This window comes from Leucopleurus acutus, assembly GCF_964270905.1.
Source record: "Leucopleurus acutus genome assembly, chromosome: X".
NCBI lineage: Eukaryota > Metazoa > Chordata > Mammalia > Artiodactyla > Delphinidae > Leucopleurus > Leucopleurus acutus.
Genome location: NC_139148.1, coordinates 18,164,672 through 18,236,760, shown reverse-complemented (window position 1 = coordinate 18,236,760; position 72,089 = coordinate 18,164,672). Strand labels below are relative to the sequence as shown.

General features: G+C 43.2%; 2 pseudogenes across 2 annotated transcripts; one reads left to right on the top strand and one right to left on the bottom strand.

Annotated features, from left to right (window-relative positions):
• Positions 1-38,918: 38,918 nt before the first annotated feature.
• LOC309977823 (sharpin-like) lies at positions 38,919-40,035 on the top strand (annotated as a pseudogene). Its single transcript has one exon. The product of its transcript is annotated as a sharpin-like (transcript).
• A 10,856-nt stretch (positions 40,036-50,891) lies between these two features.
• On the bottom strand, positions 50,892-51,270 carry LOC309978166 (small ribosomal subunit protein uS3-like; annotated as a pseudogene). The gene has a single exon. The product of its transcript is annotated as a small ribosomal subunit protein uS3-like (transcript).
• Positions 51,271-72,089: the final 20,819 nt, after the last annotated feature.

Genomic DNA, 72,089 nt, shown 5'->3' with positions numbered 1-72,089 from the left:
GAGACAGGGCCCAAAAATCTGTTTTTAACAAGCTTCCCAGGTGACACAGATGTTCAGGCAGGTTTCCAACCTGCTGAGATAAAGGTTACAGGTGGTGCTATTAAAATCCCTCAAAGACCCTCAAACAGCACCAAAGCTTCATTGACCTTCTCTGGAGACGCTGACTTAATGCTCCATCTCATCAACTCCCACGTGACTCTTCAGCCTTCTTGTGATTTATTTGGAAGCCAAGTTTTACCCTGAGGAGCAGACGTGATTCCACGTCATCCCCCACCTATATTTTCCAAGTGACTCTCATGGTATGTTTTCTCTCTCCTTTTTCATTTTATTCTGCAGGCAGGATATATGTATCTTGCACTGAAATAAAAGGCTTTTTCCTATTTAAGTCCCTATATCATCAGTAGCCACTGACGTTTTAGAGTGAAGATTAGTACAAGAAAGTTTTGTAAATGAAATGCTGACGAGCTGCTCTGAAGCTTCTTTTCAATTTTTTTTTTTTTCAAAGAGGTTATGGTCTGAAGCAGGCTTTGAAGTAAATGAACCCATTAATCAGGCACTAAAACGCTGCTACAGCAGTTTAAAACTATATCAATGAAAGTGTATTCTGGAAACCTTTTGCCAAAACTGTCCAGCTTGATTGATTGTTTTGTATATACATATATCTTTTGTTCCCCTAGTGCTGCTGTGTTCCTGACTACAGGCAATATTTATAGGGCACAAGAGGGGAAAATAACACAACCACAGATACCCAGTCAATGTGAATGGTCATATGGTAAACTAAGCATTCTACAATAAAAGGAGATGCATTTAGGCTGCACACACCTCAACCACAATAACAAAGCAAGTCAATATTGTCTTTGGCCACCACTTTAGGTTCTCCTATTACCCCATCAATCTTTTCCTGGCCAGTGGTTCAGAACTACCCCTCCCAACGAAGGCAATCTCCTGAGCTCAACATCCTCACCTTCTAGAAGCTTTCTCCAGCGTCAGCACGGTAGCACTGTCTATTCTGACAACCTGTTCTATTTTCTTCATAACAGTTATCATCTTTTGTTTATCATTGCTCTCCTCCACTAGAATGGAAAATTCGAGAGCAGGACCCTGTCTGTCCTGTCCTCACAGGATAACCAGAGCCAAGGTCAGCACATCATAGGCACTCGAGAAATATTTGTGGAGCTTAACAGAAGGAGCCCAATGCACTGAAAATCAATTGGCCAAATATCTGCTCTCCAAAAGTCCAAACACAACTTGATCTGCTACTTGAAAACTGGATGGAAAAAAAAAGTCCTAAAAATGCTAGAAGAGGGTTGAAAGAGAAAATGGCACACCAGAGGATCCAAGGAATTCGATAGAAACTGAGAAAAAACGTCCCACTTGAACTTCTGAAATGCTGTATAATGAAAGGTACTTTTCTGATTATTAACTATATTTGTAAAAATATCAAACCACTGTATCAGTCTTAGTTTGCAACAAATTGACTATTCTTTAAAATGCTGCTACAAAGACAAAATGAGAACTAGTCAAGTAAAAAAAACTCACAGAAATCTCCCAAAGCTGTTAGGACCATCCATTCAGTATTAAATGCAGTGAGCTTTATAAAGATTTAATACAGGGACATAAGTTTTAGGTAAGTGGATGAATTTAGTAGGTTAGGCTAATTGGTCACTTGAAAAACACTGTTATTTAACGTATCAGTTATTCAGCCTATAGATTTTAGCTATTTAGCTAGAATCTTATTTTGGACCTAGAACTTTACCATTCCCACCTTACGGTGGATGAACCTGAGGTCCACTAGCTTGCCCACGGATACCTCGGCAGTAGGCGGGAAAGCTGGCCTTCAGCTTGGAGTCTTTCAAAATCTGGAGTCTGAGCCTTCAACACCCAGTGGTACTGCCTACCCAGAAGACCCTCTGCAGTCTAGGATTTAGTATCGAAGGTTTCGACACTTCTAGAATGCTTCTGCAGGACCGAGATAATACGTAGTGACATAATTTGTAGAAGGCAGGAATTTGAAATCAAGGCTGCTTACTAAGCAAGTACCGGTAGGCTGCGGAGGTATGTGAATGCTTATGGAGCTGTTATCTTCTGCTCAAGATGGCTCAAGCAGTCACTCTCATGAGGAGTCCGAATTTTCCTAGGAAAAGTGCCTGCTATAGATGAGAGGTATTTACAAACCTGTGATGTGTGAAAATCTTACCAGGTTATGTCCAGCATCTAGTGAAAGTCAACTTCAAGGTCCTTGCAGATAGAAAGAGAATATACCGTACAACGGCAGCCTTGGGTAACCATGAATTTTCTGCACTGGCCTCTTTATTTTTCTGAGCAATACGGTAAGCAGGGCCATTGGCTAAGATAAAGAGCTGGTGAGGACCGTGCCGCTGCAGGAGGTGAACCTGAGACAGTCAAAAGATTATTCCTCCACATTTGTCACAAACTAGACATGTCTTTGCACCAAACTTTTTAAACATTCAGCTATCTCCCGGGATTCTTAATCCTCACATAGGTTATTTTTGTTTGTTTTCTTGCTCTCTCAAAAAGATAGGAATTCAGTTTTCTCTTCATAGATTTAAACTAAAGCCCAAAAGTTTTAAATGATTTTCTCAGCGTCACTGAGCGCATCACTGGTGGAGTATGGATGTGAAACAGTCTTAATTTTCCCAGGCCAGAGTTCTCTATGTTATCAATGGTTTTCAAGCATTTTTAAACAATGGAACCATTTTTCCTCTGAACGAAATCTTATGTAACCTCAATATATGTAACTGATAAAGGCTGCATTAGTATAAGATTATTTATGGGTATTTTGTGCCACATTTACTTATAACCTCAATCAAAGACAAAAATGAGATTTTTGAAAATTCTGAAACTGGGGATTATGGATGCCAACAAATCGGTCTCGGCATCCAATTTTTCTTTATCTTATTACACGGTATAGTACTGACAAAATCCTGACTCAGAAAAATAATTGCAAGTGGTTAACAGTTTTTAATAACTTCCCCTGCAACCTCAGACCGCTCTTGAATCAAACTTTGCCCTCAAACCAAACTCTTGAAAAGGCCTTGGAAAACTATGCCTGGAACATAGTTCGGAAACCTCTGCAATTAAACTCTGTTCCTTTTCCATCTTTGACACATCCCTGCCAATTACTTTATTCAGTTCAATACCAGAAGTCATCAACAGACTAAATGTTGACTGAGGACGATTTAAAAAAAAAGGAGCCTGTTGGAAGATGGAAAAAAGAAAGGGGAAAGCAAAACGAAGAGTGCAGTTTTCACTCTAGCGCAATTCATTGAAAACTGGTTCGGCAAATGAGCAGTTTGCCAAATGACTGATTAATCAAATGTATTGATTTATACAAAATGTGTTTCTTATGACTATATATAGTTCAGGGCATTTTGTAGTGAATGTGATGCTTTTAATAGCCTTTTGAAGGCTTCTGCTAAATTTCAGTGGAATGGTTTTCATTTTGCTTTCAGAGCAGCGTTCTAAGGAAAGTACAGTTGACTTCGCTCCATCACCCAGTAACTCTCAAGAGCACGGAGGGAGACCTCCAGCCTGCAAAAAGCACTCCTGGGCCACCCACCGCAGGGAGGGGGTTACTAATGGGCAGAGAATGAAGAGACTAAGGGGCAGATGGAGAAAAGAGGGGCAGAGAACCGGAAGAGCATGAGGCCTACGTGGCAGAGCGAGGGAAGAGCTAACGTGAGAGGCGGGGAGAACTCAAGAGTGAGGGCTGGGATGGGCAGAAGCCAAAGGCCGCAGAGTGCAGCCAAGTTCTGGCTCTTGAGAGCCCTCCTTGCTAGTTCCTCGAGTGGGTGTAAACTTGGTAAGAAATCAGGTTTTGGAAATGGGTAAAATTGCTGACTATAAGACATGCATTCCTAAAACACTTGGAGGAAAATTAGGGTATTATCAAATCCTCCTCCCCACCCAAATATATATAAATACACACAGAAAGCATACACCCCAGAAGTGCGGAGGTTAGGCCTGGAATGAGAAAGCAACTTTCCCACAAGTCCAACTAGAGGCAAACCTTGGATTAAAACCAGACCTGATCCTTAGACTAATGCCTTTCTTATTGCTTTTTACGGTGAATATGCCTGTCTAAACATTTGCCTTCAGTGCCTCTTAGAGATTTCTCCCCCAAATAATACCAAAGTAAAACAAAATTACATTATCCAAGCGAAGTGTCCTTTTTAAATGACTAAATAAATGGGCTAGAGCTTAAATCAGTCCAAAAGATATAACCCTCCTAAAAATGAAGTCCTTCTTAAACCTAAATTTAGTCATCAGGTTTTTAGACACTTCTGTTTAAACATGCCTAATTTTTAGAGGTTTAGAGGTGGTTATGCTTTTTCCCATTCTTTGAAGACTTCCTGCAAATGAGACATGCAGCCATTTTATAAAAATGATAAATTGGCCTGTTACAAGTAGCCCAGGATCCTATTCCTCATGTCTCTTTCTCCTCTCACACTGTATCACTTCCTGGAAGTATTAATAGTTGCATTTCATTTTCCTGTATAAATATTTAAGGACTGTAATTCTGCCCAGTTGACGCTGGCAGTGCCTATGCACGGTGATGTTTCATTATCTGCTCCTCGTATCAACATAATCTTGTCAAACTTTGTTTCCAATAAATAGGGCAGGCTGTATTTGGAATATTTTAATAACGGAGCCCAGTCATATCACTTTCAATCATGGCCTGCTTACAAATCCCCAGCCAAGAGGTGAAGTTACATGGAACAATAACCCGTGAGCAGCGTGCCAATATATTTTCATTAGTCAATGACACCCAGCTGCAGAGAGAAATTAGGCTGTGTCCTTTAAAACCCATCGTTCCCTTGTGGCAGGACCACAGCCGGCCAGATTGGCTCCACCAAACCTTCCTGCCATTGTTCAGTGAATGCTCCAGCTGGGTTGTGTTCATCATAAACCTTAAGTCTGCAATTTTTCAATTCCATATTAGGCTCGGATTCAAAGCCTATTGTTCTGACATTACTGGTGGGGCAGACAAGGAGAATGTCATTGAGTAGCCATTGTTTCAAGCACTTCTTCTCACCCTATCATCCTGGGTCGTTTGGAAAAATAATTTCTGTATGGGAACTTTGGAAACAATGATTGCTCTGGCATTACTTTGCACTTTTCCCCTAGTCTTCTAATTCTTTAACAATACTCAGAGAAAGAAGTCGTTTTTCAGACTTTCCAGATTCAAGTAGCCCAAATGGGGTCACTGGAAAGGAAACACTTCAAATGGAAGCACCTTTTTTTTTTTTTTTTTTTTTTGGCTGCATGGCAGGTGGGATTTTAGTTCCCCAACCAGGGGTCGAACCTGGGTCCCCAGCACTGGAAGCTCAGTCCTAACCACTGGACCCCCAGGGAATTCCCGGAAGCATCTTCTTAAGTTATGTTTTCATCTTTGCTTTACCACCAGGTTGTTTTTGCACTTTCATCGATCGTCTTAAAAGCTAAGATACTGAAACCACATTTTTCCATAATAGGCAGCTTGTCATTTAGATCAGTAAAACACAACAATCCCACCTCTCCCTTCCTTTATTCAGCTCACCACTCCATTTAGGCCTCTTCCCACCCTCATTCCACCCTGCATACTTGCCTAAGCGAGGGAGACAGCAATGGCTGAGTGACCCATGCTGGAAGCATCTAATGAATGCCACCAGGTGTGATGGAAACCCCAGACAGATGGGCATCTTCTGAGGAGGGAGGCTGTTCTTACACATGGTTTTTAGTGACTCCACAGAGACTGAACAGCAGCCACAAATAACTCCCCAGACCTTCTGAGGATTTCTCTAGGCTGATGATGTCAGTCCTTGCAGCTGGGTTCACAGCTTCTACGGCAGTGTTTCTCAACCCTGGATGCGAATTAGAACATCTGATTTTTAAAAAAATACTAACGCTTGGGCCTCTCCTCCAGAGATTCTGATCTAATTGCTCTGGGGTGAAACTTGGATGGAGGTATTTTTTTTTCAATGCTCCCCAGATGACTCTAATGGGTAGCCAGGGTGGAGCGACACCGCTCAGAGGCATTTGTGTGAACACCATCACTAAACACAGCAAAGTCCTGCTCCCTTAATCTGCCTGTCTAGTTTTAGGCAATACTTTGACCAAGTGTACCTGACTACCGAAGTCTCAGCAAAAAGAAATGAGAAACTGAGCTGCACACCCGTAAAGGGTTCACATCACACTGAAGTTTCACCACTGCCATGTTTTCCAGCTTGGGTCATCCCAGGTCAATCAAACTCAAATAGCTACAAGGACTGGGAAAATCATGTGGGAAGCGTTCGGGGTAGGAAGAACAGCCCAGAATGGTGAGGGGTCATGAACTAGAACGCGAACTGCCACTCTAACGGGGCAGATGCTGCTCAGATCCAGCTGAGGGCCGCCCTGTAAGAATGCCAGCCCAAAGTGGCCAAATAACTTGAGTTTGTTTGTTTTTTAAGAGAGACTAGAAATGTAAATTTTCACATGAGATCTTGCAATTTGAGAAAACTGGCGCACGTTAAAGAATATTTTGGGGGGATACACCTCCTAGAGAAAGGGAAATAAAAACAAAAATAAACAAATGGGACCTCATGAAACTTCAAAGCTTTTGCACAGCAAAGGAAACCATAAACAAGACAAAATGACAACCCTCAGAATGGGAGAAAATATTTGCAAATGAAGCAACTGACAAAGGATTAATCTCCAAAATTTACAGGCAGCTCATGCAGCTCAATATCAAAAAAACAAACAACCCAATCCAAAAATGGACAGAAGACCTAAATAGACATTTCTCCAAGAAGACATACAGATTGCCAACAAACACATGAAAGGATGCTCAACATCATTAATCACTAGAGAAATGCAAATCAAAACTACAATGAGATATCATCTCACACCTGTCAGAATGGCCATCATCAAAAAGTCTACAAACAATAAATGCTGGACAGGGTGTGGAGAAAAGGGAACCCTCTTGCACTGTTGGTGGGAATGTAAATTGATACAGCCACTATGGAGAAGAGTATGGAGGTTCCTTAAAAAACTAAAAATAGAACTCCCATACGACCCAGCAATCCCACTACTGGGCATATACCCTGATAAAACCATAATTCAAAAAGAGTCATGTACCACAATGTTCATTGCATCTCTATTTACAATAGCCAGGACATGGAAGCAACCTAAGTGTCCATCAACAGATGAATGGATAAAGAAGATGTGGCACATATATACAACGGAATATTACTCAGCCATAAAAAGAAACGAAATTGAGTTATTTCTAGTGAGGTGGATGGACCTAGAGTCTGTCATACAGAGTGAAGTAAGTCAGAAAGAGAAAAACACATACCGTATGCTAACACATATATATGGAATCTACCAAAAAAATGGTTCTGAAGAACTTAGGGGCAGGAGAGGAATAAAGATGCTGATGTAGAGAATGGACTTGAGGACACGGGGAGGGGGAAGGGTAAGCTGGGACGAAGTGAGAGACTGGCATGGACATATATACACTACCAAACGTAAAAGAGATAGCTAGTGGGAAGCAGCCGCATAGCACAGGGAGATCAGCTCGGTGCTTTGTGACGACCTAGAGGGGTGGGATAGGGAGGGTGGGAGGGAGGGAGACACAAGAGGGAGGAGATACGGGGATATATGTATACGTATAGCTCATTCACTTCGTTATACAGCAGAAACTAACACACCATTATAAAGCAATTATACTCCAATAAAGATGTTTAAAAATATATTTTTGGTGGGATAAACAAAGCATGTCAACACTGGCTTCAGGTCCTGGCCAGTGAGTAGCTACCTTACAACTTCCTAAGACAAAATACAAATATATGAACGGAACCGTCATATTCTAACTACTACATCACTAATAGAAGCATCAACTGTGAAAGCTAAAAGAAAACTAAAAGAAATCATTCAATCTAGTTGTTTTAAAATAATGAAAATAGGGAGAAAAAGTAAAGAAACTTAAGCCTTCAGAGGTTACATGAACTAGTTCATGATGCCGCAATAGATGCCAGGATTCCAAACTCCTCATTCTGGCTCTGTGTTGACATCAAAGTGAACCAGCCTTGACTCTGTAACTCAGGACATTTCTACACTGAGATGCCAAATGCCACCATTTGGATAACAAAAGCCATGACAGGTAAACCGAAAAGGCCATATCATTTGTATGGCGAGACTTCGACGCCCATAATATTTTAAAATATTAGGGGAAATACTTTCAGACTGAGATTTGTGCTGCATGTTCAGGAAAGAACCTCTCTGGGATATAAAAAGCAAACTCCTGCTATGACCCACTTGCTGGGCAAAGAGCTGTGGGGGAAAACAGACATAGGTCCCCTAGTTTACAGGCCAAAGAAACAAAACCTCATCAGATCTGTCACTCCCTGCTTAAAATCCTTCAGTGGTTTCCCCCAGCTTTAGAATAAAAGCCAAGTACATACAAATTTACTGAGAGAAGTTAGGTAAACAAAGACAAGTTGGTGGTGGGGCGTGGGTTAGGATTGTGGTAACAGACATTCCTCACCTAATGGAAGAGATGTTCCCCTGAAATATATACCTTTCAAGCAAACTATGTATTACATTAAAGCATACAAAATTATCAATACTTGATCACTTTTTAACTACAAAAATAGCAATTTCACATGACTCAATCTAATACATAGCTTAACACTATTATCATTTAGTCCTCTCTGGGGAATTCCATGCTGTTAACCCCTTCTCCTCCTTCCTGAAATACTCGTGTTTACTTCCATGATGCCTTGTCTTTCTGATTTTGCCTCTTCATTCATCGGACTCTGCTCTTCTAGCTCCTTTGCTGGCCCTTCCTTTCTACCAGAACTCTAAAGGTCAATTTCCTAAGGCCTAGGTTCTGCTTCTTTTCTAACTATTTGCCTATAATTTATTTAAAAGAACAAAATGTGGTACCTATATACAATGGAATATTATTCAGCTATAAAAAAAGAACGAAATAATGCCATTTGCAGCAACATGGATGGACCTAGAGATTGTCATACTAAGTCAAAGAAGGACAAAATAGTGTATGATATCACTTATATGTGGAATCTAAAAATATGGTACAAATGAACTTATTTACAAAACAGAGTTACAGATGTAGAAATCGATCTTATGGTTACCAGGGGGAAAGGGATAAATTGGAAGATTGGGATTGACATATACACACTACTGTATATAAAGTAGATAACTAATAAGAACCTACTGTATAGTACAGGGAACTCTACTCAATACACTGTAATGACCTATATGGGAAAAGAGTCTAAAAAACAATGAATATATGTATATGTATAACTGATTCACTGTGCTGTTCACCTGAAACAACATTGTAAATCAACTATACTCCAATAAACATTTAAAAAAAATAGAATAAGGTAAAAAACTAAAATATCTACTTGCAGACAATGTCCAAATTTACATCTCTAGCCAAAATCTTCTTTCTAACCACCAGTCTGATACATCCAGTTGATAACCGTATATTTCAACTTGGATATCTTCTCCCTGGCATCCCAGATGTATCATGTTCAAGATCAAGCCCTTGGTCCTTTCTGAAATCTACCCCACCTTTCTTCCCCATTTCAGTAAATGCTACTTCTGGCCACCCCGTTGCCTAAGCTAGAAAACTTGGACTCCTGCTCAGCACCTCCCGCACTCTGACCAAGTCCTGATGGTTCTAAGCACAGGATATCCAACGTATCTGCTTCTTTCCATCCCCAATGCATCCACCACAGACTGACACACCTCTGGCTGGAATACTACCAAACCACCGTAACAGCCCCTCCCGTGCTTCTGTCTCTTCTGCACATTACAAATACACTTATTATTACATTCTTTTATTCATTCCTCCAAGTTTTGAGGGCCTACTATGTGCCAGACAGTGTTGTATGTACTAGAGATTAAATATTGGACCTAAAGCCCCGATGAAGCTTAGATGTAGCAAATCCCGCATCGTGACACTTTCCTATGTGAAACCTTTCAATGGCTTCTCATCTCTTTTGAAAAAGACCCAAACAAATTAACATGACCAAACGGTCATGTCTGACGTGGCTCCTGGCCACCTCTCCGGCCCCATCTCTCAGTCTATCCTCCTCACTCTCCGTACTCACGTTGGTTTTCTTCTAGTTCTTCAAATAAGCCAATAAGTCTTTCCTAATTTCAGGCCTCTTTTCATGACAGTTTCTCTGCCTGGAAAGTTCTTCCCCATCAATCACCCCGTCACCTCTATCACCCCATTTAGATGAAATGGGTTAAATTCACTCAGTTTCTGTCAGAGTGAAGTATTAGAAATAAGCCCTGAAACCCTGGACCTCAAGTCAAGAAATCTGAGTACATGTCCTGGGTCTGTGGAAGCTTTGTCAACAGCTGTCTCATTGGTAAAGAAAGGGATGAACTGCATGCTCTACGAGGGCTCAGCTGTAAGACTATCTATTGCAGATTTCTGTCTTACTGATGAGGAAACCAAGGCCCAGAATAGTTAAATTAATTTACCGTAGTACAATAAACAGCTCTTTTGTTGGGCAAACCCTTTTTCTAACATTATGTGGATGCTACTGGCGTTTGGAACTGAACAGATTATTTTGTACTAAGGGAAGAAATAAAACAGGCATATTCAGCTAGGACAGTAATTCAAAATGTATGCATTAGTATGGAAATAGGAAGTAACAGTAAATGAAGAAACTGAGATGCTTAATTAAATGTACTTTTTTAAAAGATGGTTTATAACGATGTGAACATTCAGTACAGATGGGCACACTGTTCGTAAAATCATTTCCCTGATCTATAAATTCTAAACCTGATGTCACAGCACTTTCATTAGTAAACTAGTTCAATGACCAACAGAAGTTGGAACACAAATGTCTATCTTCCTAGGAGGCAGTGAAGCAGATGTTGCATGTAGGACGTAGACATTCTCCTGACACAAATACCTCTAATCAAAGAATCTCTTTTCTAATTCAAATCAAGTTTATTAAACTTAAATAAGGGAGGAAAACACATTAGGGGGAAAAACCCCAGCTGGCTGAGACTGGTGGCTAAGATACAGACTAAATGAATCATTTCCCCAGAGACCTTAACAATTAAAAATTGGCAAGTCCGGGAACAGAGGGATAATATGACAAGTGGCTCAGCTGACATGTTCATTTAATTTCTGGGGCAAAAGTGTATTCCCCAGATGTCTCAAAAGGTAGTAGGGAAGAGAGCCAAATGTTTATTTTATCAACACACCCTGTGTGACACCTTCACCATAAGTACACAGAGAGCTAGTTAGTGAAAAAAAATTAAAAGAAATGAAGTCAACAACAGAAACCGCAGGAAACATTCATTTACATAGTTTAATTGGCACCAACTTACGAAAATTTAAATTTCATCCTCTTTCATAATTAAGCTATGTAGAACCCATCAGATGCCATAAATATGGGCCACCTTTTCAGAACACAAGGGATAAAATTGAACAGAAATATTTTACATAGACATCTGAGGGAGGTTGAAAAAGATTTAATTGTTATAAAGTCTTGTTTATGGTATATTTGAAATCTACATGAGACAGCATATAACAATTCTTCCATCTTTGAGAAAATCATGGAGAATACAAAATTATCTTTGAAGAAAAAGATGCATCTGGATACAAAAGAGTCACTTTTAAGAGTTTTTTAAAATGCAATTCTTCTCATCTGTAAGGTCCAATTGTCTATTCCCGGCCCACCTAAATCTCTCTTGTCTTTCAAGGTCCAATCCATCCCCCACCCATAAAAATATGGAAAACACTCAACTTTATTGAATTATAAGCTAAAGAAAGATTTTTAAAATTTTTCAAATTACCAGAAGTTTTAAAAAAAAATAATGCCGAAGCTTGTGAGGGTTCAATGAAGCAGAACTCTCATGCAGTGCTGGGAAGAATGGTGGGAATTTGGCAATATATCAAAAAGCTTAAAAGAACTCATGTTCTTTGACTTAATAGTTACATTTCTGGGAATCTATCAAGAAGACAGAATCAGATCAGGAGAGAACTTTTTGTGCATAAAGATGCTTGTTTCCATGTTATTTATATAGGAAAATTGGAAATATTGATGTGTCCAACAATAGGGAAGTTGAAATTATGGTATATCAATAATTGCCATTATGATAATTTTCTTCTCCCTGATTTTTATGCTTTAAATTTTTATATGCTGTATTACATCTGTAATGCTGTTTATATTTCATACTGCTGTATTTCTTTTATATTGCTGAATTACTTTTTCTTTTAACTTGTCTCTCTACAGGGAAGTCTTGGTTCTAGTTGATATTTAAGAAAAATTCTGTAAAGCTATATTCTCACAGTTGGAGGCGACAACGGGATTATGACAGTGGATACTGTCACCAAAGGAAAGTGAGGTGAGACTATTCTTGAGAAAAATTGACCAGTGTCCTTTGAAGACCAGGGGGTCTCAGAGATTGCTGAGCTCTTAACTGGAGCTGACAAGTGCTGCTTCTAATGTCAGAAGGGAAAGGTTCATGTATTTATTACATCCTACCAAAAAGAAATAGTAGAGAATTAGAGCAGATTTGAACTTCGTGGATTTCAAAAGAAAAGCGATTCAGGTCTAGCCAGTAGACTGAACAAATGGATGCCATAGACTCGGGAACACAGATATATTTGTGAATGCACCTTAAGAATGCTTGAGACTACCAGATAGGTCAGAGAGGGACATTCTAGGGCGGGGGAATCAACTTATTCAAAGGCACAGAGATGTGAAAAGGCAGAGTGTTTAGTTTTACTAGAGTATAAAGAGAAACTGGAAAATGAGATGTGGCACAGAAGGGAAGGAAGGAGCCAATCATGGAAGGTCTTTCGTGCCATGTTGAGGAACTGGAGATAAGGAGCCACCAGTGATTTTTCCATCATGAGAGAAACATGATCAGATGTGTTGCTTGGAAGTATATCAGTTAGAAGAGGAGGGTAAAACTGGAGGCAGAGAAACCTGAAAGACACGATAAGAATTACTGTAGGTTGGATGCATCTTCAGGGCTTGAATATACATAAAGGTAGGTTCAGGGGCTTCCCTCGTGGCGCGGCGGTTAAGAATCCGCCTGCCAATGCAGGAAACACGGGTTCAAGCCCTGGTCCGGGAAGATCCCACATGCCGCGGAGCAACTAAGCCCGTGCACCACAACTACCGAGCCTGCGCTCTAGAGCCCACGAGCCACAACTACTGAGTGCACTTGCCACAACGACTGAAGCCCTCGCGCCTAGAGCCCGTGCTCTGCAACAAGAGAAGCCATGTCAACGAGAAGCCCGCGCAGCACAACGAAGAGGAGCCCCCATTCACCACAACTAGAGAAAGCAGTGAAGACCCAATATAGCCAAATATAAAAACAAATAAATAACAGTAACCAGAAAAAGGTAGGTTCAGAAGAAGATTTAGTGAGTGAAACCCAGTGAGTTATAAAATCAAAGGAAAATGCCCATTTGTGTTTCCACCAAAAAGGATCAGGAATTGAAGAGCTATGACCATGGCAATAAAAAAAAAAACTTGTTAGAATTTGAAAACATGAAACCTTCCTATGTTTGTCTGCTTAAGTCTACGGTAGTTATAACATATGTCCACAAGGTCTTTGATCCTCCTTCAAAAAGATGGAGGTTAGTTCCACACCCCATGAATTGGGCCAGTCTTGGTAACTCTCTTCTAACAAATAAAATGCAGCAGACTTACGACATGCAAGACTAGAACATAAAAGGTAATACAGCTTCTAACTCACTCTTTTCCTTGAGATCCAGACACCATGCTGTGAGGAAGCCCAGGTTACATGGAGAGACCACTTGTTCCAGCCATGTGCTCTAACATAGCTCAGCTGAGATCCCAGTGGACAGCCAGCCTCAACCTTAAAGCCCTTGAGTGAAGAAAACCTTTGAGTTGACTCTCACCCCACCCACTACGACTGCATGAGAAACCCTGAATGAGAACTGCCCAGTTGAACTCAGTCAACTCCTTGAACACTCCTCAAACTGTGAAAGATAATAATATCAAACAAAATATAATAAAATATAAAATAAAATAACTTGGGGGTTGCTTGGTTATACAGCAAAAGATAACCAGGACATATCCCATATGTTTTTTTTAAAATGACAAGAGTCTATGGACTTGTCTTCAGGGACAGGACAGAATGTAGGGAATTGGGTAGTACTGAACCCCAAGCTTAATGAGAAAAGAACTGTAATGAACAGAATGGCAATGGGGGCCTTCCAAGGGATCTTAACGCTAGAAATGCTAAGACCTTAACAATAGAAAGACACCAAGAACATGTTTATCAAACTTCAGGTAATGCAAAGGAGGTAGGAAAAACTAACTCTTTAAGGGTTAACTTAGAATTCAGCAGCAATTTGATCTTGGTTTAACAGAACAGATCATACTGTGGAAAATACTACTGCTACACAGAGGTAACAAAATGCTAAGGCCAACAGCTGCCCTGAGGTTGCCTGCAGAGCCTTGGGCCCCAGCAAAAAGAAAAGCTGAATGGGTTCCTTTGTCATGCCTGGTCCCTCAAGAGCTGTACTCACTGTGAAAAGGGGAAAAATTTCAGCTGACAGTTACAATCAAGTCATTTGCCTTTCTTAGTCATTTCTTTGGTGGTACGAGTGGCGGCGGGGTCTCTCCTGATAATCTACAACTGTAAGCCGGTACTCATGCCAACCTGGACCTGGAAATCACCCAACTTCCAAGAACTGAAAAAACACAGGCAGAGATTTACTTTAAGAGGTCCAGAAATCTCACAGAAGTAAACACAATTGCTTTCTGGAAGAAAGCACATTAAACCCAGGTTTCAAAGAATTCTCATAGATAACAGTTTCCACAAATATTACTCACCACAAAAGAGAGGGAGCAAGAGAGGCAGAGAGGAAGGAAGAACATAAGTCACAAAACACACAATGAAATCGGCCACTCATTTCAAACCACTTCATATCCTCTTGGCTTTACCTGACGCTTGAACAAGCTGCCACTGTGATAACTAGCTCTGCACAGATTCCAGCCAACTGAAATCTATACTCCTGAAGAAAGGAACACGCGGACAGTCCCTCATTTTATACCTGGACATTGCACCTCTTGCCTCCCTCCTGCAGCCCCCTGCAAATATCACCCAGTCACCTCAATGGACACAACCTGGTCGTGAGAGAAAGCTAACTCTTTGCAGGTCAAACGTCGACCAGTGGGAGCTAGAAGCTGGAGGATGAACTGTTCTCCTTTATCCCCACCAATAGCAACCCTGCGCTGCAGGTGATTTGGCTCATCGGAAACAGGACACTCAGGAAAGACAAACAGAATGCTAGCAAGAGACGTTCAATCAACAAATTCTAGGGACTTCCCTGGTGGTCCAGTGGGTAAGACTCTGCGCTCCCAATGCCGGGGGCCCAGGTTCGATCCCTGGTCAGGGAACTAGATCCCGCACGCCGCAACTAAAGATCCCGCAGGCTGCAACTAAGACCCGGCACGGCCAAATAAATAAATATTTTTAAAAAAAGAAATTCTAAAGGATGCCCTTCGTGATGAAGGAAGATGACCACAGAAGGCAGGTGTGAGATGCAGGAAGGAAAAGTGAGCCAGGACTATGGTAAACTGTGAGGAAATGGAAACGAATACTAGCTATAGAAGGCAAATCTAGTTTGTAATCTGTCGTATCAAAAAATAAGATATAATTAAAATAGTGGACAATAAGAGGAGAGTCAGAACTGGGTAAGGGAAGTTAAAGCTTTCTCAAGTCCTCATATTCTTCAAGAACAGGGTAATTATTGCTGCACTTCAGGCTTCATGAAGCTAAGTATAGAAGTGTCACTGGATGATCAGCTGGATGCTTCCTGACTCATTTTTGAGACCCCAGTAAGGAATCGTCAGACACCAAGGTGAGTGTGAGCTGAAGCTCTCAGGTACGTAATTCACGAAGGGATATTTAAGAACCAGTCCCATGACCTTTGGTACCCCCAGCCAGAGCAAGGATGTAAAGGGAACTCAGAATGCAAAAATGAGACAAGATTTCTCACTTCCCTTGTAGGGGAGGACTGAGGTGGTGCTACCTTCCCACCTCAAGTCTCATCTGAGGAATTTCCATGGTTCCACCCAAAGTGCTTATTTCTTGTAATTGGAAGACACGGAAGACTTGCGAGTGTCTCATGCCTGAAAAACTGAAAGCAACCTGTGATGCAAATGGCTACCTAGAGATTCCAGCAGCAAGAAGCTGCTAGCAAGTGCTGGATTCCTGAGTCGTAAAAGAAATCCTACCACAAACACTACACTGTGAAAGTTAAAAGAATCCCCTTTGAAAGTGGAAGAAAAAGAACGCTCCCTATCACCACTTCTGTTCAACGTTGTCCTGGATGCCCTAGTCAGGTGATTAGACAAGAAAAATAAGTAAAAGCTATAAGAACTCAAAAGGAAGAAATAAACCTGAAAGATGCTATGACTGTCTATGTAGAAAAACTAAGATAATCCACAAAGAATTAGTCTTATTAAGAGTTTAGCGAGAGTGCAACCACACTACAATGCACTAGTAACAAACAGCAAATGTAGGTTTTGAAAAGATACCATTTAAAACTGCAACAAAAGAACATGAGGCACATAAGAACAAATCAATCAAAAGTTGTGTTAGAGCCTTACTGAGAAAATTATAAAACTATTAGATGACATTAATAAAGAGTTAAATGGAGAAATACATTCATAGATAAGAATATGATTTCATAAGGCTCTCTCTTCTCACCAAGCTCATCCACAGATTCAGTGATATTCTGATAAAAATCCTAAGAGTTTTTTAGAAGATATTTAACAAGCTGATTCTAAGATTTATATTGAAGAACAACAGACTAAGACACATCTGAAGAAAAACAAGGTATGGGAATTCATATCAGATATGAAAATTTTTATAAATTATAGCAATTAAAATATTGTGGTTTGGGCATAGGAATAGGCCAATTGACCCCAGTAACAAAACAGAAAGCCTAGAAACAGACTCATGACTAAACAGAAACCTGGTACATTACCAAAGGGTGATTAAGAAATTGAGGGAAATGTTGGACTCTTGAACAAATATGTTGAAACAATTAGTTACACATTAGGAGGAAAATAAAACTGGATTTCTTCCTTGATAAAAAAAAAAATCAACTCTCCATAATAGGACTTAAATGTGAAAGGCAATACCTTCAAATATTTCAAAGAATATATGAGATTTGTCGTGGTCCAAACGCGGGTTGGAAAAGAATTTCCAGACACAAGGCAGAATGTAAAGAAGACAGAATTTATTAGAGGGAAGGGTCACTGCCAGAACAGCGGGCCGACTTCCTAGTAGTCTGGGAGACTCGAGCCCGAACATGTGCTACTGATCAGTTTTTATAGCCAGAAAACAAAGGAATGGTCCGAGGTGAAAATTTCGTTTACTGATTGGTCAAGGCACATACACCTTCCTTCTATAGGGTGGGAGTGGGACGGGGCATATGCCTTTCCTTATTTGGGACAGGTCCCATCGCCCAGGGGGACTCAGGAATTTCGTAACCATCGCAACAGGGTGGGAAGGGGAAACTTTTTCAGGCAGGGTCGTCTTTGTCCTTGAAGCACCATTGTCCTTGGAGCACCACAAGACTATCTTTATGCCACTGGGGTAAGAAAAGATTTACTAACCAAGGTCACAAAGTACCAACCACTCAAAGCTGTCTAAAAAATAAAAGTCAAAAATAAATTAAAGGGCTTCCCTGGTGGCGCAGTGGTTAAGAATCCGCCTGCCAACGCAGGGGACACGGGTTCCAGCCCTGCTCCTGGAAGATCCCACAGGCCGCGGAGCAACTAAGCCCGTGCACGACAACTACTGAGCCTGCGCTCTAGAGCCCGCGAGCCACAACTACTGAAGCCTGCGCGCCTAGAGCCCATGCTCTGCAACAAGAGAAGCCACCGCAATGAGAAGCCCGCACACCGCAACCAAGAGTAGCCCCCGCTGGCCGCAACTAGAGAAACCCCGGGCACAGCAACGAAGACCCAACGGAGCCAAAAATAAATTAAATAAATTAAAAAAACACACACACCCCCTCACTTCTGAACATCACATCTTGAGAAGAACAATATCACAGGGATCATAAAGGATAATCAGCATGGTGCACGGTCAGGGGCCTGGAGATCTTCTTACATATAAAGTGGCTGGGTTGTGTTTTTTTTTTTTGGCCACACCGCGCTGCTTGCGGGATCTCAGCTCCCCAACCAGGGATTGAACCCAGGCCACGGCAGTAAAAGTGCCGAATCCTAAGCACCTGACCATCCGGGAACTCCCAGGGGATTTTCAATTTTTTTTTAAAGAGAAAAAGTGCACATTTACATGGCCAATAATAACTACCTTCATCTATTTGAAGGACAGAAATGTTCAGAGGCTTGATGTATGTTGGGGGATAGTGTATGTGACGACCACACACCTCCAGTTTCCTCTCTTCTCTCAGAAGGGACTAGTATGGAAGGAACTCTTTGGGTTTCTCTCTTCAACCCACCCCTCTACAGTAGAGGAGATGAGGAAAAAGAGGCTCAGGCATGTGTGGACCCTGACCTTGCTGGCTTTTTCATTTGGAGCTCAGGGGGAGCTCTGTTTGCCCTTATAGGATGTGGTCGATACACTCACAGAGATGACTTCTCTGCCCTGCAACAAAGTCAGTCCAATTCACAGGGAAGTGGTAGAAGTCAAATTATGTTTTCAGATCAAAGCCCCAATTTTATCCACAATAATGTGGACCTCACAGTGATATCTGACTTCTATGCCTATTTCCACTTGGCTCAAAACCAACAGAGAAAATGTTTTGAGTAGTTATCCACATGACCACAACCCTCAAAACCCCCATCAGGCTTTTGAGTTATGAGTATACATCCTTCCTTGACCTGGAAAGGATTTTAAGTAACCCGCTTCTCAGGAGCGGTTCTCCAAAGGAGAACTGAGATGAATGGGTATAACTTGTAAGAAGAAATATTTCAATTTGAACTTGTTAATATCAAAGAACTTTCTAATAATTGGTTGGTTCAAGTGTGATACAGTTAAGTTTCCCGGCAAATTTCCGTTGGAAGCGACCAACCCACAGAAGCAGGAGGGAGTACTCCTGTAGCATCTGTGGCCTCTAATACCCCTTCTAACTGTAAGACTCAATGAAATAAAATAAACGCAAGCTTACAATGTAACTTGGTCATTTAAAGTCTCAAAAAACAAGAGCAATGCAGATGATTTTGGACCAATATTCTTGAATTGCAAAGTAACTTTTTCAAAATTGTTATGCTATTTCCCTATATTTTTTGCCATCAGAATCCCACAGGAATCTCTCTCTCTCTCTCTGAAATAAATTTTGAAGTGTGTCAACCACAAAAGCAAGACTGTTTCTCACACAGAGAAGAATGTTCTTACCTGGAGAATTAATCATCACTTGAAAAGTTTCCGGAGACTGACTCAGATGCCTTTACACAGAGCAGAAAGCATTCTAGATGTATAACTCACTGTATCTGTCTCTCCCCAAACGCCTATTTTGCTTTGTTTTTCTGTCAGTGCTGTGTCCTGCTTTTCTTCTTTGAAAACTGCCCCTTATAAGTGAGTACGTTGATAGCACAGTGGGTGGATCCTCTGCTTCTCTGAATATCAGTATCACCTGGAGAGGTTTTGCAACTTCAATGATCAGGCCAAACCCCAGACCAATTAAATTACAATGCCCAGAGGTGGGGACGAGACATTGCATGTTTCTTTTTAAAGTTCTCCAGGTGATTCCACTGTTCAGAAAAGGTTGAGACCCACTCTATTAGCAAACACCAGTAGTTCCCAAACTTAAGCCTGCATCAGAATCCCCTGGAGGGCTTGTTAAAACAGACTGCTGGGCTGCACCCTGCTGGGTTTCTGATTCAGTAGGTCTGGAGTAGGGCTGAAAATTTGCATCTCTAATAAGTTTCCAGGCGATTCTGATGACCACACTGCAAGAAGCAGGGGAATACACAGATGTGTGGACTTTAGTCCATTTGGTTCTAAATAGGGGGTCTTCAAGATAAAAGCTGGTTGGTGGGGTTTCCATGGTGAGGTGGATCCCTACACACACAAGAAATAGTTCCTTCCCTCCAGTTTTTTTTTTCCCCTGACTTTTAAATAGGGTTTGTGCTTCTTAATACCTTAGGCAGTCTCAGCCTAGAGCTCACTTTTAAGGGCTTTAACATAGTATTGTTATAGCCAAAGGAGGTCCAGAAGGCTTTCCAAACTTCCAACAACCCTGATAGGAAACAGGTTAAAAAAACCCCAAGTCAAATCCAAAGCCCACATCACCACCTCTTTAAAGGGGAGAAAAAACATATACATGCATATACATATATACGTGTGTGTGTGTGTGTATATATATATATATATATATACACACACACACATATATTCACTTTTTTTTATTAACAAAAATCATGAAACCAAGTTTCTTAAGTGCAATAGTTAATCTGGCCATTGCCAGGCAAGCCAGGTCCCTGCGGTTTGAGATGGACAAATCCACAATGCTCCCGGAAGCACATCCTTCTCTGCCCACCTCCCAGGGCATTCGGGAACTCTGTGTGAAAGAAAACTCAAGGTGCATCTGCTTTTCCCATCTGTTTCAAGCCTTGATAATCTTTCAGTGTTTTGGAGGTTTCGTTATTGAAGAACAGTGGGAACAAAAAAAATTAAGTTACTCATGCTAAATTTGTACAATCAATCTCAGCAACCTGGCCACATCCTTGAATCTATCTTTTCCAGCAGCTCTGGCCTCCAGTTGCAGATTCATGCAATTTCCCTGGTTTGGACAATCCTCAGGCTGTTTCAATATCAAACCCAATGATTAGAGTGCCAAGACCATTATTTTCTTTAAATTCAGAGGGAAGACTTCCATTTTTTCTATTTTATATTCAGCATTTGCTGCCACATTCTCAATGTCTTCATTGCCTTTCACAGTCTTCTTTCAAGTGGGGAGTGAGAAGCTAATGAAATTCAGGAAGAACAACATAAATGCAATCTCATCCCGGAGGAAAAATGCAATCCTTCATTTTGCCTAAGATTGAAAACCTCAACTCATGTTCCTTGAAAATGTGCTTCCAGACCATCTTGATCATCACCCTCATTCTATTCTGGGTAAAATGAGAAAATACGTATGAAATACTTGAAAGACCTCAGAGCACTGTACAAACATAAGGGTTGGTTATTATTATTCCCAGACACAGGCTGCTACTCAGGCGTGTGATCCTCTACCCCGATGACTCAGTGGTTAATAACTCTTCTTGCAACTTGGTCCAAGAGTAGTAATTAGTCATTTTATCTGTCCCTCGCTCTGGAGTTTGGTGGGACGGGGGCGGGGAGGATGTGAGTCACATGAAGACCCAAAACTAGGTACTGTTTCATGATCTTTAGAGACGGAACAGAATTGGGTCTTTTTCCGTTCACCTCATATTCACCTGGGCTGGGCTACAGGAATTTTTTTTATTTAAGGCCTGAACCTGGCTGGCCTCACAGTCAAATTTCAAGGTGGGGGGAGAGGGGTTTAATTCAGCTCTCGTAATTTACACATGGGTCAAGGAAATGCAGAGAATTGACTAGCCCAGTGTTTCAAAACAACGCAGGACCAAGCAGGAACGCTATCACAGCCCTGATGCAGCTTCATATGCAGAAACATACTGTCTGTAGCTAAACCCCACTGATCATAGGTCCATTGATTGGTTGAAAGGTACACACAGGGCTTCCCTGGTGGTGCAGTGGTTGAGAGTCCGCCTGCCGATGCAGGGGACACGGGTTCGTGCCCCGGTCCGGGAAGATCCCACATGCCGTGCAGCGGCTGGGCCCGTGAGCCATGGCCGCCGAGCCTGCGCGTCCGGAGCCTGTGCTCCGCAACGGGAGAGGCCACGACAGTGAGAGGCCCGCGTACCGCAAAAAAAAAAAAAAAAAAAGAAAGGTACACACAGAAAGATCCTTTTAACACAACATTTATGGGTGCGCACAGGAAGCTGGTCTGAACGTTGAGGATTTTGTTGACATGCGTTTTGAAAAAACAGCCCGCAAAGCATTTCCATCTGTGGTAAAGTAGCCGTTGTACCCATTAATAATTCACAACTCAGCTCAGCAAATGGAGCAGAGAACAAACCTGATCATTAGTGCAAACTCCTATTGTCAGCACTAATGAGGTAATTAACATCGATGTTTAAGTTTTTTGCTTATGGAGTAACTGGCAAGGGATTTAAAAAATAACTTTATGAGGAAATTAACCAGCCATCCTCTAACTCTGTACTTTTGTTCCATTGTTTTAAACATCTTAATTGCCAGGAAAGCTTAACCACACAAAATGAAAAAAAAAAAAAGCAAAGAAAAGAGGTTAGGAATCCAGGGAAGGTAGTTCATCATTTTCTACAGCTTACATTTTTCATTATAATACATTTTCCATTTGTAATTAAATGAATAAAATAGCTGTGTTGCCTGTGAGATTATATACAATTGCCAAATAAAGCTGCAGACCTCTCTCTCCTTAATGTTCTTAGAGAAGACTGCTCTGCTGTCTTTTAAATAGACACATTTTCTTCACTTAGCTTGTTTTGAATTTCTACAGGCTTATAAAATCATAACAGATGTTTCCTGCGGGTACCGGGTACCAAATAAATTATATATCAGTTTCCTGTAGGTTTTCTTTCTTACTAGTCATCAGATTCTTTTGAACTCAAAATTGGGTAAGACAAAAATCAACTCTACTTTCAATCTTCTCTACTCCTGCATGGAGAATGAAGGCCAAGCCAATGACAGTAACCTGGGCATTCAGCATTTAAAAAAAAAAAATGTTTAAAGGGAAAAGTTGACTACCTGCCCATTTCCCATTGCATCAAAGTTTAAGCATTAGTACACCAATACACCAACAGGCATTTACTGTGTCCTGAACACTATGAAGGACAGACAATGAGACATGGTCCCTAAATTCAGGGGGCTATCATCAAAAGTAACCAAGTTAAACACAAGAGTAATACATTGAGGGGAACGGTAGAGTTCCTCTCTCTGGAGTTTGGAAAACATTTTCAGTGGGTAGGGAATTCGTTATAAACAAGATGGCCACCCAAGTTTCCTTAAGTCCAATGGATCAGACTTTATCCAGTTAAAAGTTGTGGGGATTTGAAATATTAGGCAAAAAAATACCAAATTTCAGCAGTGATACAAGAGCTACCAGTGATGACTTTGAAATAGGCTCTGCCATGCCCAGGCATCATTAAAATCATCAGGCATAATGATCACACTTGGATAGAGAAGAAGAAAGCGAGAGGGAACCAAGGGTGAAATCCTCAATGAGTCTCCAAGTGGACTGCAGGTGACAATGCAGAGAAAGTGGTCTCAGCAACAACTGGTTGGTGTGAGCCTTACAGAAAGAGTGGTTTCCAGTAAATGCTGGAGAGGGTGTGGAGAAAAGGGAACCATCTTAGCCTGTTGGTGGGAACGTAAGTTGGTACAGCCACTATGCAGAACAGTATGGAAGTTCCTTAAAAAGTTAAAAATACAGTTACCATGTGATCCAGCAATCCCACTCCTGGGAATATACCTGGACAAAAGTATAATTCAAAAAGATACAGGCACCCTTATGTTCATAGCAGCACTATTCACAAGAACCAAAACATAGAAACCACCGAAATGTCCATCTACAGATAAATGGATAAAGAAGACGTGGTGCATATATTCAATGGAATGTTACTCAGCCATAAAAAAGAATGAAATAATGCCATTTGCAGCAACATGGATGCAACTAGAGATTATCACACTGAGTGAAGTAAGTCAGAAAGAGAAAGACAAATACCGTATGATATCACTTACATGTGGAATCTAAAATATGGCACAAATGAACTCATCTACAAAAGAGAAATAGATTCACAGACAGAGAGGTCAGACTTGTGATTGCCAAGGGGTGGGGGGAGGGAGAGGGAAGGATTGGGAGGTTGGGATTAGCAGATGTAAACTATTATATATAGGATGGATGAACAACAAGGTCCTACTCTATAGCACACAGAACTATATCCAATCTCTTGGGATAAACCATAATGGAAAAGAATATTGAAAAAAGAATGTCTAATGTGTATAACTGAGTCACTTTGCTGTACAGCAGAGATTGGCACACCATTGTAAATCAACTATACTTCAATAAAAAAATTTAAAAATTTAAAAAAAGAGTGGTTTCCCAGTAAGAGTGAAAGTGCAATGGCCAAGCCACCTCTAGGTCCTGGGTCCCAGAGCAGTAGTTATAATTAAGAGCACCTGCACGGCTGCAGTTTCAAGGAGGAGGACAAGAGGTGATTGTATAACTAGATTAAGGGCATCCATTTACAATGAAACCGAGGGCAAGAGGGAAGACTGAGGACTATTAAATGGTGAACCAGCAGGGGAATGGTCAACTGCGGGCTGGGACGGTCCCAGCCTGGACGAGGTAATACCAGAGGATGGAGAAGTAGGTGTTGTACCTTTGGTGAGTGAGAAGCAAAGTTTCTGGAACTGTAACGGTGAGGCTACCCAATGGCCCCTCCTCTACTCTCGTTAACTACCCAAGCCTGGAAAGTCTTGGTTCCCAATTTACAGAGAGACGAGCATATTCCACAAAGACTGACAAGCTAAGAACTGAAAGCTTGTCTCCAGCATGTCTTTATTATCCTAGAGGCCTCAGTCACTGTTTTACAATGTAGACCATATCTTCAAAACTGTTCACATCTTAGCCCGAGGAACACATACCCTTATTACTTTTCCACTTCACTCTCTGGGCAACTCCCCTCCCCAAATCTAAGGAGCCATCATCGTTGCCATTTATTACTATAAAGATGGTGATGATGTGAGAGCTTAGAAATTATCTCTGTGGGTCTGACCCAGGTTTTGCAAGCATGTCTATGACCTGTCCCTGTCACTACTAAACTTGCTTATCGCTACTCAGTGCAATGTGTAAATTGTGGCAGCTGCAATTGAAGCAAAGAATCTTACTGCTTATCATGAAAATTGTTCTGAAGTATGTTCTGCAAGGCAGCTGTTTCCTAAAAGTGGCCCATTATTTCTTGAATTTTAACCATTCTGTTCTAACAAGTCAAAGGAGCAAGAGGCCAAGGACCATGCACACAGCTGACAACAGCCTGGCCCCCTTCCCATGCCCTTCCTTGTGCTCCATCGCTTAGGAACTGAGCTAGCAGCCCAGACCAAAGCCCCTCCTAGTTTCTGACACATACGCAGGTTTGGGGTCCACTGGCCCAGACGCAATAGCTGGGCTTCTGTGCTGCAACTGGGATTTCCTTGACCACCAACCATACTTGATATCTTATGTCTTCCTCACCAGCCCAGAGCCAGGAGGATCTCTCAGCACACCTGTACCCTGATCCACAGCTTCCCTGCCATCACTCTTATTTTCCTAGTGACCCAGTCTGCTTTAATCGCCTTCCTTAGCTCTCACTCTCAACAGCTCCCAGTCTCGAAAAGAAGACCCAGGCCAGGAAAAACACAGGGTCTGCACCTCAGAGTTAATGCCTCCTTGAACTTGGCACCCTGGGCACCTCCCCTGCTTTACCTTAGCCCTGGTCCTGAGAAAACCTATCCTGGTCTACAGCCCACTCAGCAGGACCTCAATGCCCTATGGATTATTAGTTGTTGCTGTGTAATAAACCATCTCCAAAATTCAGTGGCTTAAAATAACAACCATTTGTTTATACCAAGATTCTGGAGATTGACAACTTTGGACGAGGCCTCTGGTCTCAGCTGCGCTCCCTCATGGAAGCTTGATCAGCTGTGGGTGGGCTAGGCAGGTCTAGATTGCCTGAGATCGCCTCCACGAGGTCTCTCATCCTCCAGTCAGGGCTTGTTCCCATGGAAGCTAGGTAAGGCTCCCAGACAGAGAGGAGAAGTCCACAAAATATATTGATACCTAGGCTCCGTGATGACATACAGTCACGTCTGTTACATTCTGTTGGCCAAAAAGAATCAAGAGGCCAGCCCAGATTAAAGTGTGGGAATTACCTCCATCTCTTGATGGAATGAGCCACGGAGTCACAATGCAAAAAGCCTAGATACAAGGAGGGGTGAAAAACTGCAGCTCTTTTCGTCATCAATCTACCACACTTTGCCTAGTTTCAGCCTGGGTGAGCCTCTTCTCCAGGACTGGCCCCTGAGTGTGGTTCCACTGCATACCAGTAGATATCTAATAAATAGGGTAATATGTAACTGCCAAGTCTTCAACAGCCATCTGGATCCCTAACTACTAGGTCTCTGCATGTCTATGAATTCACTGATATTGACACTTCCAGAAGTTGGACTGAGATTATAACATTCCTTTGGCAGTGTTCCTAGAGTGATATAACATCTCCAGGAGGCCAACCTCCATGTCAACTTCAGCCCCACCCTCCCCACCCCAACTCTGGCCCTGCCTTCTCTTTTTCACCCTGGTACCAAGCAAGCCACAAAGCTTTATGCCCGAGTCTGCCTGAATGACCACAGCTGTGAAAATTTCTTATCTGGATCTGTGGTTCTCAAAGAAGAGTCTCTTCAACAAATGATGCTGGGATAACTGGGTATCCACACACAAAAGAATGAAGTTCGACCCCTATTTCATACCATGTATAAAAACCCGCTCAAAATAGACCAAAGACCTAAATGTAAGAGCTAAAACTATAAAACTCTTAGAAAAGCACAGGGATAAATCTTCATGACCTTGGACTTAGCAAAGGATTCTTAGATAAGACACGAAAAGCACAAGTAACAAAAGAAAAAGTAGATAAGTTGCACGTGAAAATTTAAAACTTTTGTTCAAAGGAAACCATCAAGAAAGTGAAAAGACAACCCACAGAATGGTACAAAATATTTGCACATCATGTATCTGGTAAGAGTCTAGTCTCCAGAATATATAAAGAACTTTTGCAACTCAACAGCAAAAAGACCAACAACCCAAGATGAGTGGCAATGGATGTTAGTGAATGGCTCACAGCCCCTGCCACAGAAGGAGAGTCAAGACCTTGTGCCTTGCTTGGGCTGAGTCCCCCAGAATCTTCCTGGGAAGCCTAGATTAAACAGAAGATCAAAGAAGACAGGGCTAGTTTCTCCCTGTGGTAGATTGCCTATTTTGGCCCCATTTCATCACAACTTTCTGCATCAATACCCTTGCCACGGCCTCATCCTGGGCAGAATATACTTCTCTGTACCTTTCCTGTCATTTTGGCCACGTGACTTGCTTTGGCCAATAAAATGAGGCGGAAGTGATAGTGTGCCAGTTCCAAGCCTAAGCCTTAATATAAGCTGTGTGTTTATACTCGCTCTTTTGTCTTTTTACCATCACGAGAACAACGTGCTCAGGCCGGCTCACTGATCCCAGTAGGAAGATGAGAGAGACACAGAGCAAAACCAAATTGCCCCAGTTAAACCCAGCTTAGACCAGGCAATCTCAGTCAACCCCTAGATGTGTGAACCAAACGCCCATTTTGGGTTTGCCGAGATTCTGTGGGTGCTTGTCGTGCAGCATCATTACTGTGGCCATAGTTAACTATGACACCATCCCCGGCCCCATCTCACCACAGTTCATTGTCACACGGCCAACAGTACGCTCAGATATGCTGGGTTGGGGACTGCAAGTTCAGTCGGCATCTTAAAACTAAACGTCCTGCTGATTTTCAGGTAAAGCCAAATGTGAGCTGCCTTCTAGAATCCACAGATGCCCAGGAAAGAAGACAAACATTCCTCTTTGCCAGCTGATTAAGTACACGATGCTGCTAACTGCATCATATTCAAAACCTCATAACTCCTAACATGTTCCACGGAAGAAGCAGATGTCATCTTGACAGGATTTCTTTGTTTTCTCAATAGATGCTACAAGAGGTGCCTATGCTCTCTAGAGCAGGCAACTTATCAAGAGATCAAGATTATGCACTGTGTTTCATTAATACATTTTATGCAGTCATGCTCATTTCAAACAAAGGTATCTTCTAATTGTTTTTGCCTCTGATCTGATGGGAGCATTATTTTAGAACAATTACATCAATCCAAAAGTTATCTTGAGTATAAAATGTAAAGAGACTAAACAAAGTGCTTCTACCTAAAATGAAGTGTCAGAAACTTCCTGAGTCTGACAGCTTTACCTAGAAATTGAAAATAACATTTTACCTCTTCCCCCCTCTGTAATATCATTTTTCTTTTTAATCAGGAAGGCATTAGATGCCATGGAATTCACAGAAGAATATACAGTAAAACCAGCTGCAAATCTGCCTCATCTTTTTCAGCAGGCAGGTGGCATGTTCAGATGTACCCAATGGGACAATCTCTGACCTGCCCTCACCCTCCCGTTTCTACCAACAAAAGGCCCGCCCTCCCTTTTTTGTGAAACCGCTTTCACTCTGTGAAGCCCTCCCTCTGCAGCACGGAACGCAGTAAGTAAACAGAGGTTTGAATCTGCACATTATTGCAGCCGACAAAATGCACTCCCCAGACTTACTGGGGGCCTGGGCGCCGCTGCTGTGCCCTGAAAGCCACTGGTGCATTTGTGTGGGGCTACGTCTCCCACAGGCTGCTCCAAGCCAATGACTGAGCGCCACGAGGGCACTAACTAAGGGCAGCCCGCTGCTAGGAGACAGGGAATGCCTCTGATGGCCAGTGCTGGCTGGAGGACACCCTGGCAACCTTGCCAAGCCTGTCTGTGACTGCACCAAGGCCTAGGATGCTTCCACCCACCCTCTCACCCCACCCCCTTCCGTCCTGGTCACCCCTGTGCTGTGGTGTGACAGCTCGCTGAGGCTTGCCCAGCTCCCTCTCCATTTTCTTTCATGGGCATTTCTCTTAATAAGAGCCTTGCACATTTTGTTGTTGTTTCGGGGTTTTTTTGGCCGCGCCAGGCGGCTTGCAGGATCTCAGATCCCCGACCAGGGATTGAACCCGTGCGCTTAACAGTGAAAGCGCCGAATCCTAACCACTGGCCACCAGGGAAGTCCCAACCAGATGCTCAGAGGAGAATGGTCTCTCCGCTCTTAAGAAAACCTACTCTCACGTAAACCTGATGAACTTTTCTGGATAGCCTACTATTAAATTCCCTGCTTTTGCTTATTATAATTGTTCTTTATAATTGATTACAACAATAAAAACCTATCTCTTGGTTGCTATTTTTGTAATAATCAGAGAAAATACATACAGTCATCCCATTTACTTACCATGTTTAAACATGACCTAAGACACACTAAATAGGATTACACACCTCCTTTACTTCAGGGTCTCTATGGTGTAGACGGTTTCCCAGAGGAGAGGGGCCTTCAGTCGGCGGCAGTAAGAGGGTGGGAGCAATACAAGGGCTGGTAAACGCCTGAGTAGGTTGGTAACATTCAATCGTGGCACAACCCAACTTCAAAACTCTGCATTCTCATTTCCAGACAACACGGTCCAAACTCCTTGACATGATATATAACTCCATTATGACAGCCAAAGTCCTTGGTAACTGGTCCCACTTACCCTCCTCGTCCCCCCACCTCCTGCCACTTTTCAATGCTACCCTCCAGGCACCTCACTCTTACTAATTCAAATGACATTAGAGGAATAAGAGCTCCTGCCCTGCCTGATCACAATAGTGACAAGATGACTGTGGCGGCAGGGAGGACAGCATTGGTTGGCTAGGGGGAATAAGGGAAGGAAAGTTAGCATCTGAACGTGGCCCAATAGCTATGCATTCTCACCTTGTCTTTTTTTTAAGGCAGCTGATCATCTTGACACAGTATTTTTTTTTATCCTTACAAAAGTAACAGTTTCCCCTGGCTATCAGTCTCCATATTGACAAATACCTGTTTTCCAAATGGTTTTTAGTTAGCAACTCACAGGGCGGCATTTTTTATCACATCCCGTAGGAGAGTAACTAAAATATTCTAATAGTGATTTCCCTAACCAATGTGCAAGAGCTACCTGAACAAAAACTCTTGGTGGGACCTCGTCTTGGACCCTGCCCTAGCCCTGAAACCTGTTCTGGGACGCCACATGCCTACTTATCAAGATTCGGTCTACATAAGACTCTTCCTGTTCTGTTAGAATGTGATATTCCATGTTTCCCCGCTTCCTGACGTCACCACTGCCTCTACTATCTCTACCCTGAGAAGCCATGTCCTATTCTGTACCTCAGTGAGAGACTACTCCTACTTCTTGTCCAATTGCTTCTTGACTTCTCCTTGGGTCTTGGTGACTGTTCATCCCCTCGGTGCCCAGCACACAGGGCACTGTGACACCATTCCAGGCAAATGGCCCCAGATCAGTGTGTGGAATAAGTAGAACCAGGCAGGAATTGCAAGGAGATTGGAGCAAAGGCTATGTTATTGTTCCCAGATCATTTTTCAGCACCATCCCATTCCTTCCATGGAGCCTTATCTAGCAACACTGAGAATATCTCCTGCATCTCTAAGGCTCAAACATCACCCAGGTCATCTGTGAATGAGGGCTCCACATAGGCTGTGGGCCTGGAAAGATAAAAGAATAAAAACATTTTAGAGAAGTATTTATTCACCAGAGCCTTTATCTAAGAAACCTATTTCCTCAAAATGCAATCCATTGAAAGACGGTTCCGTAAGTCTTTAAGAGGTGCTATTATAAAAGAAACTTTACTTCCATGGTCAAATAAGTCTGGAAAACTGTGGCTTAAACAAAGTAATTTTCTTCACTACAGCACTTCTCGGAGCTCTTACTGCACTAATAGGAATTATGGATCAGCAAAAAGGAAATGTAAGATGAAGCTGTTCTCAAACATATTTGGCTATGGAAGCCATGTTTTGTTTTTTCAATGAAGACCTATTGATGTCTTGCATAGCCTAGTGTTCAGAAGATCATGGTTTGGGAAACACTAACCACTATAAAGATAATAGTCTTCAGTCACAGATTACAAAGGGGGGTAAAAATGGTGAAAGACAGTTGCTGAAAGGCCATGTTCCTTCTCTACCCCAAGCGACCCATAAAGTCCTTCCCCACCATGGGAAATTGATATTACTCAGCGTTTCCACACTTCTAGCAATTCAGTTTGGCTAGAGTGACCTTGAGAAAGTTACAAACCTATCTCAGGCACGGTTCCTTCATTTATGACAGCCGGTCATAAAGATGTATCTTCCCACTCTAGTTCCCAAAGCTATAAGAATTAATGGAGCCATTCCTAAGGAGTGATGTGAATTCCTTGGAGAAAGTCTCTATGTAAATACAAGGTCTTGTCATCTTAAATGCTATGGATTTATGCCCTGGACTACACAGTGACAGCCATGCACAAGGGAGCACTCCATTATTTTCAAAGCCACAGAAGTCTGATCAACACATCAGCCTTTCAGCCATTGTCATTTATAAATACCATCCTCCCAAATACTGCCTTTTCACATGACATCCATATTTCTTCCTCTGTGAACTGATAAAATGTGGCAGCAATGTACCCATGAAAGCCAAGACGCTCTAATATTGGGTTGGCCAAAAAGTTCCTTCAGGTTTTTCTGCAACATCTTATGAAAGAACCTGAACGAACTTTTTGGTCAACCCAATAGTTCAGTATTACTACTTCTAAGGGTAGAAAAGGTAAAGGACTTGCAATGTGGGATGCATATATATTACAACATTTACTTCCACAATAGAAGGAGGGGCCAACATAGATAGGGTGAATTAGGTCCTTCATTATTTATGTAAATTGGCCTTTGAGACCTAATGCTTAAGTATTTAATCACATGAAGGGAAAATTGAAGCAAAATTTCAAATTAACTTGGCATAAAAATATATTAATTACATCAATGAACAGAGAATGCTTTGGTGGTGTGGATGTGTGGTATTTGAAATACTGGTTCAAACTGGCTCAGATAATTTTTACTGCAGACCAGTTTTTTTTGTACGTTAAAAAGTGAGCCAGACAAAAGAAGTATAGATAGTAGGGTAATCATAAGCATGAACAAGATGTCTTTTTTTTTTTTTAAGTAACAGCAAGAGCGGTGGAAAACACATGATGTTGACTGACTAATGTAAACTTGGCCAATGTCGTGTTGGTTGTAGGTGACCATGAGCTAAGTGGATATGGAACGTATGACTCAGAGAAAACGACTGGTTACATTCATATTACAATCTTTCAGGGATTCTTGTGCTTTGTACCTAATTTATTCTTGTGTCTTACCTGCCCCAGGGAATCCTTTGTTAGAGTTGAGTTCTTTCTTCTGCATAAATGTATCCTTCCCACCTTGAGACCTGCCATCTCCATTACCACAATCTTTCCTGTGCCCAAAAGTCATTTTATCTCCTAACCTATAACTTTCCTTTTGCCTCCACTCTACCTCAAGAAAAGTTCCTCAATCCTTTGGAGACTAAATGACAACTGAGAAGTAAAACAAAAAACAGAAAAACCTCTCACTGTCCCTTCAGTTTTTCTTAAAAACACTCACTCAGTTTAGACTCCAGGGCAGTTCTTAGACTCTGCCTTGTCACTTCCACACATACCTCATAGTATTGATCTTAATCTAAAATCCCAGAATGCTCCTCTAGAATGAATGTCAGATTAAAACATTCATTCTATTGCTTTCAATTCTCTGAAATATCCCCATTAAATATTTGCACAGCCTGAAAGAGTTGTCAGATGATACAGGTGGAGATGAGCGGTGCTTAGGGAATTTTTAATCTTTTTTTTTAAAGATTCCTCATTTTTTAAAATATTTATTTATTTGGTTGCACTGTGTCTTAGTTGCAGCAGGTGGGCTCCATAGTTGTGGCATGTGAACTCTTAATTGCCGCATGCATGGGGGATCTAGTTCCCTGACCAGGGATCGAACCTGGGCCCCCTGCGTTGGGAGCATGGAGTCTTATCCACTGTGCCACCAGGGAAGTCCCAGGAATTTTTCATCTTAAAGAAATTTCTTGCTGCCCAAAGTAGCTATTTTACATGGCAAAAATCAATAAATCAATCCTCCTATGTCATCATTTAATTCAGTAACTGGTGTAAAAATATCCCATGTGTTGCTATAGAAAACTGAGCCTAGTCCTTTCATTATTTTTAGTTCCTTATGACATGTAGACATAGAGATCTTGACAAAACTTGTGATGGGGCAAGAAGTTCTGTAAGATCTATAAAAACCATTGGCATTCTGAATGTACATGGAAAGAAATGTCTACTTCAATGTAATCAATAATGCTCTGGATTTCCTGCCACATTTTGTGATGATCAGTCATTCATTCAGTATCTGTTGAACACTTACTAGGTAGTGCTGCTGGCACCATGCCAACTGCTCCTTGCAGAATCTACAGCCAAACCACACAGAATGAATCAGGGACCATAAGCTGGTGCCCTGAGCAGTTTCATTTGTTAGGAGATAGACACACACAGAGGCACATATGAATTTTCACGTGAATTACCTTAAAGCAGGGTATGCACTCCCAAGTTTAGCCCCTGACCTACTCTTTCTACTGTATCATATCCAGTAAGGTTAGCCTATTTATGTAATCTCTCTGACCCCATAAGCATTCAGATATACAACCTGCAATTAATTAATAATGGCAAAGTAGTGTGATACCGGCAGAGAAGACGGAAGGGCAGAGAGGTCTCTGGCAACACCCAGAAGGGAGCCAGTCACTTGGCATGAAAAATTTGAAGGAGACCACTCGAAGAAAATAACGTGTCTATCCCCATGACCTCCCAGTACATAATGTTCCTATTCAGTGAAGCTCTATTTATTCCAAAATAATAGAAGCACAATGTTTTGACCTTAATTTCCCAGTTAAACTTATGTTACCTCTTTCAACTTTCAAATCAAAGCTCTTCTACTTCTGACTCCCACTTGTGATGTAGGGAGTGAAAAGGGGTATTGCTCTTATGCAGATAATGAAAAAATAACCAAAATAACTTCAATTTTATGACTTTTTCCAAACCTATCAGACATCTGAAGTCACAGAACAACCAAATGGCAGTGGCACGGATGCAGAGCAACCAGAACTCATACGTTGCTGGTGGGAATGCAAAACTGTAGAGCCAGTTTGGAAGCTAGTCCGACAGTTTCTGACAAAGTTAAACATATACCAACCCTTTGTACCCGCAATCACAGTCCTACATATCTCCCTGAAAGAAATGAAAATTTATGTTCACACAAAACCTATACGTAAACATTTATAGCAGCTTTATGCATAATCACCAAAACTTGAAAAGCCAGATGTCCTTCAACTGCTGAATGGAAAAACCGTGGTACGTTCGTACAATGGAATACCACCCAACGATTAAAAGGAATGTGTATATGTAGGACACCCCAGTCGCAATGTTTACATCTAAACACCCAAATCTTGGTTTCTAAATACCATTCTCCAATAAAAGGAACTAGGGCTCTTTGAAGAACTTGATTCCAGGGCTTTGGCAAGGAAAATACAAGATGAACCTAGAGCATGTTTTTGTACCAGAAAGTAAAGTGCTCCAAAAAATTAGAGAAAAAAAAAAAAAAAAAAAAAGGATGCAGTCATGTTGAAATGGCATAGGAGCCAACCTGAAAGAGCTCCCAATGGCCAAAGTTGGAACAACATGAACAAGAAAATAAATATAGTATTGGAATATAATCCTAAGAATAAATATTTATGAGTCCATGCTGATCAAAACAACTGAATAAAACACTAAACAGGGGAGAAGGGACAGCTCTCTCATAGAGAAGAATTCTAATTAAATAATACAGAAGGAATGAAGAAAATAAAAAATAAACATTACAACACCACATTAGTAATTGCTGCAGGCAAGATCCACCAATGGATGCTTAAATTAGTTTCCAAAAGTTTTAAGTAGAAACAAGATATTTGCTTAGTCTCAAAGCATCTCTCCAAGGACTTCCCTGGTGGCACAGTGGTTAAAAATCCGCCTGCCAATGCAGGGGACACGGGTTTGAGCCCTGGTCTGGGAAGATCCCACATGCCACGGAGCAACTAAGCCCATGTGCCACGACTACTGAGCCTACACTCTAGAGCCCGCGAGCCACAACTACTGAGCCTGCGTGACACAACTAATGAAGCCCACGCGCCTAGAGCCCGTGCTCCACAAGAGAAGCCACCACAATGAGAAGTCCGCGCACCACGACGAAGAGTAGCCCCCACTCGACACTAAAGAAAGCCCACACACAGCAACGAAGACCCAACGCAGCCAAAAATAAAATATAAATAAATAAATTTATTTAATAAAAGTATCTCTCCAAAATATTTAATAATTACAAAAAGAAAAATAGTAAGTTTATAGTCAAGAATCCAGGTAGATGCCACCTGACAGATTAGCCAAGTGATCAAGATTAACATCACCAGTAATACATGTGAGCATCATGTACCCTGTGACATGCTGTACTGAAAAGGGCACATCACCTCTGCGTCCTCCTTCCTGAGAACGCATAGCTTCAATCTAATGAGAAAACATCAAACAAACCCAAATTGAGGGACCTGCTACAAAATGACTCACCAGTGCTCTTCAAAAGTGTCAAGTCATACAAGACAAGAAAACACTGTGGAAATGTCAGATTGAAGGAGACCAAGGACACACAACTAAATGCAATATGGAACCGTGTGTCACGTCCCAGAACAGCAAAAGGATGTTAGGGGGAAAACATGGTGAAATCCAAATAAATTCTTTAGTTTAGCTAATAGCACTGTAACAAGTTTAATTTCTCAGTTTTCATAGTTACTCTATAGTTTGACAAGATGTAATATGAGGGGAAATTGGGTGAAGGGTATATGGGAACTCTGTGCTACTTTTGCAACTTCTCTGTAAGCCTGAAATTATTTCAAAATAAAAAAGTTAAAAAGCAACAATAAAAAAATCAGAGGTGTAATTCTTAAGCTCCTGTGACTGTCTTTTCCAACAATGGCCCCACTCACTCTTCCAGAACCTTGACACTCCCTCATCAAGAGATGCATTCTATTTACCCTCCCCTTCAACTGGGGACTTTAAAGTCCTGGGCAGGACTTTATTACAACTAAAATAAATAGAAGAGACACTGCATGACTTCTGAATCTAGGTCGTAAAAGGTGTTGCAGATTCTACGTGGCTCTCTCTCTAGATACTCACCCTTGGAACCCAGCCACCATTTGGCGAGGAAGACCAGGCCACATGAAGAAGTCACAAGTATACGTTTCAGATGAAAGCCCCAGCTATGAGCTAAGCCAACAGCCAGACCTGTGAGAATGCCTTCAGATTATTCCAGCCCAACGCCTTCAAGCTGTCCCATCAGTCACTGAGTGGAACAGAGAAACGCTGTCCCCACTGAGCCCTGCCCAAACTGCAGAGCTGTGAGCATAATTATTGGTGTTATTGTTGTTACTGTATTAAGCTACTAAGGCTTGGGGTGATTGGTTTGCAGCAAAAGAAAACTGGAACAGCTGCCCTAAATTGACATGATTAATTGCTATTGGAAGATACTGGGTTTTACATCCACTTCATCCCTTAAAAAAAAGCTTTACTCACGATGGTAAAAAGAGAACTCGTAACTGGTGATTTTGGTAGCACTTTTTGCCGTTTTGTTTTTGCAAATTGATCTCTTTCCGAAAGAGATCAATATGACATTAAGTTATTAAGACAGAGCCTAAGGGTGTATTAGACTTGTGTTTTGCTAGGTCTCATTCTAAGCACATCCATATTAATGTCTACCTATTCACTTTCAGAAATAAGTCATCCCCTCTGTCAGTTACTAAGGAGCAATCTGTGCCCTAAACTCGCCCTTTGAGTTCAAATCTCTTGCCTTCTAAGTAGAGCTGGGACCACACAAATAACCGTCATTTACCTGCAAAGGTATGTTTTAATGGTCTTCAATTGGATTTTTTCTTATGTTTGTCAACTTCCACACTAAGAATTATGTTGAAAGTAGAAAAGCAAGACACATCATCTTACCAGTGAAACATGCTTATATCAAAGATACCAAATAATAGGTCAATAACCATCTTAGGACTATTTGAGAACCTCTTTTCCTTACAAACTTCCTAAGTCTTAATTTTCACAATTAAGCTAAGTTACTACCTTGATCTTAAAGAAATTACAAAATATATTATACCATCTTTGAGATAATAACGTGGAGAAAATAAAACAGGGAATTATCAATGCTTATTTTTCTTCCTGATATAATTAAGGAACAGACTAATATTCTAGGGATGTACATTACAAAATTATTTTGCTCTTATCTATTAGATTAAAGTGAAGCATGTTTCAACTTACCTTCTTTGAAGTCGCTCTTCCATCTGAGCTCACATCAATCTCTTGCTTTTTTCTACTTTGAGAGCGAGGAAAACAGCATCAAAAAAGAAAGATGGCGTTTTAAATCAGAAACACCTGAGTTTGAATCTGGGTTCTCTGTCAAGTACTTGCTACGTCAGTGGTTCTCAAAATTTTAACTTGCATCAAAATCACCTGGAAGGCTTGTTAAAACACAGATTACTTGCGGCCCAGCCCAAAGGTTTTGATTCAGTATGTGTGGGATGGGGTGTGAAATCTGTATGTCTTACGAGTTTCCAGATGATGCTGAATTGTACACATGTGAACAAATTACTCCTTGGTTTGAATCTCAGATGCTGCGGCTGAAAAAAAATTAGAAAGTTTCTACCTACACCATAAATATTCACTTCCTTTCCCTATATTAGTCAATACCCATGATACAGGTTCAGCGTCCCTTTCCACAGTTCTGAAACCCAAACATTTCAGAAAACACAACTTTTTCTTTTAGGTTTGGTTTAAATTCGTTTGGCAACAAACCTGGTCTATTAACAGTCTTCATTTATTATTTATTGTTTTTACTTTATATCTCTTTATTATATGTATAGTTTGGTTATTGGGTGCTGTGGCCCTACCCCACTAGAATTGTTCTGTATTATATAGGCTACAAACTATACTACCTTTCTAGAATGAGGGAAAATGTATGAATCCTGAAGTCCTGGCTCTAAATGTTTTGGATAAGAAACTGGCGACCTGTCTTTAGCACTTTAACATATTTATATATTTTCTTTGATTTATTTAGCTATTTTCAGCTTTCTCAACTTGATTATAAATCCCTCAAGAGCAGAATCATGTCTTGCGTGGCAACCCTCACACCACCTACTACACACTGAACATGAAGTATGTGCTAAATAAATAACCACTGGTTTGAATTTATTGACCCTAATAAGATTTGAGTAGAAGACTGACATGATTCCATAGTATGAGATTCAAAAAGGAAAGATGAATCAAAAACATTGCAGGGTTCTCAAAACTGCAGTTCTGACTATAATCCCCATAATCCCAAATGATTCTGACAAGAAGAAAATGTGACAGTGACATTTCTGCTCTTCTTTGCACTTGTCACACATCGTATCTAAAGTATTGAAATCGGGCCATGTTTCTGCTCACCTTCTTAAGGACCTGTGCCCTATTAACTCCCATATTTCTATGTGACCTCGCTGTTCTAATGGCTCCTTTCCACAAGCCTTTGCCTTTGCTCAAAACTGTTGCATCTTTAAAAATGAAAGAGAAAGAAAGCATGTTATGCACAGAGGAACAAAGGTGTTGTTACTTGAGGTGTATTATCCATGAGAAGGTGACAAATTCCATTTGTGATCCAGGAAACAAAAGTGAGGTTGGCAAGCAGGGTAAGGACAGTCAACAGGATCCACTTAAAGAAGCTTGCAAAGATGCTGCAAGGGCCAGAGAGCTCATTCAGAAGGCAAACTTTGATGGGAAACTAGATACCAGGCACCTGGATCATCAGTGGGACCATACGGCAAAACCTGTCCAGCCCGGTTTGCTTTATTTGTCAGTACATACGTAGAGATTTTTGGTCTTAAGGTCACGACTCTTTTAGCAATCCCTCTAACACTATATCCCCACATCCAGAAAAGTCCTCTTGAATCTAAAAGCCCAAATAATGAAAAAAGCAGCACTATTCACATGCCAAAATGGTGACACAGAGCGGCCGGAGGGCACGGAAGCAGGATCGTGGGGCCGGGCCGGGGCCGCACCGGAGATGGCGCCGCCGGTGGGCGACGCAGCTGCGGCCTCGGACCCCAGCTGGGCCGCGGTGCTCCTGGCCGTCCTTGCCACGGTGAGGCCGTTGGGCGCAGGGTCGGAGCGACCAGGGCGCTTCCGGCTGGAGCTGCTTGGCGCGGGGCCCGGGGCGGTCAGTTTGGAGCGGCCCTGGGAGTCAGTCTCCTACACCGTCCGAGGCCCCATCCAGCATGAGCTGCAGCCTCCACCAGGAGGGCCTGGGACTCTCAGCCTGCACTTCGCCAACCCTCAGGAAGCTTAGCGGTGGGCAGCCCTGGTTCGAGGTGCCACCGTGGAAGGACAGAATGAGGAACTAGCAGGGCACCTGACCCGGGCCAGAGAGGGTGGGGATGAGAAGCGGGCAGCCCAAGCGGCAGCCATCCTGGCCCAGCATCATGTGGCCCTCAGCATCCAGCTGCTGGAGGCCTGCTTCCCTCCCGGCCCCATCAGACTACACGGCACAGCTGAAGATGCTGCATCCTCTGCCCATGTCTCGCTGCCGGTCCACCCCCACTGCACCATTTGGGCCCTCCAGGAGCAGATATTCTCGGAGTTCGGCTTCCCACCGGCTGTGCAGCGCTGGGTCATCGGGAGGTGCCTGCGTGTCCCTGGATACAGCCTTGCTTTCTATGGGGGCCGGCGGGACCGGGACTCTGAGCCCCCCCGAGAAGCCCCAGGACACAATCCTCAGCGCCCGCAGAAGACGGATGAGGAACTAGGCCGCCTTTTTCCTTAGTCACTGGGGCTGCCCCAAGCCCCTCAGCCAGCTGGCTCCAGCCTCCCCAATGCCCTTCAGCACGGCTGGCCCTGCCCTTCCTGCACCTTCACTAGTGCCCCAAAGCTGACCCGGCTGTGAGATGTGCAGCACCCAGAGGCCCTGGGCTTGGGAGCCCCGTCCCACAGCCTCCACCCAGCAGCTACCAAAGGCCACAAGGAGAGACGATGGCCCTTCCCTTCCAAGCCCAAGGTCCCTAGAGCCCCTGCTGAACCTCTCAGGGAACCTCTGCTGACCACTCATGGGAGACAAAGCCGGAGCTGCAGGGGAGAGGCGGTGAGCTGGAGTCATTAAATACACTTCTGATCAAGAATTTCACAGGCCATTGCTTCGGCTGGACCACACAGAACCTCCCCTCCAGATATACGAAGTGCATCAGTGGGTTTTCAAATTAACACTTACTGAAATTTGAAACCTCTTCTTTTTCTTAATTGTTCCTGGTACTATCTATTGACCTTCAGAGCTGGTATTCTGGGTAATACACATGTGATTGCAAAGGCAAGAAAATAAGAGAATAGAGCCATGGAAAGAGATTGAGACAGAGAGAGAAGGGGGCGGGGAGAAGGAGAAGATACAGAAAAGATTAGGATTAGCTATAGGAAATCACCAATACTCTCTCCTTTTTTAATGTATGAAAATGGAGATTTCGTATAGTTCAACTTAAACATAAATACCTACTCCCACATTTTTATAAGAAAATAAAAAAGAGAAAGAAACGAGAGGCAATATACATAAGGATGATCTACACGTATACGGGCCCTGCATCTCCACACTGCTGACTCTTCATCCACTTTCGGAGACGAAAACCCAGCTGCCATTGTGTGACGGGTCATGATTTAGAGAATCACAAAAAAGGAACGCAGGCTTAAAAAGAGCCACATCGGCTTCCCTGGTGGCGCAGCGGTTGAGAGTCTGCCTGCCGATGCAGAGCACACGGGTTCGTGCCCCGGTCCGGGAAGATCCCACATGCCGCAGAGCGGCTGGGCCCGTGAGCCATGGCCGCTGAGCCTGCGCGTCCAGAGCCTGTGCTCCGCAACGGGAGAGGCCACAGCGGTGAAGGGCCTGCCACAGGTTAGACCCATGTCTTCAGAGTTGCTACTCTCCTTTTAGATACTTAACTCAGACTGCTGATGGCCCCCTTTCTTGGAGACTGTGCTAAAATCCACCACTGCGATCCGGAGCATTTGCTCTTAGTGCCGGCTTCCCTGCAAAAGGCCCGGGCCTCCCCTGCGATATCAGTCTGAGTGGCCAGGTGCCCACGGACTGATAAAAGCACACACTTCCCTTCCTATTTCTTTCTTTGTTTCCTGGGTGAGGCTAGACTGCTTCCAATTTTGCCACTTGACAATTTGGCTTCTGTCAGAGTCAGTGTCTCTCACCTCAGGGAGAGGGAAACGAGGAAAGGAAATGGCAATAACTTCTTTCTTCTATTTTTCCTCCAAAAGCGTCTTTTTCTGACACTCCACTTTGAGTTAGTTGAAAACTGGATCCTCGCCAGGGCTCAGTATGAGGAATGTGTTGTCATCGCCTGGGAGAATAAATCGGGCAGGACTCCTCAACTCTAGCAGACTGTGGCACTTACCTGGGGTAGCTGTTTTCAAGCACACGTTCCCAGGCCCCTACTCAATCAGAATCCCCCAGCATCTGTCTTTTTAAAAACATCTTTATTGCAGTATAATTGCGTTACAATGGTGTGTCAGTTTCTGCTTTATAACAAAGTGAATCAGCTATACATATACATATATCCCCATATCTCCTCCCTCTCGCGTCTCCCTCTCTCCCACCCTCCCTATCCCACCCGTCTAGGTGGTCACAAAGTACTGAGCTGATCTCCCTGTGCTATGCGGCTGCTTCCCACTAGCTATCTATTTTACATTTGGTAGTGTATATATGTCCATGCCACTCTCTTTGTCCCAGCTTACCCTTCTCCCTCCCCGTGTCCTCAAGTCCGTTCTCTACATCTGCGTCTTTATTCCTGTCCTGCTCCTAGGTTCTTCAGAAGCATTTTTTTTATAAGATTCAATATATATGTGTTAGCATACAGTATCTGTTTTTCTCTTTGACTTACTTCATGCTATGACAGACTGGGTCCAACCACCTCACTACAAATAACTCAATTTCATTTCTTTTTATGGCTGAGTAATATTCCATTGTATATATGTGCCACATCTTCTTTATCCATATTCATCTGTTGATGGACACTTACGTTGCTTCCAAGTCCTGGCTATTGTAAAAAGTGCTGCAATGAACATTGTGGTACATGACTCTTTTTGAATTATGGCCTTCTCAGGGTATATGCCCAGTAGTGGGACTGCTGGGTCGTATGCTAGTTCTATTCTTAGTTTTTTAAAGGACCTCCATACTGTTCTCCACAGTGGCTGTATCAATTTACCTTCCCACCAACAGTGCAAGAGGGTTCCCTTTTCTCCACACCCTGTCCAGCATTTATTGTTTGTAGATTTTTTGATGATGGCCATTCTGACCGGTGTGAGGTGATATCTCACTGTAGTTTTGATTTCCATTTCTCTAATAATTAGTGATGTTGAGCATCCTTTCATGTGTTTGTTGGCAATCTGTATATCTTCTTTGGAGAAATGTCTATTTAGGTCTTCTGCCCATTTTTGGATTGGGTTGTTGGTTTTTTTGATATTGAGCTGCTTGTAAATTGTGGAGATTAATCCTTTGTCAGTTGCTTCATTTACAAATATTTTCTCCCATTCTGAGGCTTGTCTTTCAGTCTTGTTCATGGTTTCCTTTGCTGTGCAAAAGATTTTAAGTTTCATTAGGTCCCATTTGTTTATTTTTGTTTTTATTTCCCTTTCCCTAGGAGGTGGGTCAAAAAGGATCTTGCTGTGATTTATGTCATAGAGTGTTCTGCCTATATTTTCCTCTAAGAGTTTTATAGTGTCTGGCCTTACATTTAGGTCTTTAATCCATTTTGAGTTTATTTTTGTGTATGGTGTTAGGGAGTGTTCTAATTTCGTTCTTTTACATGTAGCTGTCCAGTTTTCCCAGCACCACTTATTGAAGAGGCTGTCTTTGCTCCTTTGTATATTCTGGCCTCCTTTATCATAGATTAGGTGACCATAAGTGCATGAGTTTATCTCTGGGCTCTCTATCCTGTTCCATTGATCTATATTTGTGTTTTTGTGCCAGTACCATACACTCTTGATTACTGTAGCCCTGTAGTGTAGTCTAAAGTAAGGGAGCCTGATTCCTCAAGCCCCATTTTTGTTGTTTTTTTTTTTTCAAGACTGCTTTTGCTATTTGAGGTCTTTCATGTTTCCATACAGATTGTAAAATTTTTTGTTCTAGTTCTGTGAAAAATGCCACTGGTAATTTGATAGGGATTGCATTGAATCTGTAGATTGCTTTGGGTAGTAGAGTCATTTTCACAATGTTGATTCTTCCAATCCAAGAACATGGTATCTCTCCATCTGTTAGTATCATCTTTAATTTCGTTCATCAGTGTCTTACAGTTTTTTGCATACAGGTCTTTTGATTCCTTAGGTAGGTTTATTCCTAGGTATTTTATTCTTTTTGTTGCGATGGTAAATGGGAGTGTTTCCTTAATTTCTCCTTCAGATTTTTCATCATTAGTGTATAGGAATGCAAGAGACTTCTGTGCATTAATTTTGTATCCTGCAACTTTACCAAATTCATTGATTAGCTCTAGTAGTTTTCTGGTGGCATCTTTAGGATTCTCTATGTATAGTATCATGTCATCTGCAGTGACAGTTTTACTTCTTCTTTTCCAATTTGTATTCCTTTTTTGTCTTTTTCTTCTCTGATAGCTGTGGCTAGGACTTCCAAAACTATGTTGAATAATAGTGGTGAGAGTGGATATCCTTGTCATGTTCCTGATCTTAGAGTAAATACTTTCAGTTTTCCACCATTGAGAATGCCGTTTGCTGTGGGTTTGTCATATATGGCCTTTATTATGCTGACATAGATTCCCTCTATGCCCACTTTCTGGAGAGTTTTTGTCATAAATGGGTGTTGAATTTTGTCAAAAGCTTTTCCTTCATCTATTGAGATGATCATACGGTTTTTCTCCTTCAGTTTGTTAATATGGTGTATCACATTGATTGATTTGCGTATACTGAAGAATCCTTGCCTTCCTGGGATAAACCCCAGTTAATCATAGTGTATGATGCTTTTAATGTGCTGTTGGATTTTGTTTGCTAGTATTTTGTTGAGGATGTTTGCATCTATGTTGATCAGTGATATTGGCCTGTAGTTTTCTTTCTTTGTGACATCCTTGTCTAGTTTTGGTATCAGGGTGATGGTGGCCTCATAGAATGAGTTTGGGAGTGTTTCTCCCTCTGCTATATTTTGGAAGAGTTTGAGAAGGACAGGTTTTAGCTCTTCTCTAAATGTTTGATAGAATTCGCCTGTGAAGCCTTGTGGTCCTGGACTTTTGTTTGTTGGACGATTTTTAATCACAGTCTCAATTTCAGTGCTTGTGATTGGTCTGTTTATATCTTCTATTTCTTCCTGGTTCAGTCTTGGACGGTTGTGCCTTTCTAAGAATTTGTCCAGTTTTTCCAGGTTGTCCAATTTATTGGCATATAGTTGCTTGCACTAATGTCTCATTATCCCTTGTATTTCTACAGTGTCAGTTGTTACTTCTCCTTTTTCATTTCTAATTCTATTGATTTGAGTCTCCTCCCTTTTTTTCTTGATGAGTCTGGCTAATGGTTTTTCAATTTTCTTTATCATCTAAAAGAACCAGCTTTTAGTTTTATTGATCTTTGCAATTGTTTTCTACATTTCTTTTTCATTCATTTCTGATCTGATCTTTATGATTTCTTTCCTTCTGCTAACTTTGGTGGGTTTTTTTCTTCTTTCTCTAATTGCTGTAGCTGTAAGGTTAGGTTGTTTATTTGAGATGTTTCTTGTTTCCTGAGATAGGATTGTATTGATATAAACTTCCCTCTTAGAACTGCTTTTGCTGCATCCCATAGGTTTTGGATCATCGTGTTTTCATTATCATTTGATTCTAGGTATTTTTTGATTTCTTCAGTGATCTCTTGGTTATTTAGTAGTGTATTGTTTAGCCTCCATATGTTTGTATTTTTTACAGGTTTTTTCCTGTAATTGATATCTAGTCTCATGGCGTTGTGGTCAGATAAGGTACTTGATACGATTTCAATTTTGTTAAATTCACCAAGGCTTATTTGTGACCCAGGATATGACGTATCCTGGAGAATGTTCCATGAGCACTTGAGAAGAAAGTGTATTCTGCTGTTTTTGCATGGAATGTCCTATAACTATCAATTAAGTCCATCTTGTTTAATGTATCATTTAAAGCTTGTGTTTCCTTATTTATTTTCATTTTGGATGATCTGTCCATTGGTGAAAGTGGAGTGTTAAAGTCCCCTACTATGATTGGGTTACTGTCAATTTCCCATTTCATGGCTGTTAGCATTTGCCTTATGTATTGAGGTGCTCCTATGTTGGGTGCATAAATATTTACAATTGTTATATCTTCTTCTTGGGTTGATCCCTTAATCATTATATAGTGTCCTTCTTTGTCTCTTTTAACAGTCTTTATTTTAAAGTCTATTTTTTCTGATATGAGAATTGCTACTCCAGCTTTCTTGGATTTCCATTTGCATGGAATATCTTTTTCCATCCCTCACTTTCAATCTGTATGTGTTCCTAGGTCTGAAGTGGGTCTCTTGTAGACAATATGGGTCTTGTTTTTGTATCCATTCATCTAGTCTGTGTCTTTTGTTTGCAGCATTTAATCCATTTACACTTAAGGTAGTTATCGATATGTATGTTCCTGTTACCATTTTCTTAATTATTTGGGGTTTGTTATTGTAGGTCTTTTCCTTCTCTTGTGTTTCCTGCCTAGAGAAGTTCCTTTAGCATTTGTTGTAAAGCTGGTTTGGTGGTGCTGAATTCTCTTAGCTATTTTTTTTTCTTTTTTTTTTTTTTTTTTTTTTTGCAGTACACGGGCCTCTCACTGTTGTGGCCTCTCCCACTGTGGAGCACAGGCTCCGGACGTGCAGGCTCAGCGGCCATGGCTCACAGATCTAGCCGCTCCATGGCATGTGGGATCTTCCCGGACCGGGGCAGGAACCCGTGTCCCCTGCATCGGCAGGCGGACTCTCAACCACTGCGCCACCAGGGAAGCCCTCTCTTAGCTTTTGCTTGTCTGTACAGGTTTTAATTTCTCCATCAAATCTGAATGAGATACTTGCTGGGTAGAGTAATCTTGGTTGTAGCTTTTTCCCTTTCATCACTTTAAATATGTCCTGCCACTCCCTTCTGGCTTGCAGAGTTTCTGCTGAAGGATCAGCTGTTAACCTTATCGGGATTCCCTTGTATGCTATTTGTTGTTTTTCCCTTGCCACTTTTAATATTTTTCCTTTGTATTTAATTTTTGATAGTTTGATTAATATGTGTTTTGGGTGTTTCTCCTTGGATTTATCCTGTACGGGACTCTGCATTTCCTGGACTTGACTATTTCCTTTCCCATACTGGGAAGTTTTCAACTATAATCTCTTCAAATATTTTGTCAGGCCCTTTCTTTCGCTCTTCTTCTCCTGGGACCCCTATAATTTGAATGTTGGTGCGTTTAATGTTGTCCCAGAGGTCTCTGAGCCTGTCCTTAATTCTTTTCATTCTTTTTTCTTTATTCTGCTCTGTCGTAGTTATTTCCACTATTTTATCTTCCAGCTCACTTATCCGTTCTTCTGCCTCAGTTATTCTGCTATTGATTCCTTCTAGAGAATTTTTAATTTCATTTATTGTTCTGTTCATCATTGTTTGTTTGCTCTTTAGTTCTTCTAGGTCCTTGTTAAACGATTCTTGTATTTTCTCCATTCTGTTTCCAAGATTTTGGATCATCTTTACTGTTACTACTCTGAATTCTTTTCAGGTAGACTGCCTATTTCCTCTTCATTTGTTTGGTCTGGTGGGTTTTTACCTTGCTCCTTCATCTGCTGGGTGTTTCTCTGTCTTCTCATTTTGCTTATCTTACTGTGTTTGGGGTCTCCTTTTTGCAGGCTGCAGGTTCGTAGCTCCCTTTGTTTTTGGTGTCTGCCCCCAGTGGCTAAGGTAGGTTCAGTGGGTTGTGTAGGCTTCCTGGTGGAGGGGACTAGTGCCTGTGTTCTGGTGGATGAGGCTGGATCTTGTCTTTGTGATGGGCACGTCCACGTCTGGTGGTGTGTTTTGGGGTGTCTGTGGCCTTATTATGATTTTTGGCAGCCTCTGTGCTAATGGGTGGGGTTGTGTTCCTGTCTTACTAGTTGTTTGGCATAGGGTGTCCAGCAGTGTAGCTTGCTGGTCATTGAGTGGAGCTGGGTCTTCGTGTTGAGATGGAGATCTCTGAGATAGCTTTCGCCATTTGATATTACGTGGAGCTGGGAGGTCTCTGGTGGTCCAGTGTCCTGAACTCGGCTCTCCCACCTCAGAGGCTCAGGCCTGACGCCCGGCTGGAGCACCAAGACCCTGTCAACCACACTGCTCAGAAGAAAAGGGAGAAAAAAAAAGAAAGGAAGGAAGGAAGGGTGGGAGGGAGGGAGAGAGGAAGGAAGGAAGGAAGGAAGGAAGAAAGGAAGGTTGGATAAAATAAAGTTATTAAAATAAATTAAAAATAAATTTAAAAGTAACAAAAAGAAGAAAGAAAGAAGAGAGCAACCAAATCGAAATCCACCAATTATAACAAGCGCGCTAAAAACTATACTAAAAATAGAAACGGACAGACAGAACCCTGGGACAAATGGTAAAAACAAAGCTATACAGACAAAATCACACCATACAAAGAAACATACACACTCACAAAAAGAGAAAAAGGAAATATATATATATATATATATAAAAGAAGAGAGCAATGAAATCAAGAAACAAATGTACCAATGATAATAAACTCTAAATACTAAACTACGATAAACACAAAACCAGAAACAAATTAGATGCAGACAGCAAACCCCAAGTCTACAGTTGCTCCCAAAGTCCCCCACCTCAGTTTGGGATGATTCGTTGTGTATTCATGTATTCCACAGATGCAGGTACATCAGGTTGATTGTGGAGCTTTAATCCGCTGCTCCTGAGGCTGCTGGGAGAGATTTCCCTTTCTCTTCTTTGTTCGCACAGCTCCCGGGGCTCAGCTTTGGATTCGGCCCCGCCTCTGCGTGTAGGTCGCCTGAGGGCGTCTGTTCTTTGCTCAGACAGGACGGGGTTAAAGGAGCAGCTGCTTCGGGGGCTCTGACTCACTCAGGCCGTGGGGAGGGAGGTGTACGGATGAGGGGCGAGCCTGTGGCGGCAGAGGCCAGCGTGACGTTGCACCAGCCTGAGGCGCGCCGTGTGTTCTCCCGGGTAAGTTGTCCCTGGATCACGGGACACTGGCAGTGGCGGGCTGCACAGGCTTCCGGGAGGGGAGGTGTGGAGAGTGACCTGTGCTCGCACACAGGCTTCTTGGTGGCGGCAGCAGCGGCCTTAGCGTCTCATGCCTGTCTCTGGGGTCCATGCTTTTAGCCGCAGCTCACGCCCGTCTCTGGAGCTCGTTTAGGCAGTGCTCTGAATCCCCTCTCCTTGCACACCTCGAAATAATGGTCTCTTGCCTCTTAGGCAGCTCCAGACCTTTTCCTGGACTCCCTCCCATCATTAATTTTTAAGGCCAGTGGATTTCTGCTCTAAAAGAGTTTTTACTGCCTGATCCTCGCAGAGGTTCTCCAGGATTGCCACAGACCGAGGTCCCAAAATCTGTCTGTGCTGTACTGAAGTTACTTATACCTGTCAAGTCAAAGCGCTGAGACAGCGAGGTGTGCAGTGAAGAGAGGGTTTACTCACAAGGCAGTCCAGCGAGGAGCAGGAGAACGAATTCCAGATCCGCCTTCCCTGAAGGCAAGGGGCTCAGGGTACTCCAGCATCTGTCTTGTTGCTTTAACTCAGTGGTTCTCAACTGGGGGATGATTTTGCCCCCAGGGGAGATGTAGCAACATCTGGAGACAGTTGGGTTGTCATAACTAGGGGGTGGGGGCTACTAGTAACTAGTGGGTCAAGGCCAGGGAGGCTGCTAAACATCCTACAGTGCACAGGACAGTGCCCCATCGGAGAATGATCTGGCCTCAGTGGTTAGTAGTGCCAAGGTGGAAAAACTCAGGCTTAACACCTCAAGCAGTTCTGATGATCCAACAGGTTTCAGAACTAGTAGCTTTAGATAGTCCAAGAAGATGGTAAGACTGGAAAAGATTATAAATGAGCCATTATAACTTACTGGCAAGAATAGTCACTAATTACTGAATCTAGCTTACATTTCAATTATCCGAAGTCTTGAGAAAGAGAGTGGGTTGACCGTAACAAACATCGTACAAATTTTGCCCCTCCTGTTTCTTGCATTTGTGTGTAGTAGGGATGGTGGGAATAGATATAGATATAGATATATAGATATATAGATATGAAAACACATACATATATTCTTATTCTCTAGTCTATATACGTGAAAAAGTGATATTACTGAAAACAAGATGTGTACACGTTTTAACACAATACTGTAAATCAACTATACTTGAATAAAAAAATGTGCACACGTGGCTTGCAGCATATTCAGGGGGACGTAATATTAATAATGGAGGTGAGAAATGCTTGGATGTAGGTTTGTTCCTTGCCCAATCTTCTTTGCCAAAGTCTGGAGTCTCCTGGTGAATACTGAGATTCAAATATTGATTCAGGGACTTCCCTGGTGATCCAGTGGGTAAGACTCTGCACTCCCAATGCAGGGGGCCCGGGTTCGATCCCTGGCCAAGGAACTAGATCCCACATGACGCAACTAAGAGTCCGTGTGCCGCAACTAAAGATCCTACATGCCGTACTAAGACCCAGCGCAGCCAAGATAAATAAATAAAATAAATAATAAATTTAAAATAAAAAACAAATATTGATTCAGTAGGCAGAAATAGAGAGTTTCTCCTGTACCTACTTGATACAAAGGTTTCCACTAATGAAAGTGAAAGGATTTTTATTAGTTTTTTTTTTCTTTTTCAAACATTTCCTAAGGTTTCTGGGAACGGCAGTTGGTAGTGAAGAGAAACCATCACCACAGGTTTAGAGGTAGGTCAGAGGTCCATCTTTTTTCAGACCCCTATAGCTCCATGACTTCTCTCCTTACATGCATGTCCACTCTGGAGAAAACTTATATAAAAATAAGATAGTATTCGGGGCCTTATTTCTACATCCATTCACTCATTCACACATCCAGTATTGCTTGAGAGTCTGCTATGCCAGGCACTGTTGTAGGTGCTGAGGCTACAGCAGTGAACAAAAAAACAAGACCCTACCCTCATGGAATTTCCCTTTTGCTGGGGCAGATGCACACACAAAAACCAAACAGCTACTCTGTGTAGAATTCATCAGAGACAGATGGGTGGTGTGGGGGGAAGTGAAGCAAGGAAAGGAGAAGAGGGAGCATCAAGGGTGGAAGTGAGTGTACATTTTATAGTGGATGGTCAGGGAAGGCCTCCATGAACAGGAGACATTTAGGCAGACAGCAGAAGGAAGCAAGGGAACCAGGCTAGCCAAGTGGTTATCCGGATGAAGAGCATAGATGGCAGTGGGAACAGCAAGTGCAAAGGCCCTGGGGTATATAAGAAACAGAACAAGTGACTATCTTATGGGTATGATTGGTTTCAAAACTTTGACATTTGTTTTAGGGGCTGCTGGGGAGTTTGTAAAACTAACTTGGGTACTGTGACTCCTTTTCTCCCCACTTGAAAATAAAAAAGTGACCATCAATTAAGATCAGATAATTATGCAGATTTTTTGGGGCACAAAGCAGAAGGATGTGTGCTCTTCATCTCTTTCTGAAAGAAAACATAATAGGGTCCATGCTCAGGGAACCATTGTGCTTCTGGGACATCGGAGCAGCAAGACAGCACAGCAGCATCCCCTCCGCAAAGGACTACGGGTTTTGGAAAGAGAGAAAGGAGAGCTGAGTCCAAAGCTTGGTCCTGCAAAATGCAAAAGAATAAACAGAGACACCAACCCAGGACTTTTGCTAGTTGCACAGACGGAGTGTCACCACCCCTGGAAAATCCTTCATGCTTGGGCGGGAGCCAAAAACCAGTGAGCATTACTGTGAAAATGAGGACTGTGTCCACGGCCTGTATACTCTTTTTTTTTTCTTTTAAAAAGATTTTTATTAAATGTCTTTATAGAGCAACATCCAGACTCCAGATCCAGCGGCCAAGGAGACCCTATTATGCTGTGGGTACCGGCTGGGGCATGGCAGGCGGCTCTGGCTTCCCACCCTTCTGCTTGGAGATGGAGGTGGTGGGCAGTATTTCTTTCATCTTTGGGTTCCACGATGCTCACATGATCAGGCAGGGGCTTCTTAGGGCCAGTCTTACCAGTTGGGTCCCAAGGCAGCATGATCTTTACCTTGTGCCCAGCACACGTCATGGCGCACGGCAGTATCCACAGGGTCCCCACTGTGGATCACCAGGCCATCCACAAACTTCATGGATTTAGCCCTCTGTCCTGGGAGTTTCCCAGACACCACGACCTCGCAGCCTTTAGCCCCACTCTCCATGATGAACCGCAGCACACCACAGCAGGCCCTCCACACAGCAAGGCCTCCTAGGAATTTGTAACGCAGAGGCTCTGCCTGGGCAACGGCGCACAGACTTCTTGTGGCCACCTTTTCAGCATAAAGCTCTACACTGCCCTCAGGGAAGCCAAATCTCTTCTGAACCACAACAGTCAATTCCCGGATCCGCCGGCCCTTCTCACCAAGAACATTGTGTGTCCTGGTGGCCAAGGTAATGATTTCTGTCCTGGTTGGTGTAACTCGGACCTCAACTCCAGAGTACCCATCTTCAGCCAGCTCCCAAATGAGAAACTCGTTCAGTTCAGCTTTGAATATACCGTCAGCAACAAACTTCCTCTTCTTGGAACTCTGCACCGCCTTCTTGCCACCACGCGCCGCCGAAAGGAGAAGCCTGTACACTCTCTTAATTAGAATATATTGGTGCCTGTTCAAGGTGGATCGGTGAGCAGGCACCTTGAGCACCCTTGGGGAGCTGGGTAAAAAGCAGTTCTCAAAGAAAGGGCTCTTGAAGAGGCCTTAAGAGGGAACGCAAGAGGTGCCAGGAGAGCAGAAGAAGGCCAGTGCCAGCCCTTTCAAAACTCGCAACAGGAGCAAAGCCTGATCCCTCCCTGGTATGTTGTACACATTCCCAGATGTGGCCCTTACATCTTCAAAGCTCCACTCAAACTCAGTCACCTTACGGCCATGAGATGTCACCAAGAAGAGACATGGTTTTGTTTGTTTTTCTTTGTCTTTTTTTAGCAGCAGATCTTCTCTCTGACATTCAGACATTGTCTACAAGTGTCTGACTTTCTGAGATTGTTTGGGGAAAAAAAAAAGCCTAATTATTCAAATGTCTGGGTCAGTGGTTCTTAAACTTCTGACTACAGAAGGATACCCTGGGAACTTGTTAAAAACTTCAGTGTGAGGCCCATACCCCGGAGATGAAAAATGTAGGTCTAGGAATATGCATTTTTACATTCCCCCAAAGCCATTCTGAGGCTTGTAGGTCAAAGGACCTTACTTGGAAAAACACTGTCCCATCCCCTCTCCCTCCCACCAAAAGGTCCTTTTCCTCACTGATAAAACGTGGTTGTTTGGGGAGAGGTGAGGGAGCGAAGGAAGACACGGAAGTTGCCCAGATTGCCTTGTAATTCTCTCAAACTGTGGTTCCTGACTGCAGAAAGTCTGTGTCTACGCTATTCTGTTCCCAGATTCAGGCACTACTTGACTCAGTACATAGTTGGCTACATGGCGCAGCATGAAGACAGCCTGCCCAAAGCTGTTGTTCCTAATGCCCTGCCCAGCATGGCACTGGACGTCGAGGCGTCCCCCCTACGAGGACAGGAAGGTGCATCAGCCATACCACGTGGCCGGCAGGGACCCTTGCCCGAGCACTAGAGCGTGCAACCCAGAAAAACAAATTGGGAAGTCCCTATTTCAATGAGCCCCATCCATCTGATTCCTGTCCTAGCCCAGGCAGTCAGTTTGTATTTTCTTCTATTTGACCCAAAGCAGTGAGTGAGTAGAAAGAGAAGGGCGCTGGAAGTGCGGAACCCTGCTGGAGCCCCCAGAGTAGACCCTGAGTAGCTCTGTGACCTTAGCAAAGTCACTTCTTTTCCTCTGAAGAATCAGAAGGTGGGTGAAAGAAAAACTTTGGAAGGCTCTTCCTCTCCCACCAACCAGGATTCCAAGAGCAAAGGAGTGTTCATGGTGAGCTTGCACCGTGGAGATTCAAACCAAGCATGGCGTGCGCTCCAGGCAGTGGGCAAACCCAGCAATTGGGGCCGTGGGACACAAGTGACAAGCTTAGGTTGTGAGGACCCAGAATATCAGGAGACAGGGCAGAGGAGGGCCTGGGGAAGAAGGGAGAAGAATGTATACGCCAGGGTTTCTCCAGCTCGGCACTGTGGCTATTTTGGCCCCAATGATTCTTTGCTGTGGAGCAGTCCTGTGCATCGTAGGTTATTTAGCAGCATCCCAGGCCTCTACCCACTAGATGCCAGGAACATCCCTCCTCCCCCACCTCCAGTTGTGACAACTAAAAATGTCTCCAGACATTGCCAAATGTCCCCTTGGCAACAAAACTGCCTCTGGGTGAGAATCACTGGTTTAAATGAAACAACACAGTATGGCTTTATCCAGCTTTATCCTCTTAATAATTATCCCACACGCTCAGAAGGAATATATGTAATTTCTACTAGTGTACCCTAAAACTATCACTGCTCAGCTATTTCACTTGTTCACAGTTCGGTCTGAAAGGTAAAGACCACCGCTTCCAATACCAACCTCCAGCAAATTAAAGATATACGGGAGGTTAGATTAAATTAAGATTAAATAAAGGGGAGTGCCAGGGGGTGAAGGGGTGAAACCCACCAAAGGAGCAGAAATGTAGGGTAAGGAAAGTCGGAAGTCAGGGCAGAAGCTGGGATTACAGATGGTCAGTCTGGGCTAAAAGAATGAGGAGACCCTTGAGGGTGAAGGGAGAGATGTGAGGGTGAGAGAGAAGGTAACTGGAACCTACAAAAGACTGAGGAAATGTGGAGAGCGGGAGACTGGGCCATAAGGATGTGTGTCTCTGTGTGTGTGTCTGTTGGTATCTGTGTGTCCATGTGTGTGTCTATGTGTATGTTTTTGCCTGTGTGTCTGTGTGTCTCTGTATGTGTGTCTGTGTGTGTCTATCTGTGTGTGTGTGTGTGTGTGTGTATCTGTCTGTGCCTGTGTGTATCTGTGTGTGTCTACCTGTGTGTCTGTCTGTCTGTGTCTGTGTGTCTGTGTGTACGTCTGTGTCTGTGGCTGTGTGTCTATCATCTGTGCATCTGTCCATGTGTGTGTCTGTCTGTGTGCCTGTGTCTTTGTGTTTCTGTGTGTCTATGTGTGTCTGTCTGTGTGTCTGTGTGTGTCTATCTGTGTGTCTGTGTGTGTCTGTGTGTCTGTGTCTTTGTGTGTGTCTGTGTGCATGTCTGTGTCTGTCTTTGTGTGTGTGTCTGTGTGTATGTCTCTGTGTGTCTGTGTCTGTGTGTGGCTCTGTGTCTGTGTATCTATCTGTGCGTCTGTCTGTGTGTGTCTGTATGTCTGGGTGTGTGTCTGTGGGTGTGTCTGTGGGTGTGTGTCTGGGTGTGTGTCTGTGTGTGTCTTTGTGTGTGTGTGTGTCTGTGTGTGTGTGTCTTTGTGTGTGTCTCTGTGTGTGTCTTTGTGTGTGTCTCTGTGTGTCTGTGTGTCTGGGTGTGTGTGTTTCTGTGTGTGTGTGTCTGTGTGGCTATCTGTGCATGTGTCTGTATCTTTGTGTGTGTCTGTGTATCTGTGTGTGTCTTTGTGTGTGTCTGGGTGTGTGTGTGTGTTTTCAGCAAGTTTCTCACGGTGGAGGCAGAGAAGTCTCTACAGATGGAGGATCACCATGTTCTGAGGAGAAAGAGACTGGATGGAAAGGAGGACTAACAGCTGAACACAGGAGACGAGAGCCGCAGGCCGGAGCCGGCAGGAAAGGCTGCCCCCGCGGGGTAACTGACACCCGGAACCCCCGCGAGGGGATGGCGGCAATGACGGCTCGGGAAATGGAAGCGGGCGGCCACTGCCAGCCCCACCGCCACTCACTGAACACCCACCGAGTAGACGTCGAGGGGCCACTAAGTGCCCGGTGCCGCGTTAGCTCCTGAAGGTCTAAAGAGAAAAAGCCCGGGCCCTACCCTCAGGAGATCAAGGTCTCCAAGGCCAAGCTTGGGCAGAGTCACGGCTTTCGTGACTGCCTCTCCGGAGGAAGCGCTCTGAGACTCCGGGTTCCTGCTGCTTAGAGGATGAAACGGCATAATCAGGAAAGAAAAGCTGCTCCCAGCACACTCCCTACCATCTTCAGTTGGCTTGAAAACAGCGATGGGGATAAAAGACTTATATAAGGTTCCAGAAAACCTCTGGCCACCCCTCCCCTTTCTTCAGAACGAAGCTCTCTGATGTACAGCCCCGAATTTTCAGTGAGACCCTCTTACTGTCAAGTCAGCTGAATTTCTGTGAATTTTAGATGCCCCAGGGTTGGGTTGCTGTTTTGAATTAGTTCCTCTTGCCAAGGGATATAAGCAAAGGCTCCCGAAGGAAGCCTGCAAAAACAGCTCATTACTGTGCAATCCATTTCCCCGCCACCTCGCAGAAGATTCGAGCGGAAAAGCTTTGTTGCCACCGTCTGATAACAGAGGTGATGGCCTGAATACTAACCAGAAAGCCGCAGAGAAAGAAATGTTTTCTGAGAAAATGTGTCTCTTCTGCATGTAGGAAAACAACAAGACACACACACACACACACACACACACACACACACACACACACACACACACACACACACACACACACAGAGGTCTCTGTTCACAAATCTCAAGTGGGGAAAGCTGTGTCTTGGGAAGGACTGGGAAGGTGAGGTCTGGGGGTCTGGCTTGTAAAAGCCGATTTCAGTGCCTCCCTTTTGCTGCTCACATACAGGGCATTCAGTTTGCTCAAGTGAATGCAAACAAAGGAATAAATTTGTTTGAAAGGGCAGGCTTCATTATACTCTAATTAATGTAAATCTCACCCACAGAGAGGAACCAAAATAAATAGCTATAGTAATTAAAGTTTAGGGGTTTGGTTTGGTTTAGAGGGGGGTTACTTCGGGGTGTGTCTGAAAAGGATTCAGATTTGATGGAGTTTTAGGAATGGATTCTTGTATAATAATCTTTCAAAAGAACGAGCTACCTAAATCAGTCGGGTGGTTGTCCCTATTCCAGGTCAGTAGAATCCTTCCTCTCTCAGAAGGAAAACACTATGTTCCCACAAGGGGTTTTGGAAAACAAAGAGACCAACGTTAAGTACCAGAGTTCCTAAAATATGAGAGAAAAAAAGGCCTAAAACAATGCAGGGGAAGAAAATTAAATCATTAAAGCACTGTCACAGGCTTCCCTGGTGGCGCAGTGGTTGAGAGTCCGCCTGCCGATGCAGGGAACACGGGTTCGTGCCCCGGTCCGGGAAGATCCCACATGCCGCGGAGCGGCTGGGCCCGTGAGCCGTGGCCGCTGGGCCTGCACGTTCGGAGCCTGTGCTCCACAACAGTGAGAGGCCTGCATACCGGAAAAAAAAAAAAAAAAGCACTGTCACATTAAAATGACCAGACCAGCAGAGCTGAATGATCAAAGCTGAGTTTATTACTCACCAGGCAAGGGGAAACAGTGTCATATCAAAGCAAGTTCAGTGACTCTCTGCAAATTTCCCCAAGCAGAAGGGATGAATAGGGTCAAAGGAGGAATTTTTCTCAAATAAGGCAGGATTCTGAAAGGCATTATTTGATTGGTTAAGACTGCAATTATAAATTCTCTTTGGGGATTGATCATTGCTTGATTTAGGTCACAAAAGCACAGGCAAAGTTCTCAAAGCGGTCCAAGATCTGATGCATTGGGGTTCCGTCAGGTTCAGGATCAGGTAGTAGCCCCTGAATAATAAAATCCCCCCCCAAATAAATATAAAATCCTAAGCAATGACTAGCAATTTCCGAGTTGTATGTTTCAAGTCGCCCTAATGATCTAACACAGGGTATCAGGGTATCAGCAAGGCAAGTCTAATGAACACCCACATTTCTTTGACTTGCATGGCAATTAATGCCATGCTCGCTTCCATCTGTGACATATCCACACTGCCTGGTGAGGGAACCAAACATACAAAGACCTCTGATGAGGAGGAATCAGCAAGTACAAAGCCCTAGGAACTGAAATGAGCCTAGAGTTTTTGATAAACAGCAAGAAGGCCAGTGTGGCCAGATCAAAGTGAGGGAGGAGGAGAGTGATAAGAAATAAATTAGGTAGGGTCCAGATCTACCCAGGACATGGACTTTTATTCCAAATGTGATGGAAATCCACTGAAGAATTCTGAGCAGGGAAGTGTCATAATCTGATTTACAACTGTTAAAAGGTTACCTTGTCCGATGTGTGAAGGAGATTCTCTAGGCAAGTAAAAGTAGAAGCAGAGAAAGCCATTCAGAGGCTTACTGTGCTAGTCCAGGAGCTGATGGGGGCTTAGGCGGGGAATAATGGGGAATAATGGATAGAGGTCAGATTTGTGATCTATTTTGAAAATAGAGCTGACAAGAATGCGTGAGGAAGGTGGGATGGGACGAAAAGAAGGAAATTAACACGATTTCTGGATTTTCAGCCAGAGCACCTTTTAGGAAGGGTGAACACTGGAAAAGTAAAGGCTTTAGGGGATCATTGGAAGTTCATATTTGAACATGGTAAGTTGGAGATGCAGGTGAGACATCCAAGTAAATATGTATACCAGCAGCTGGATATATTAATTTGAAGCTCCAGTGAAAGGTAGAGATATAAATTGGAATCCTTAGCATATAGGTGTCATATAAAGTCATGGGAGTGGTTGAGGCCATTCAGAGGGTAAATATTGAGAGAGAAGGCAAAGAGAGGAAAGGAGGGCAGAGGACAGAGAAGGGGAAAAAAGGAGAGGAGAGGAAATAGCAGAGGACTGAGCCATGACAATATGTAGAGGTCATGCTGTGGTCATTTGTTTAGATGGCAAATATCACAGCATGTTCCTATGCTGGTGGTAGAGAGGGGAGAATTCATGGTGCACAAGAAAAGGGAAGTGAAGTGAACGCACAAAGTCCTCAGGTAGCTGTAAAGGGGTGGAGGGGATGCACAGGGGACAGGCTGACCCTAGAGAGGAGCAGAGACAGACTAGTTGCGGCAGGAGGGAAGGGAAAACACAAGCTTATAGATGCCTACAAGCAAGCGAGTCGACTTAGTGGCAGTAGGATGAGGCAGTCCTTTTCCAAGTGCTTCCACTCGATCAGTGAATTAAGAAACAAGATCATTAAGAAGAGGGGGATTTGACAGCAGGCAGTAGAAGGAGTTTTTGAGGAGAGAGGAGAAGGTCTGAAATAGTTGTCTCTGAGGATGGGAGAGCAGACAGGGCAGGGGAATATTCCACAATGGTCAAGGAAGTTGAAATTTACAGTCATCGACTTGAAGTGAGGCCAGTAAGCAGGGTTGTGTGTTTTTCTCCAGTGACACGCATCTCCTCAGAAGTAAAATGGGCAGAGTTTTGGGTTTAACCTGGGTCTGGAGGATCAAGTAACTTAGAGGCCAGAGGTTCGAGTAGAAGATCTCCTTGGATGGCAAAGCTGCAGGAGAGTCATCCCCAGACTCGTAGTGGAGAGGCAGGGGAGGAAAGAGCCACGGGCTAAAATCTCCATCAGAAGTGAGGAGGTGACCAGGACGTCAGCAGATGTAATACAAGGTCAGTACTAATACACAAGGCTAGTAATATGGTGGCGTGTATGTCAAAGCAGCTTAGTGTTTGAGGAGGAGGGGTGCAGGGAGAGCCGGGGCAATGTCCTCCCCCCACCTCCGGGGACATCTGGCAATGCCCAGAGACATTTTTAGTTGTCACAACTGCAGGGCAGAGAGAGTACTCGTGGCTTTTAGAGGAAAAGGCAGGGAGGCTGCTAAACATCCCACAGGGCACAGAACAGCCCCCAGCAGCAATGAATGATCCTGCCCAAAGTGTCAATGGTGCCCAGGTTGAGAAACCCTGAGTTAGATCTGGAAGGTAAAGGGAACGTTCCCATCAGGGGTTTCCCAGCGGGCAGAGTGGAAGGGCTTGAAGACGGAAGAGGCTGCGGGAAGCTGAGCTGGTGGATGAGATGAACAAAGCCCTGTAGAGAAAAGGCGTGGGCAGCCACAGGGACTTGGCAGACCGGCTGCTGGTGGTGACTGGGGGATGTAAGACATCATGGGCTTGGTCCTGAGGAGAAGGTGGAAGAGTGGTTCTGGTCACAGCCTTCTTCTTTGCAAAGTTGCGGGTGAAAGTGAGGAGGGTAGGATGGGAGGTGGAGGACAGACCCCTGGTCCTGCCCACAGCCCCTGGGCAGCCAGGGGAGAGGTGGTCTTAACCTGAGCTTAACCTAAGTTTCAAATCTAGTCCATGAGAAGAACAGTTATAGTGTAGAGTATCAAGACAGATGTCTATAAATGGGCAAAAAACTCAAAGTCATAAAATTCATTTTAATTGTCACATTTTGAAAATGATGGAAACCGAATATCTCTGCTGTGATTAAAAAAAAAAACTGTAAAGTGTTACCGTGCCAGATGAGTGTACCTTAAATGTGTCATTTACATTTTGACAGTTTCAAATGTTCCCTTTTTATTCCCTCCTTTGTGCTAGAACACTGCAAATTCAGGGGAATTTGTGGCTCTTGGTGTTAAAAGACATTCTCCTCTATTTTCATAGAGTTATCAAGTTGAAGAAAAAGCTACAGATTTCTTAGAAATATTTTTCGCCCAGAAACAGATGAATAATCTCACTGAGATTTTTTTAATGAACATAATGTTAATGAATACCCACTCTGTGTCAAGAATTGTGCCCCAAAGGAATATAGTAGTTTAATTATAGCATTTCTAGTTATTTCATTAAAACTAATTTTTAATTCTCTCAGGCCAAATCAAGAGGCTCAAAAAGTTTAAGATGATTATTCAAATTAAATGGTAATGTTTTAAACTTTATGAGGATTTTAAAATTTGCCCATGAAGTAAATTTCACATTTTAAAAAGTGCTGCTTCAAATTAAAAATGTATCTGTCGTTTGGGCTTCCCTGGTGGCGCAGTGGTTGAGAGTCCGCCTGCCGATGCAGGGAACGCAGGTTTGTGCCCCGGTCCGGGAGGATCCCACATGCCGCAGAGCAGCTGGGCCCGTGAGCCATGGCCGCTGAGCCTGTGCATCCGGAGCCTGTGCTCCGCAACGGGAGAGGCCACGACAGTGAGAGGCCCGCGTACCGCCAAAAAAAATATATATATATATATATATATATATCTGTCGTTTAAACCACTGAGTAAGATTTCAGTAGCAGGTATATTAAAATTTAGTCAATAGTCAAAACACTCTTTACAACCATGGATTATCTTATTTCAAGTACCAATTTATTAAACCATGCATTGTAAATCCAGATTATTCACAGAGCTTTTCATGATGAGCAAATGACCAAATGCTATCAATATAGCTGTTTGAGTGACTGAGTTAAAACTCCACACTAATATGTATAAAATAGATAACTAATAGGAACCTGCTGTATAAAAAGAATAAAATTAAAAAAAAATAAAACAGTTGAGCAAGAAAAAAAAAACAACTCCACACTAGTGATTTTTAAGCTGTCCTCTTAGCTTACTTCTTTGCCACCTTGTCAAGATATAACATTGGTCTCAAGGGGACCTGAGTTGCACGGTGTGGAGAGATCAACACAAATTCAGCAATACTACTGGGAAAACATCCTAACAGTGGTAATGAGTGTCAGGAAAACAGGTGACATCTTGCTGTAAAAGAGTGTTTAAATGTCAGTAAGGTGTTTTGCTCTGTGTGAATGATAGCATATCTGTAAAAAACAACAACAACAAACAAACAGTTTCGGAATAACTCTGTTAGTGAGGATGTTCATAAATTTTGGTGTAGGGGACCTCTTGCTAGGACTACCAGGCAAAGTACTCTCTGTAAGTGAAGCTGTATCCAGCCCCACTGCTTCTACCCCACAAGTAAATCAGGATGGAAAGGGACTGAGGTAGGCAAGTGAAAAGGAATAAAGTCATTTATTCCTTTAGAGAGGGGGAAAGAAAAGGGTGTGGGAGGGAATGAGAAAATGATTCCATCCAGCTAAAACACCTTGTGTAAGGCTTTCTGCCTCTTCTTTTTATTTTTCTGCCTAGTGGAAAAGTAAACAAGAAAGAAGAAAGAGAGGGGGAAAGAGGGGAGGGAGGAAGGGAGTAGAAAGAGAGAGGAGGAGGGAAGGTGGGAGGGGAGAGAGAGGGAGGCAGGAGGAATAGATGCTGGGAAAGGAGAGGAGAAGAGAGAAGATGCTGTGTCATCCCACCCCCACCCCCCCCATCGCCCCACGGGACTCGTCCTCTGGCAGCTGATGGAGACTGAAGCTGAGAGAAAAGCTGCAGTCCTGCTGTGAATGAAGAAGCTATGAGGACTTTAAATCAAAGCCAAGTCGCAGAGCAGTAAAGCCAGGAGGAGCTCAGGGAGTTCAGCACCACAGCAAGCAGATGAGAAAAAGGAGCCAAAGGTCTCCCTTTCTAAAGATGTACAAGTTAAGAGCGAGAGGAAGGCCAGGCATTATCTTAGTTATCAAATGGTGAACAAAGGAAGTGTTTTAACTTAGGCCGGCTAACTTTACAAGCTGCAATTAAGTAGCCTTTTTCAATGTTATGTCTTTTATAGTACGAGTTGACTAAAGAGATAGATGCACGTTTGATAATTATACCTAGAAAATGCACAGTTATTCATCTTTCAGAGGGAATTTAGGCAGAAAATACTATCCAAGCTTCAGGAAAACTGGCATCACAGACACACTGAAACATGAGTGAGGCACTGGCACTCAGTCAGCGTTCAATAAATGTTTGTTGAAAGAATGGGTAAAAGAATTGTTAAAAGATAAACTGAGGCGTATTAAAAACTTTAAGAGCTTATCAGAGCAAAAATCAATTCGAATCAGACAGCATCCAATCTAGTGAAACCAAGCAGAACCCTGTGGGGCCCTCCCTGGTACAAATCCTTTCCGAGTCCCCTTTTCTTGTTTGTAGGAAAAGGGCTGCAGCCCCCTACACCTTCTCTGAGTTCCAAAGGGCAGATTCAAACAGTTGCTAATCAGGGAAGTGAGAGAATGCAGAAACAGGGAAGGAGCAGTCGAGAAACAGTAGTACATCGATAAAGCAGAATCCTAGCTCCTCCTCAAGGAATATACACAGCAGTATATCTCTGAGTTCTTCTGCAGGAACTAAGGCCCCCACCCAGGGGGAGGATGGTAACTTCAGGCTGAGCACAAGATTCCTGGAGCACCGCCCTGTTACCTCACCACCAACCAATCAGAAGAAAATCACACACCCTGGAGGCCTCACCCCCAAATTTTGCCTTTAAAACTCTTCCCCAAAAACCACTGTAAGCAGATAGGGTAAGGGGTCCCAGAGAAGAGAAACCATGTTTGGCCTAAGCATTTTGTGATCTAAGCCTGGCCACAGTGCTTGCCCTTGAACAGGTCTCAGTAATTAATGATCATAAGGGAAGTAAGGGAATGCAGGAACAAAGGAAAATCAGTCAAGACACAATGGTTCGGCCATAAAGCAGAGTCCTAGCTCCTCCTCAAAGGATATACATAACAATCTGATACATATCTTTCAGTTCTGCGGGAACTAAGGCCCCCACCCAGATGGAGGATGGAATGAAGATGTTGACCTTTTCTGACCCTCAAAACTTCAATCAACTAAAGCTCGGACTCTGTTGACCTTTGCCCCGATTCTATGCTGAATTCTCCTTTGCCCAAACCCCTCCACGAGTACGCATGTGCCCTTAGCTTAAAGCTTCCCCACTTTTGCTGTTCCAGGAGACTCTGCTTTGGGAAAGATCCCCAGTGTTCTCCTTACTTGCTAAGTAATAAATCCTTCCTTCTCCTGCACTTTGGCTTGGTTGTGTCTTTTGGCTCAACACCCACCAAGAGGTCAACCCAGTTTTTCAGGTAACACCATTGGGGAGTTCAGGTTTTTTTAAGTATGAGCCACCCGTTCTCCTTGCTTGGCCCTGCAATAAACCATTCTCTGCTCCAAACTCCAATGTTTCAGTTTGGCCTCATTTTGCCTAGGGCATACAAACTTGCATTCAGCAACAATTTCATTTCTGGGAGAGGCCAACCTGTAATTAAGTTAAGTCTCAGTTTGGGGACAGGGGGCTTAGCATAAGCCACTCCACTTTGTGCCTGTTGTCTTGTTTTTAAAAGAATGAACGGATGCATGAATAAATGAGTGAACGAATGCAAGCAGGCTGGTCACAGAATCCTTAAAATTTCAGAAAATGTGTGTTAAGATTGAAAAAGCAGGGACTTCCTGGTGGTCCAGTGGTTAAGACTCCACATTCCCAGTGCAGGGGGCCTGGGTTTCAATCCCTGGTCAGGGAACTAGATCCCACATGCCACAACTAAGAGTCCGCAGGCCGCAACTAAGATCCCACATGGTGCAATGAAGATCCCGCATGTCGCAACTAAAGATCCCACATGCTGCAACTAAGAGTCCGCATGCCGCAACTAAACGATCCTGCATGCTGCAACGAAGATCCCATGTGCCACAACTAAAAAAAAAGACTGAAAAAGAAAACTCTGGAAAAGAGAAAACCAAAGTTACAAACTAACAGAAAATGCCTCCTCCTTCTGTTGAGAGCGTCACTCAGCTTTTAATGACAGAGTATATGCATATTTACATCGACCTAAACCCATGGACTTGACAGCTTAATTTACAGTGTTTTCTCCTCACCACTGTGTTTCTTCTGAAATCTGCTAAACAAGAACTAAATGCCCGAATGTATGCACTGTGGCATTTCCGATGTTGAATGACAATGAACCACTTCTGTGGCATAGCATGATAGGCATTTCCTCGCAGGAAGGCTTTCCAGGATGTAAAACTTGCATCCCATTTGTGGTGCTTGAGACAGAGTGATTTGCCCTCCATTAAACATGCTTTGCAGTTAATCCTCTCAAAAGTGCATTCGTAAGCCAACCGAAGAGCTCTGTGCATTAAGAGATTTGGTCAATGACCATGTTTTAATGACCATCAGCTCACCAAGCAGTGGAGTTCTTTTACCTGCAAATTTCCCCTGATAGGCCTTGCTTTAAATATGCAGGCCTGGGGAGATGAGCTGGGGAGCCAAGCCAAGAAAAGAGAGTGTGAATTATCAGCACATCAGAGCCTTGCAAATTGGCAAGCCTGCTTCATAAGTAGAAATATCCCTTAGCAGAGGCCATCTGTCTCATATTCCATGTTGAGTCTTTTACCTGTTCTTTTTAAGTAACAAAATACAGCACAGCAGGAACTTACCACCCAAAGGACACGTCTTGAAGAATAAATTAATGGCTCCATCTAAAAGCACTCAAAGTACTGGGTAAAAGTCAGGAACAAGCAAGGCTGGCCTTACCACACCCTTCCAACCTGACTTAGCATTTCCCTCACCACCTGTGCCCCCACCACTACGAAATACCCAGGCTCAACTTGGTCTCCTCCGGCATTATTTCTGTAATCTCTATTTAGTGTTGGTCAAATAGTCAAGATAGGTGACTTCTGGATTTGAACCCAACACCTTCACTTTCTAGCAATGTAATCCTGGAAGAAACAACTTGAACCTCTCTCTGTTTCTTCACCTGCAAAATGGGATAAGAATAGTACATCTTTCATGGGGTTGTTGTGAGACATGTTATAGTGCAAATAAAATGTTTAGCAGAGTGGCATATAATACACACTCAATTTCACCAATAATAATAACAGCTATCTATTATTATATAGTTATCCTATGGAATTGTCAAACCTTAAAGGTATTAGAGGTTTTAAGAGCATTAAAAATAATGGCTCCAGGGACTTCCCTGGTGGCGCAGTGGTTAAGAATCCACCTGCCAATGCAGGGAACATGTGTTCGAGCCCTGCTCTGGGGAGATCCTACATGCCGTGGAACAACTAAGCCCATGCACCACAACTACTGAGCCTGCACTCTAGAGCCCATGAGCCACAACTACTGAGCCCACGTGCCACAACTACTGAAGCCAGCGTGCCTAGAGCCCGTGCTCTGCAACAAGAGAAGCCACCACAATGAGAAGCCCTCGCACCACAACAAAGAGTAGCTCCCGCTCACCACAACTAGAGAAAGCCCACGTACAGCAACAAAGACCCAACGCAGCCAAATAAATAATTAATTTTTTTTTAAAAAAATAATGGCTCCCCATTAAAACTCCACTGTTGTTACTGTTTTATTTTGTTTTTAGTACTGATCCTCCAGGCCCCACCCCCCGGAGATTGTGACTGAATTGATCTGGGTGGGGTCTGGGCATTGGGATGTTTATTCATCTCTCCCAGTGATCCCAATATATAGCCAGAGTTGAAAACTACTGACACAGCACAATCCCCCTCGTTTTACAGAAGATGAGACTGAATCCCGAAAAGCTGAACTGACGTCCTCAGGGTCACATGGCTATCTGGTATTGTCAAAGAAGAAACAAGCTGGAGAGTACTTAAATCAATAAAAACAGAGTTGTTCGGGACTATTGCAATAGGGGAAAAAGAGACCTCAGTATAGAACCAGGCTTGATTCTGAATACAGCATGGGCAGGGGGGAATTTATAGCCAAGGAACAGGGAGGGAGTCAGTGGATGGAAAATTACTAAGAGAAACGTTGGGGTAAGGGGGGGGAGGGTTCTAGCTAAACCCACCTAAAAGGATACTTGCTGAAGACAGGGCCGGGTGGTCAGGCATCACCTGGGGGATGATCAAAGATGAGGAACCTGATCAGATGCGGAGGGTGATCAGGTGTTCAGGGCGGGAGGAGATGGTTCTGGTTAAAATGACTTGGCAGGGTTCTTCCCCAAACTGGATTTCATAAGTAAGTGCAAGCTGGGCCTATGAGAAGGTTCAGGAGCCTGACTAAAGTTTGGTCAAGCAAAGAATCTTCATGAGTATGCCCAAGCTTCAAGTCCAATATTGGTACCCTGTCCCCTGATTACAACCCTAACGTGTCCCCTCAGTAAGGTTCTGACAACACATTACTTATCTTCAAAGTATGTATTTTTCACCTACAAGAAGGCTTTGGAAAAGAAGAAAGATGGCCAGTCCTTGGGTGGTAGGTAGCCCCCGAAGGGCAGCACAGTCCTTGGTCTAGGGAACCTAAGAGGAGTCTAGGACCCAAAGATGATTTTTTGGTCCTGGCCAGTGAAGCACAAGTGGCTTGGATGTTATCACCAGAAGCATGTGTGACGGAGGCTTGTCCTCGTGCAGGCTTCCCTGCCTAGGTGTCAACACAATGGCAGTGAGAAAATGGACAAGAAAGTCATGTTTACTAGAGCCTGTTCAGCACCCAGGTCACGTCTTTGCCAACTTCTATTTCTCTTCATTCTGGATTATGGATGTTGAAGTCTGAAAGCTGAAACCTTAAACAACATAAATTCGGTGATGCAGCCTCCAGGTCCCTGATTACACTGCTCTGCTTTCCAATAGCTCCCTCCCACCTCCTCCTCCTTTCTCTCTATGCAAAATTCTACCCATTCATCAAGGTCCTCCTTTGTCTTAAGTAGCTCTACCTTGAAAAATTTCTCTTGTCTGTGATCACACTGAGTCAATATCACACAGTTCAATATTTAATCCAATTTAGAAACGCAATTATGAGCTCCTAAGGGTAAGGAATTGCAGGAACATTTTTCTGTATCTAATACAACACTAGAATATGGCTGAGCACATATAAGATCCTTGGAAAAGAGCTCGGGTTTGGTTTATTTTGGGTCTATTACTTCTCAAGGGGGAGGTAAAGGGTGGGATAGTGAAGGACAAAATATTAGGGATAAGCTAGGAATAAAAAACAATAGGTCGGGCTTCCCTGGTGGCGCAGTGGTTGAGAGTCCGCCTGCCGATGCAGGGGACACGGGTTCGTGCCCCAGTCCGGGAAGATCCCACGTGCCGCGGAGCGGCGGGGCCCGTGAGCCATGGCCGCTGAGCCTGCGCGTCCGGAGCCTGTGCTCCGCAACGGGAGAGGCCACGACAGTGAGAGGCCCGCGTACCGCAAAAAAAAAAAAAAAAAAAAAAAGCAGAACCTGAGACAAGGCTCTCATGACATGGCTTGGATATAAATAGTTTATTTTAGAAAGTGATCCCAAGAAATAGAAATGAGGATACTGGGAAGAGTGAAATGGGGAGGATGGAAAGCCAATCTAAGGAGCTCAGTCTTTTTGGAGATTCCCCGAGGGGCCATGTAGAATACACCTCAGGATCGTCTGCCCTAGGGACTAATATTCATCTACTGACTGCCATTCCATATGGTCAAGGACTTTCCCAGGGGAGTGAACTCCCTTAAGGTCTGCGCATACCCTCAGAACACAGAGGCTGCAGGGAAGCCTTGGTTGGGTCAGCTCACTGAGGCAAGACGTTGTTAGGTTCCATCTGCAGAGAGCTGCTTTCCACCTCGGGAAGATATGTGGGCCAAGAGGATACAAGGCTGGGCACAAGACACGTCCAATACACTCAGTGCGGCAATTTATTTTGCAGTAGGGGGCCCTGCCTTAAGCCCCGCCTACTGCCCACCATTCGGCTTTACAGAGACACACAAGCAATCAAGCTTCCGGCAATTCTTCTAGCCAAGAGTGAGGCGCTAGCCTGGAGGGAGCCTGATTCTCTCTTTGCTGGTAACCTTCCATTTCTATCTGTACTGGACTTTTTTCCAAACACCTCCTCAGTTGTATATTTAGGATGCCCCAGCTGCCCAGCGAGTGCCCTGGGTGAGGCTTTTTTCTCCATCCTCCGTCCCTAGCACTCAGGGTGTTCAGACTCTTGAGGGAGGAGGGGAGGCTGCTTCAGCCACCTGATGCCACCCTTCAGCACCCAGGATTCCACTCTCACAGTGAGTCCACCACTCCAGAATTTCCAAGTGGCCAGCTTCTACAAGTCCCCATCAACTTCAGATGGACGCTGAAGCTACTGAAGCCCTGGCCATTGCTGGGCTGAGCAGCCTGGCCTGCCCTCTCGGGGGCTGTGGTGACTCAAGATGACCCTGGTCATCCAGTGGCCTTCCCTCATCCCAAATGACCCTGCTCGCCAGCCCTCCAAATACCCTGTCTGCACCCTCAGGAGGAGTATCTCCTACTTCAGGGGTGGCCCACTGGACCCTTTCCTGCTGGACAACAGAAAATCTCTTCACCTGATGTGCCACGTGGGTCCATTTGTGGTAATCATCTGTTGTATTAAAAGCCTGAGAATAACGTAGAGAGAAAGTGGAAACTTACAAGGCCAGGGTCATAAGAGAAGAGAGGGCATGAGTGGAGAGGTATCCCAGGGACAGGGCATAGGTTTGCATTCCAGGAAAAAGCCTCTGACCCATTCACCCTCAATCTTAGAGCAAATATGAGAGAAAGTGGTCTTGTCAGAGAGAACACGAACACACTCCTGGGCACCAAGGTGTCTAGATTTGGGTCCAGTTATTTGCAGGAGTTGCCTGGAACCATCAACAGGCAGGTATCTGGAGCTTCTGGGGGCGCATGGGAAGCTACAGCCACCTTTGTCCAGGTATGGGAACCACTAGTTTCATGGGAAGCTGAGCTTGGGAGCAGCCAATCCCACTGGGAGAAATAGCACTGACTAGGCTGAATCGAGTATTATAGTTAGAAATGTAATACTGTCAGAACTTTCTCTCTCCCCATTTCTGAGAAATATAATGACTCATTTCATATATTATACAGCGTGTTTCCATATTTATGTAAATCCTATTAATAAGAAACAGATAAGTTGCTTTTTATTTGGTTGCCACTTAGTTATCTTCTTTATTTAGGGACTGTTATAGCCCACTTGCTTTTTAACAAATGAGACATGATCAGATTTATCTTTGAGAAAATAATTTTATGAGCAAAGCTAGAAAAAGGATTATCAGTAACTACTGGGTACCCAGACACTCCTGCTAGGAGAAAGAGGGGCCCCAGTCCAGGCCACCCAGAGTGAGCCACCTGGGTCACTGTTGTACAATCCAGCTCCTTGCAAAATACTTTGCAGAACCACCACAAAATAGTCATGTCTTAGCAATGTCTCAGTGAACTCTTTCAGCTGGCAGTTCTAATTTTATTGCTAGAAACGCCCTCACATTCGTGTGTACCATTCACTTCTTTTTCTTACATTTTCCTTACTCTGCACATATACACCAGCTAAAGACCTCACCTACGTACACTGATTACAGAAAAGAATGTGACTCTAAGTAGACAGATTTCCTAGGCAACTAGCCATATGACCATCCAATCCCTTCAAAAATAACAATCAAAAAGATAAGTAAATAAATAAGAGAGATTATCATTGCACTAAAATTCCAAAGTAGATATACTGCACTGCTAAAACAACCTAGAAGAATGGAAGGCGCTAATGCTGACTTTCAACATTGGCTGGGAAACAATGGGGATAAACTGACAAGCAAAACGCTGCCTCTGTCCAGAGTCTCTCTCTAGCCACTGCTGCATCCATTCATTTTCTGCCCAGATGACAGCATGCCTCCTAATGCTTGCTTTGCCACTTTTTTTTTCCCAATCAGCTGCAGCAACCCCCTTGCAAAAGAAAGTAAAAACAAGTGCCTGGTACGGAAAACACAAAGAAAGCTTCATCGGTCTAGACAGACATGTGCCGTCATCAGCTCTGACAGCAGCCTTAGAAAGGAAGGAGCCAGAATGATGTCTTTCCATTCTTAGAGACAGAGACAGAGAGAGACAGAGAGAGAGACAGACAGACAGACAGAGACAGAGAGAGACAGAGACAGAGAGAGAGAGACAGAGAGAGAGACAGACAGACAGACAGAGGAAGGAAAGATAAAATTATAATGATAATGCATACTGGGGAAGTTTCCTCAAATAAAGGGGGCAGTAAAAAATACTGCCATTGCGTTGGAACACAATTGATTTCCAGTGTGTTTATAGCATAGAAAAAATAAACAGGAGGAACTGCAAGTAAACAAAACTGCAAATGTCATTTGGTCCTGAGGGGTGCAGCGCCCAAAGAGCATGTGGAGAGAATCAGTAACCACATTTTCCCGCAGCCGGTGGTTAACAAATCAGATCGCAGCCCAGGGCTCTCTAGGTATCACGGTGTGCTAAAAATAACTGCCTCACCTCCTTATGTAACCCTGAGGCAATCTCATTCCGTTTCTAAATTTAGAGCCCTCGGCAAAGGCCAGTCTGGTGGGGAAGTGGTTCGTGCTGCCAGTTGCCACAATGACTCGTAGAGCTCAGCTAACAGGAATTAAATTTCTCTCTCTCTGGAATAATCTATGAAGTGATACAGGTATGGGAAGCATTTTTAAGAGCCCCAAACAAGATAAAGTAAGCTCTGTTATTGCAATCAGAGAGGGAGAGGACGGCTGGAATTATCTTGTAATAGAAACAAAAATCATATTATGTTTATCCAGTAATCTTATGAAGAGGAATTCTGAAAGCATCAACTTGCAGCCTGTGCTTGCAGACGGCTTATTCATGTGGGTCAGCAACTGGGTTCCTGTGACAATTTCTGAAACAAAAACAAGACTTACGGACTTTGAAGTTTTCCATTAAACAGACACACGCTTCCCTTCTCTGGCCCTCTCCCACCGTTCATCTCCTATTCTAACAGCAAGTTTACAACAGAGCCACACACACGCACATTACAGAAGCATTTCTCCCTCATAATATACTAGGCTGGTTAAGTAATAATATCAGCTTTGTTTCTAGTCTCTCAGCACAGATTATTATTTAGCCTGGTAAAGCTTCCATTTATTCAGCCTGCACATCACCAGTAAAATTCTACTGGCCAGAACTGTTTTGCAGTAATGTTCCACAATAACAAAAGCTCACAATGGTGGCTGAAGTGTTAACATATCCTGAAGTAGCTTCTGAATTATGATAGAAGGACAGTTTTCTGGTTTGAAGGGAATATATTAAGATTCTTCGAAAATTGTCTATCTGTAGATGAATTTTCCATGGGCTTCAGGGATTGAAAACCTGAGTTCAAGACCAGACCCGCTGGCAGTTCAGGATAATTCATTTAAACCTTCTGAGCTTCAAAAATCCTCACCTGTAAAATGGAGCTAATGACACTATCGTAGCAAAGTATCATAAATCAAATGAAATAATATATGCAAGAGTACTTTGGAAATTCTAAACTCCATGAAATTGTTCAGTTTTTTTTATGCTCTAAAGGCTATGTAGAATGTAAAATTTATCAGCATAACCCTTTCAATAACCATTCTAGAGAAATATAAATTTATTGTACTTAATTTATGCACTCGTTCATAGCAAAATTGGAGATACATCCAGAAGAGAAGAAAACATTTGTCAAATTCATAACTTGCACTTTTACACATCCATTCCGAAAGCTAATTATTGATTTAAATTTGAGCATCTTCCCTAAGTAAAGCCTATAGGGAAATAAGATGCTGGAAAAGAAGGAAACGTGATAGTAACAACTAATACTTAATACTCTCCTTACATCATTCCAAGCTCCTGTTCTGCCCTGTTCTAAGTACTTTATAAATAGCAATGCATTTAATCCTCCTAACAACCCTCTGAGTAGGTACTATTACCGTCTTCATCTTATAGATGGGGAAACTGAGGTGCTGAGAGGTTAAAAATAACTTTCCTGAGATCTCTCAGCATCTGAGTGACAGCTAAGAGTCCCAAACTCAGAGTTCAGCCCTTGAGTGTGGGTGTTTAACCACTACGCACATTGCCTGGACCTGGCATCCTCTTTCCCCAACAGTGAGGATGCAGCCTGCTGACCCTGAGTTTGATTCAAGATTCAGGAGGGTCCCAGATACTCATCAGTATTTCCTGTTAACGGTATACAGACGCTGCCTGTGGAAGTTCTTCCTGAATTCTCACATTAGCCGATTATAAAATACGCAGTCATAGCACAAAATGAAGCTCTCCCAGGCCAGCAAGACCAAACCTTATCTTAGGATCAAAAGTATCAAAGGATGCTCTGCTGAGATCTCCTTTCTACCCCTGAAGCCCTCTCTCTTCTGTGAAGTTTCCCATCCTTGACTAAATAAATTAGGAATTCATACTGTGGTGAATGTGAGGCTTCCCACCATTCCAGAGCTGATGAGGAACTCATCACAATAAAGCTGGCCTTCACTCTGCAAGTGTGTTTCTGCCTCTGCAATACCTAAAGTTCACAAGGAAGAGCCAGTGTGACTAAAGTACTAAAAATACTAGGTAACAAAACTAATCTGGGGGCCCAGTTCTGTCACATCTCCATCACTACTAACTAGGGGTTAGAACTTCATTGGAT